The 72,089-nt window shown below is 39.6% G+C and overlaps 1 protein-coding gene across 4 annotated transcripts; it reads right to left on the bottom strand.

Annotated features, from left to right (window-relative positions):
- Positions 1-2,383: 2,383 nt before the first annotated feature.
- Positions 2,384-50,179, bottom strand: LOC131242881 (probable protein arginine N-methyltransferase 6). Of its 4 annotated transcripts, none has more exons than XM_058241831.1 (13): positions 49,821-50,179; positions 34,683-34,748; positions 34,456-34,524; positions 33,794-33,829; positions 24,658-24,723; positions 12,605-12,673; positions 12,337-12,414; positions 10,850-10,928; positions 10,217-10,311; positions 8,393-8,477; positions 3,819-3,928; positions 3,148-3,266; positions 2,384-3,035 (listed from the first exon to the last, which is right to left on the bottom strand). In XM_058241831.1, exons 1-13 carry the CDS (start codon positions 50,055-50,057, stop codon positions 2,993-2,995), a joined length of 1,152 nt encoding a protein of 383 aa, XP_058097814.1. In that variant the 5' UTR covers positions 50,058-50,179; the 3' UTR covers positions 2,384-2,992. The 4 variants fall into 4 exon arrangements, with proteins under 4 accessions (XP_058097814.1, XP_058097812.1, XP_058097813.1 ...); XM_058241829.1 differs by having other exon boundaries at positions 3,819-4,018; positions 49,821-50,174; XM_058241830.1 differs by lacking the exon at positions 34,683-34,748 and having other exon boundaries at positions 3,819-4,018; positions 49,821-50,178.
- Between the last annotated feature and the right edge of the window lie 21,910 nt (positions 50,180-72,089).

Consider the following 72,089-nt stretch of genomic DNA (forward strand, 5'->3'; position numbering starts at 1 on the left):
AGCCAACTGTAACAAGTGAGATTCTTCATTTATTATTTCTGATTTGCTGTCTTAGTTTTTCCTCTATATACTTCGAATCAACGGCCCATATAGTAAAAAGCTATGTGCAGCCTAACGCAATGCGTCTGTAACAACCATTCTATATATATTTATTGCAGCCGCACATAAAATAGTAAGATGGGGACGTCTACGGTTAAAACCACCTGTCGGCTCTCTTTATCTCAACGTGTTGTGGTCCCCACTTAGCCACACCCTTTCCATCGAATCTCTTTCTCAATCTCTCCCTTCCTCTCTTCATTTGAATCACATGTGCCATACTCTGGCTAATATACTAACAAAATTGTATATGAGGATTTGATCACGTACAATGATAGCTGGTTAACCTAACCACACTATAATGCTTTTTCCCACCCACGTGTCACATGTAGGACATCGGAGCAATACAAAAGGTGACTCGGATTGCGTAGTGTAGAACGCAGGACGGATCGTTAATTTGTACGGTGTACTCCTGAAAAAGCTCTGTTACCCATCATGATGTATGTTTTTTATCCACGCCGTCCATCCATTTTGCCAGGTCATTTTAAGACATGAGTCTAAAAATGAGGTAGATCCAAAGCTTATGTGGTCATCAGCGTTAAAAACTTGTTAAGATGCACTGTAATATTTATTTGCCATCCTGAATAGGTCACACAGACCATTCCGTGAATGAAGGGAAACGACATCAGATTGATCCAAAACTTGTTAAAACGCATGCATCATGGTGGGGCTCACAGCATTTCCAGTATCGTGTTGGTTACCATCGCAGTCATCATGATCAGTGGATCGCAGATTATCTGAGGTAAACATACGTGTGTGGGCTCATGAATAGGTTAGGCCCATAAGATAATCAAGGTGGCTATTCATGGACCCGATGGTTGAGAAGTAGCATCAGGACGTAGATTTCCACGTTTTATCGGGTCCATCGAAATACATTGGTGCACGTTAATAAGACAAGATCAACAAAAGCTGATAGATTTTTATTTTTATTTTTATTTTTATTTTATTTTAAAGGGTGAGAGTGCGTATGTCACCCAAGGAAAGGAGTTTAATGCTTCAATTATTGAGGAATGATTAAACAGAAAAGTGGCACTTATTAACTGATAATAATACTTTAATAATCTCTCTCTCTCTCTCTCTCTCTCTCTCTCTCTCTCTCTCTGCATAAATGGACGGATGAAATCTATTATTAGGCATGTTTTCCACAAACAATCTTGACCACCCATGTTATGGGCTATTGATCAGCTTGTTAGAACCGTTTGATCTGCCTGACTTTTAAATGGTGATCTATGATGTGCATGCTGGATCTAATACATGGCGAACCATCCACTCAACAAAATGCAAATCATAGAACTTTTTAAGTTATTGAATGGGCTTTGAAAGTGAGTGGATCGTCTCTCGCTTTTCTGTTTTTCAAAATCAATTGGATTCAGGTGTCATTAGAACTGCATAAATTAACTGTTTAAGGTTGGATTCTAAGAATCCCGTTTCACTGATGGTGTTCAAATAATAAATTAAAATCAATAAATTAACTTATCATGCCTTCAAAAAGGCATCAATAAAATATCTTAATAAAACAAAACAACAGAAAAATAGAGAGATAATAAAGGGAAAGACAAACAGTTCCTGGGCTGTGGGTTGAAAAATACTGACTAGATCTGGTGGTACCCATGGTGGCCTGCAAATCTACCATTAAATCTGAAAACTCTGTCGCCATATGGAGGCTTCCAATCAACTCCCACAAACCAAAAAACCATTTTCTTTCTTTTGAAAGCATCTAAATTATTCATGGCTGTTTAGAAATTTAAAAATAAAATAAAATAAAATTTTGAAAGCATCCTGAATTATTCACGATTGTTTTTCTCCTCCTTTTGCAAGAAAATACCAACTTCTTGTAATAAAATTGGTTGGAGTAATTACATATCCAAACACATGTCCAGGAAATGGGTACAAATGATCGAACTCATTTCTCCATCAAGATGTCATTTAGGCTGTGTTTGGATGCACAACTGAATGAATTATAAAGATATGCTTCAACCATGCGGGAATCACGAGTGTATAACGGCATTTATGCATTCACAACATTTAAGTAGAGCATAGATTGCAGTTAAATTCACTGAAGACCAACTTCAAAGTAATCCAATTTTGCAAGATGGAATTCAGTCCCTCAGATGTGAATACTAAGAAAGCCAACTATGATTAGATCATTTCATCCTACTAATCGTTGGAATTCATATCAATAGTGCATCCAAACACACCCTTTTCGACCATTGCAGCTGACAGTGTATCATATGAGAAATACCAAGCACCAAATGCAAGTATATATTTGAATAATGAGCCAAAGACATCAGCAAAGGAAAAAAGTTAAATAGAATAGCCTGAAAAAAGTCTTACCTCTGAGATGACATTGTCCAAGAAACAAGCACCAAAGGCATGCTTTGATTCAAAACATTCATAACATCCTTTGTTTGGAGTGTCTCTTCTTAAATGAGCACCAAAGGCATGCTTTGATTCAAAACATTCATAACATCCTTGTTTTGAGAGTGTCTTCTCGGAATTTCTGCAAGATAACTTCATGAATCAATACATGACATGGAGCATGGCTGCATTTGAACAGCAATGGCTTGCCGCAGAAATCACATAGAGCACAACAACATCGAATGAGGGTAGGATGGTCTCAAGCATCCGCCGCATTCCCATGGGAACAGAAAATGGGATCCGATATGAAGTCCAGATATCTCCATTTTGAGGCAAACTGCCTAGTAAAAGCAGCTGGAAGGCGAACGAAATCCCAGTCGGATGAACCTTCCTGGCATTTATTGTGGCAGAAATCTGCCAGCAAAATCTGACTGAGAAGACCCATCTGTTGGATGAATGTCCAAGGAAATCTACAACATGGTTTTCGCCTCTTCAATTTGCAGCAGCAGAATCCTCCAATGAGGAGTGCAAAATCAAATCATCGCATCACAGACTCTTTTACGAAACATCGGCCACCAGAACTGCAAAAGCAAAAGCAAAAGCTCAAGATGAAGAAACCACCAAAGTTGCTACAGTGTAATGGGATGAGTGATGCTTAAGTTCATATAATGTCCAATAAATGTCAAAACTCACGCATATTCAAGGTGAATATTCAAGAATCGTGAGTTCTCCTTGCTCTGCGATAATGTTATAGAGCCTTCAATGACTTGGTCTTGCTTCACCTCTATCGGGTCGTAGAAGTAGATCAATGTCTGGAAATAAGGATATCATTAGCATATAACGAAAACCAGCTAAACAACACTCACATTGCAAGTTTTGTGTAGTCAGGACCAAAGAATAAAGATAAGATTACGGCTTGCATTCACCACCATTTTCTAAATGTTGGTGGCTGGTAACTCATCCACCGCATGTGGCATACATGTAATTCAATCCAGGTCGTCTCAATTGTGGGGTACATTGGTGATGGAGCACAGCCCAAAAACCACAGCAACTAAATGATCCTAGCCATTCAATTGATAGGCATCAAATGGCAAGCTTTAAAAAAAAACCAAAAAAGTGGCCAGATGTCCAAATTCAACAGGCACTTGAGAAGGTTAAGGGTGTCTAACCTCTTTGATTTTGGACCATGATTGATCAGAGGCCATGATAGAGACAATCTCAATTGCATTACACATGCCACGTCTATGCAGACTCAGAATGCAATCATGTTAATTGGTTCAGCCAAGATCCAAGTTCCAAACCAAAGTCGGAACACAAGCAGGTATGCCAACCATTAGACATATAAATAAGATAATGAGAAATACCTGTTGCCAATGTGTTGGAGCATCCTCAGGTGCAGTGGACAGTACAAGTGCATCATCGGATTTTGGTTTTTTCCTTTGATTAAAACCATGCGAATTTGATGCAATATTGCCTGGTGTGGATTGTGAATAGTTATTGGTTAGAAAATTGGCAGGTCCACTGAACTCAACATCAAACCAGAATGCAAACCCATGAAGAGGGGCTGCAAGAAAGAGAATAGTAGATGGGAGTCAGTATGGAAATTTATTTAATATGGCAAATACAATTAAGTTGGGCCTCAAGACCATCAAATCACTAATGGAGAAAACTCCAATTAATAAGGAGAGCCTGTCAAGATTGGGATATAAGTATTTTTTATAGGCATTGCACAAATATGCTGCTTTGACTCCAGGGAGTATCAGATTTGACCCAGACGAGAACTCAGTTATTTTCCACAAATGTGCATGGACTCGTGTAGATGAAAGCAGAGGTCAACCTGCAGCGACATGTTTGATGCAATCAGATCCCATAGAGAAAGGTTCCTCACTGCATGCTACAGTAGCATGCTATAGTTACTCTCAGCATTATTTATCTCTGAGTCCCAGTATACTTTTGGAATTCTATTTTGAGTTAGTTTATTTTATTTTTTCTAAAGAACAATTTGTTATTAGTAGTTGGATATATTAGGAGCGGGTTTTCACCAGTTAAGAGATAATTTGGGACCAACTCGGAAACCTATGTAATTCAGTCTAGAAATAGGGTAGTAGGTCATGAATATGAAGAAGATTCTATGGTTTCAAGAAATACGAAATTATTTTCTTTGAATTTCATGCAACGGAATTTTTCTACGAGAGGTGAGATGCCTTAGAAACCATCATTGTGACTCTGCCAGCATTGTGTGAAGCAACTCCACATATATCTTTCTGTTTGTAATCTGTATGCTTCCAATCTAGTATGCAGATTTCACTATGTGCAATTAGTTTCAGTCTCTTTGATTCTATTTGCATTACATGTGCACATATGGACTTCCCTTCGTATAGACTATCCTTGCCCTCTCCATATTTTGCCTTCTACAAGTTTGCCTGGCAAATCCATTCTCCATGAATATGGAAGTTCCAGAAACTTTGAAACCATGGGTTAGTGAGGCAAAATACGAGAGATTGTCCAAGAAGGATTTGAGGCACAGCTACCCTGTCTGACACTAGAGTGCAATCAATGCCAATGATTGACAATCAAGGTATTCTATAACGGTAACGGTGGCCATAACAGCCGCCACCATTACCATTATGATACGGGGTGTAACGGTCGTTACGGTGGCCATAACGGTTGTTATGGTCTCTTTTTTGTTTTTTATTGAAAAAAATTCATAAAACCTGTATCGGCCCCATAATGGACTGTTACGGAGAGGTATGACCTTTAACCTTTACGACCCCGTAACATGTAATGGTTGCCACCGTTACGTTTACGTAATGGCCTTTATAGCACATCATGCTGATAATGTAAATGCCTCCTTTACACACTTTGCATAACCTTACTACGTAGAAATTGATGATTCACCAAAGATCCAATTCCAAGTGCCCCTTCACTAGATTCAGTACATCAGTATAAAATAGGAGAGCACCATAGTTCAAAAACTCAAAAACTCGACTTGATGTTTAGTCGGGTTGTGTTGACTCGAAGACTCGAACAAGTCTTTACTTGACTCGACTCGATATTTAATAATTAAATTAATGTTATTTATAAATACATTAAATAATTATACATAGTAAAAATATAAAAATAGTGAAAGAAGATGCATGATTGTGAGGTATAGGGACATTGCTTCTCTAACAGACACAAAGGAGGGAGCTGGAGCCAGATTTTTCTTAATGATCTTGATATGGGCTGATCTGAGCTCCCACCTTGATTCCGTTGCCGGGTCGAAGTACAAAACTTCTCTGATGCAAGACCTGAGGGCTAGGAGAAATTTGTGATTCCATAGCTCTATCGGGATGTCGAAGAAGAGAAACCAGAAATCATTGGAACCAAAGGGGAAGAAGTTCTCCCATTTTCTGATGGGGGTCGCGAGGTTGTCCTGGTGAAGAGCTCCAGCCATTAGGATGAGATCCAGGCTAGCACTCGGTTGCATATTGAGGAGGAACTCCATCTCCAAGAGAGGTTTGAGGCCAGAAGATCAGACAAAAAGGTTGCACCTGGTGCTCAGCCATTGTTGAATGTCAAAGAGGAATCCATTGGGAGAAATTTGTATGACTAGGTTGTGCGCGAAAGTGGGCTTCCATTCGGCAATCATAGAATAATCAACGGAGATAATCGGACCTTCGTCGGAAAAGGAGGTGTGTTCCGGGCGGAGTGAGACAAGGAAGGGTAATGGCCTTGGGGGGCAAGAGGAGGTGGTGATGCCATTCACAGAACCGCGTTCTTGAAAGAACGGCCTACTGAAGTCGAAGCCTTCCTACGACAAAGAGGCTAGGAGATCGGAGAGGAGTCCCCCTGATCCAGTCAAGGCCCAAACCGAGCATTCTGAACCGCAATGTGATGATCGTTGAACCCCGCATTATGAAGGGAGGTGATCGCCGAAGAGGCATCTTCCGAAGAGCCCATGCGAATAAACGCAAACCCCCCTTTTCTTTGCGGCAGAACAATTTCTTTGATTTCCCCATTTTTTTGAAAGATGCGATTTAACATGTATTCGTCCCAATCAATAGGGATTTTGAAGACAAATAGTGTAGGGAAAGCAACAAATATCAAGGCTAGGGATTTCTTCTAGGGTCAAACAGCTTCCTTAGGTCTCCTTCTATTGACGATTGTCCACCCATCTTCCTTCCTCTCTTCTCCCGAGATGGTAGTCGTAGATGTGGTCAGAGCTTTACCGAGGATCCCTCCATGACCACCATAACAAATGGAGAGAGCTTCTCTCTATGGGTTTTCTGGAGTCTGGAGGAGGACGAGGCACAAGCTCGTCCTCCTGGTTATAGAATTCCATATGCCATTCTCCCGATTCTCTATTCATAATCACCAATCTGCAGCCCAAAGGGTTGTCAAGGAGACCTTATCAAATTCCCTCAGCCGGCCTTCTGCTTCTAGCCAACAATCTTGGTCTTCTCTGCCGAGGGACGGGAAAACCATGTCTTGCGTGACAGTCTTGTCCACAATCCGAGTCAACACCTACCGGAACACATCTTTGTGTCGCGTGTTTCTTCCAAGTTTGGATTTGCTAGGGCTCACTTCAACTAGAGAGCCACTTTCAGAAGTTTTCAATCCTCCATAGATGGACAGAATCAGAAGCATCCCTCCCTTTCTACCCCTTGCGGATTTCGAATGTCTAATCTCTAATTGGAATCATATAAGGTGGGTTCGTTTGAACATGCGTACTAAAAGTTGGATGGATGAAAACGTCCCTATTATCTCTTAAAGACCTGCTGAATTTTGGCTCCGCCTTTGCTTTCAGGTGATCCTCCTTCCTTAGGGTCAGTTTTGCTTTTGATCAATGCATGCAGTGATCACTTTTGTATTGGTTCTCCACAAATATCACGTCCCCCATTCCCCACTTAATAACTTGGAGCCATGGAAAGGAAGATTCTTCTGACCACTTTAAGATTCAAGCATAAGGGGGAGTCTTTTAACCACTGAAATCCACTGGGACCATCAAAGACATTCCCATCCACTCCCACAACATTGAATACCTCACTTTCCACAGGTCTCAATCTTGGACCCTTAATTTCTTCAAGTTACAGGGGATTCAAGGACATCTTTCTTTCTTCTTCTTCCTTTTTCCTGATGAATAAGGGGACTGAATTGATAGAAGGAAAAAAAAAAAAACAAAAAAAAAAACAAATAGAGAACCACAGGATACCTGCTAGAATGAAGTAAACTTGGTTGAGTTAGTTTGAACCAGCAAAATGACTGTACATTTCATGCCTTTATTTCAAATATGATTACCCCTCATGACTACCAAAACTGCCCTCATATTGGGCTACAAATCTTACTAACTATAAATTTCTCAAGGAAAAAGGGGATAAATTAATGTATAAACCATTAAAGAAGGATCTAAGAATCCTCTGTAATGCAAATTAATGGAGGAAAAATTAGCAAACTATGGTTGATGTTGAGTTTAGAAACAACATAAAATGAGATGCCTCTCCAAATCAATCAGATTAAAAGCAACAATTTCCAAGAAGTAACAATTTAAACAAAATACTAGGGCCCATCAGGGTATAGAATATACCCCAAAAACCACATTCACGGATGATGTTAATTGTCCAATTATTGGCCATCATATTGACGAATAAAAGAAAATGGTAAGTAGTCTAAATTCAACAGGGAAAATCAAACGGCTAAGATAATCTGGTTAGTGTGATTTTTGGCATATGCTTCATCCACTTTGGGGCCCGCAATTTGGATGATCTAGATTGCCATGCATGTGTGACGTGTACAGTGGATGAGTTGCCACATTTAGTGAGGTGTGGCATATGCACATCATATTCTGACTAGAATCGCAAATCAAAGTTTGCATGAGATATTTTTAAGCTGTATCAGCTCTAAATTGTGATCAAGCGGCTGCACAAGTAAGAACTACACTTGAAGACGTATGTTTTACCTTGCATCATAGATGCAAATTTATATTTCCTAGTAACAGATTCAAGCTCCTGAATCGTGACCGTATAGCAATCCACATGCTTCACCTGTTCACAATACCCAAACACTTAATCGATTCTCAAAAGCCTTTACAAACACGGGTAAATAGATAGTAGAAGTCTAAACAATTCTTTTAGCACATAAAATTTATAACTATGAATTGAACCTTCTATAGCAGCACGCATTTCATAATGCATGTCCTAATTTCCTTTCTTTTCTTCTGTTCTCGTCATGCATAAAGATCACAATCTTGAGCATTTAAATTTGAAAGACCTTAAAAGAGGTACAACTGATTTGGAAAAAAACGGCTGCAAGTTTTTGGAGCAAAAAGTAAACCTCAAGTGCACCCATTTCAGAAGCACTAACAGATCCATCAAGGTAACTTAATGGAATTCCTAAAAGGAGTGTTGAAAATGATCAGAAGTTCACCGATGCTGAAGGAGACGTAAGGTTGGAGATACTTGCTGACAACGAGTCATAAAAGATTAGTAAATGGATAAGCTTGTTACGGGTCTTATCTGGTGGCATAGTGTGACATCATAACGCAACTTTAAACTGGACAATATTAGCAGTAAGATGTTTCCTGGTGGGAGTCGAAGGCGACAAGATATGCAAAATCAGACAACATGACTTCTCCTAGGATGATTAGTCTTAGATATTCTTTGTTTATTGCTTACGAGGTGTACCTTCATCATTTAAAGTTTGTCACTTGTGGAAGGATAATTCTGTCCCTTTTATCTGTCTTTTTGAACATTTGGTATGTGATATTCTCTTGCATATCTGCCATGTAAATGATGGGAAATGATGGTTTCTCTGGGAACCCTCAAGTTAAAGGTCTAAAACTCAAACGAGTACTCTAACTAGTCAACTTGATGTAGGCCCACGGCCCACCATCGGGCCCAGCATGTGATGATTTTGGGCTCTTTTTTTTTGGTAAGATTTGGGGCCTAAACATCAGAGGCCGCATTTACCATTGGTGGAAGATAAGAGGGGTGATGTGGAAGATATGATGGAAGAATTGGGGGTAATTAGTAGATTTGTTTTTGCCATTTTAGGCCAGACCTTTTGGTGGGATTGCCATTATCTTATATAAATTATAGATTGATTTGAAATCAATCTAATAGTTGGGGGATCTTTTTAAAGATTCATGGGGGCTATTTTTAGGGTCAATAACAAGGTGTGGTTTACGAGTAGGAGGTAGGGCATTCAAGAGTAGTGAGTTTTTTTATAGTATTGTAAGAGAAAAAGTTTGAATATCAGTTATTTCTCCATCTCTACTCAAATATTTCTTGTGAGTGTATACATGTTCATTTCTTTGAGATTCAGGTGTTGAGATCTCAATAACTAGATAAATAGATTGCACACCACAACTCAAAATTGATAAAGGATTGGTCAAGTTAAGACAGAAAATAGGTTTCAAAAAAGCCCTAGAAAATTAGATTGAGGCACTTGAAAAACTCAGAAGAAAAAAAAAAAAAAAGAGAAGCAAACATCAAAATCAAGTACTAGGTTCTTAAAAAACCTATTCAAGAAACACAGGGGGGGACACTATCAATTACTCCTGGAACTGAAAAAATGAAGTACGACATATCCTTTATAAATTAGAAATTTTGACTGAGTTTCAAGTCAGCCTGGACTATGCTATCTCTGGGAGGCCAAGTTCTGAATGATGTTAACCACTAGCATAGAAGGTCATGGTGTTATAAGTGAATATGCAACATGAGAAAATTGAAACAGAGGATAGTCACATCTCAGAAGCCATCAGAATGAAATAGCAAGAACTCACCGCACATGGCCATGTCAAAACATTCTCACCCGATATTGTCTCCACAGAAGGCTCTTCAAACGCACACTGTTTCGCTAGTGGCAACATAGCAGACACTGCAGCCATCAACAATAGAAATGTTGTCATGCTAAGAAATAATTAAACAAACTCTGAAGTTCCAGAAGTGTTCTCCAAACTCCACTGGCATGCCATGCAGTGATGGACTTAAGTAGCAGTTTTGGGGTAAGAATCACCCAGGAACCAAAACTGGTATGACTTGCCCTAACTCACTCCAACTCAATCAGCGTCAGTCCCATTTTGTCCCATACCAGTGTGCGACACGTTTCGTTTCAGACCACAGCCACTATGACTCGGACGATAACGAGTCATATCTTATGATTTTTTGAACCATGTATGAAATGTTAAGCAGTTAAAAGAGAATAGTTTACTGTTTTCATAGACTTGGAACTACTACTACCTAGGCCTTTATGCATGATCCAATTTAAATAGACCCATTCATCCAATTTACAGATATTAATTGGAATATTCAGCAAACATTATGTTATGATGCAGAACCCACTGAGACGTCATAACACTCGATCATGTCACAGTATGAGAAGTTATATTCAAGAAGATCGGAAGATGAGTACTTACTATCAATCCCATAAACATTACGCCAAAAATCAATGCTTTCACTGTATCTCTCAGAATTTGTAACTGGTGCCATGAACAACTGCAATAGAAAAAGAAAATGAATGTTAGCACTGAGAGTTTATGTTAGCTTCAAAGAGCTGTATGAATCAGATAACACCAAACAAAGGAACTCAAACTGCTTTTTTTTTTTCTTGGAAAGTCGTGGTATTACTAAATATATATACATTTTGAAATGTTTGGTATGATAAAACATAGAGATTTACATGTTTACTTGAGAAAGAAAATATATAGCATCATAGTTAACATGTCAGACAATATGGTTATTCTATGGATGTTATAGGAACTTTTTCCATGGCAGTGATAGCTTTATTAGCATAAAAACAAAAAGCGATAGACAAAAGCAAATGTAAAGAACAGCCGATGGAACCACTCGGCCTTCAGCATTAGAGTCCAGTACTTGTTAGGCCCCCTCAATACATGAGGAAGAAACACATTCAAAATGCAAGAGATTAAAAATCTCAGCAACAATAAAAGGGAGCCTTTAAGGTTCAGGTCTGGAAGAACTAAGAAGACACCCAATTAATACTTGATGTAGCTCATAGAGGATTGAATCATTAATTCCAAATGATTCTGAACATAGTAGACACCATAGGACCCAATATGGGATTTCACTATAATTGTGTCGCAGTGTTAGTTTCTGAAAGAGGAAAAACTTGGGAGGAACATGAGAGTGGCAGATTCATATAGTCCGGGGTTTAGGAGAACCTAGAAATCCATGACCATCATCATCAAAGAAGTCCAGGTAAAAATACTCAAAGACAAGAACAATGCATTTTTTATTTTTTATTTTTAAAAGGAAAATTGTTTTCAGCCAATGAGCGTATCCATCAAAAGCTTGCTATTTAAAGGAATTTCTATACCACAAATGCCCAAAGATAATTAACCATGGGCATGTCTCGATGTGCCCCAAATCACTATAATATCAGATATTTCAGCAGAATGAACAGTATTTGTTCCACTGGGATGTAATGAATTTTGGGTGGAAAAGCATCCTGTCAGCATTACTTTTTTATAACAACCAAATGAAACCTAAATTTCGAGAAAAGTTGAGCTTGATAGAGTCATGGTAATACTTCTCAAAAGACAATATACAAAAATGATAGAGACGTGATAATTATGGTAGGTTATGGAAGAGGAGGTGGGCTTGAAGAGGGAGCAATGCCTAGGACTGTTTCTAGACACTTAAGGTCTGATCTGCAGTGCAAACAGGTGAACCTGTTTGTGGTCATTGATTGATTTTATGTGGCAGTGCAGCACCCAATTATAGATTAAAAGCTGCTTGTTCTTCCAGTTCACTGCTAACAGGCAACAAGTATTGACACATACAGACGAATGAGGACACGCTAAACTTGGTTGCCCATCTGATGCAAAAAAATAAATAACGATGGTGTGCATGCATTGAAGTGGTTCTTTGAAATGAATGCTACCGTGGCATGTGAAGGAAGGATAAGTCCTCCGGGCTTGAGCCAGCGATCCCTAGCAGTAACTACACTGCCCAGCATGCTCTGCAGCCAAAAGGAAAATGAACTGCAGGTTTAAGTTGCACGTGTTAACCTGGATAACTCAAGAAAACGAGACTTTGAGCAGGCCAAATAAAGAACACCAAACTGATGCCACAAAGAGATTCTGTATCTTCATCTGGGTTTGACAATAACATTTTATGTCAACCATAAACATGAAGAACAGATAAATCACCTCATACAGAAGCATGTAACCCATCCATTCCGAAATTATGACATCAACCTCCTCCTCGATGTCGACATCCTGCATTGATCAATTTCAGAACAAGGAATGGCACTGCATAAAACAATAAGCAATGTAGCATGCCACATAACAGGTGGAGAAGCAATGTCCAAAACACAAAAGGATGCCCTTTTTTGTAGGGAAATTTTTTTATTAAAAGGACAAACAGAACGCCAAGAAATAGGGAACAAACTCCCAATACAAATAGCCAATCGGGTAGTCCTCTCTGCAAATGTACACCATTCAGTGCCTGCTCTGTAAATGTGGAATCTACAGTACAATGAAAGACTCCTCAAAAGTCTATATAATGATCTCTCCTTGGGATCTCAAGGAAACGAACGACATTGCCATTGAGTGGCTTATTACTGAAAATCCCAAAGTCTAAGCACTATAAACCACAGATCTAAATAGCAGTTTCAGAGTGTCACTCGCCTGGTTACTGAAACCGAACGAGTTTCAGTGTCACTCGCCTGGTTACTGAAACTGAACGACTTGCCCTGACTCGTTACAAATCAGTTTGTTTTGTTGGGCTTTGGTCCCATTTTGGGCTCGTGACTCATTTCATTGTGGACTGGAACTGGTACAATGGACAATATTTTAAACCATGCCATCCACCAGCCAAATATTATGATTTGCAACTAGAATCTCCAACAACAAAATCTTGCATTTACCCTTCTTTTTCTTTCTTTCTTTCTTTCTTTTTTTTTTCTTTTCTTTTTTTTTTTTTTGAAAGGCCAAGATCTTGCCTTTTCTGATTCCAGAAAAACAGTGAATGATGACTGACAGCAAGAAAAGGAAAAAAAGGTATTACACAAAAGAAATTTAAAGCTAATTTGCCGACAATATAGTACATGAATACACATTGATAGATATAATATGTAGGGAAAGGATCCAATCGACTAGTTGTAGAACAGGCTTAAGGTAGAACTAGTTGCCTTGGATACATGGGAATGGACGAAATCTTAAACCATGCCATCCACCAGCCAAATATTATGTTTTGCAACTAGAATCTCCAACAACAAGATCTTGCATTTACCCTTCTTCTTCTTCTTTTTTCTTTCTTTCTTTTTCTGGAAAGGCCAAGATCTTGCCTTTACTGATTCCAGAAAAACACAGAATGGTGATTGACAACAAGGAAAATAAATAAATAATAATAATAATAATAATAATAATAATATATATATATAGTTACACAAATGAAATTTAAAGCTAAATTACCGAAAATATAGTACATGAATACACATTGGTAGATATAATATGCAGGAAAAGGATCTAATCAACTGGTTGTATAACAGGCATAACGCAGAACTAGTTGCTTTGGACACATGGGACAGTCCATGCATTGATTGGACTGTCCATTCATTCCATCAAACTGTTGTCCTGCAATGATGCAAGTATGCCACCAGTTGAATGATCCAGAGGACCTGACCATCTTATCAATAAGATGCACAAATGGATGGTCAAGATCAGGCAGAAAATAGGCCCAATGATCAACTTGAGACATCTTTATGATAGGCCCCACTTTGGTCGGGTGATGCTATCCATTAGATCTATGACTTGTACAATGAATGGTTATAACAAAAATCGTTGCATTTAAAAGGTCTAAATCATCCAAGGGGAGTGATTTTTGCATAGTGGCCTGGCCACAATGATATGGAATGATGGACAGTACAGATCAATGATTGGACTGTCCATCATTCCAAAAAGAACTAGTTTTATCGTAAACCATAGATACAATAACTTGTACTAAATCCTTTCCCTAATATGCATGCAAGAAACTAAGAATCTAGAATATGAAAATTAAGATGATTAGTTGACACATCCATACTATATGCAATGTGAGTAGTGTTCGGCCAAACTTACCCCTCCCACCCTTTCTGCAGTGCATGTAGCTGCACCCCTTCTCTCAGTCTCTCTCCCCTACTCTCCCCACCTGAGCTATCGATCTACCCCCATCCCTAGTCTAGGGACCTAACTTGAGACGAGGAGTCTGATAGTCGGTGTAGATTTCATCGTGCATCACTGTGGACCCCACACGAGTGCCGTGTGTGCACCAGCGAAGGTGAACCCATTGTGCACCGTGTAGCTAATCAAGTCAAATCGGGTTGACCCAACCAAACCCGAAATTAGAAGGCTTCTTCCTTCCTTTTCCATTCCCACCCTCAGGGCATTTAAATGCTCGCCATCCGTTAAGCCTATGGTGGTCCAAGGCAAGTGTCACCAATCAAAACGCTATTGACCTTACGCCTCCACACCCGAAATCAGACGCACAATTCTAGCTCAAACAACGCCGTTTGTATGGTTGTTTTACCAAAAACCCTTATGCACGGTATCTTATCCACAGGATTCAGGGCATCCTAACCCTCAGAGAGAACCTTGCCGTTTCAAGACGTGGCTTGATCTTGGCCATTCAATAGTTTCTAGAAACTCTCCCAGTGCATCACGAGCATCGGTTTTAGGGCGTCCAACAGCTCCTTTCAAAAGGATTGAAGATCTCGCAAGAAAATCTCGTTGTGCACGAGTTATTGTCCATGGCGGAAAATCTCGAAACCCAAGATGTTTTCATGAATACCTAGATGATTGGTGGGTCCCATAATGATCAGTGGACCAATCTGATCCATCCATAATCAATGGACCAAAGGATTAGACCATAGATCAAAAGTTGCCATGATCGGCCACTTCATCTTCTCCGTTCAAGCATGAAACCCATCATCTTAAAAGAAGCCCTATTCTCTAATCTGGTCGGTCCATTTGGTGGGCATAGGACCTACAAGTTCATCCTTGGTGGTTGATTAAAGCCATGCAAGATATTTTGGATAGATCAGGTCCAAATTCAAGGGAATATCATTGTGTTGTACTCGGGTTTAGCTTCAGCTAGGCGTAACTAATCTAGGGACTAGCTAGCTCGAATCCTCTAGAATAAGATTAGTAAGACCTATAAATGTCATCTCTTAGGGCAACCCCATTCCAGAAATAGAAAGTTATAGGGAGAGATGAGCGTCTTTTCCTTGCCACTAGGTGACTCGGACCGAGTTTCGCATTGGGCCGAGTTACTATCCAAAAGTTCCAACAGCTCCTCCTCCACTAACCCTCTCATTTTCAAGAAATCAAAGAGAGATAGTGAGTCCGAGATCGAGTTCGGGAACGTTGTTGCCGGGTTGCATCGTGTCGTCCGAGTCAGGTCTTTGCATTCTTCCAAGTCCAGGCCATGTTTGGCATCCAGAGAAGAAACATAAGAAGAAAGGGAAGAAGCATAGATGGGGAAGCTACGTGGGTTGCTACCGAGTTGGGTATGATGGGTTCGGGTGCAACGACTCACTGAGTTCTAGGATTTCTCGGATTTGTCTGAGTCCAAATGAGCTCCACCTGTCCAAGTTTCCTCTCTGTGAGTAGTTGAGAGAGAGAAAGCAAGGAAGAAAAGAAGGAGAAGAGCAAGAAGAGAGGAGGAATCGAGAGGCGAAGAAGTGAGTCTGACCCGCTGAGTTGACTTGGTTTGACTTAGGGTTGAGTTTGGGCCTGGTCTGCAAATCTTGTCGGTCAAGCTTTTCCAGAACCTAAGTTGGGGTTAATTCATTCCAGTCCCTCAACAACGGGTGTTTGTGGTTCGAGTTTTCGTCAAATCGTGCCCAGGTCGAGGCCGAGTCAACGTGCCTGAATCTCATCGAGTTTGGCCTAATCTAGGGCGTCTTAGTCCAACAGGTTGGGATTCGGGTCGTCTTTGGGCAGTTACTTCAGCAGACTCACTAATTTTTAGGGAAATCATGGATTATAGTCGAGTTCATTCAAAATCGAGTTGACTCAGTTACTCGTTGAGTCCTTCCTGAGTCGAGGCAATCTCTAGGCTGTTTGCAGTCCAGCTTGTGCCGAGGTTTCTTGCTGGAGCTGAGTCTTTTGGTCGTGCTAGTAGGTGGCACGTCACGTTCATGTTGGTTTCATCATCGGGTCGAGTTCGGCCGAGTCCCTGCTGAGTTAAGTTGAGTTGACTCACCCAAATCGGGTTCAAGTTAGGTAAGCCATTTTACTCAATCAAATTTGTTAATTCCACTACTAGTTTTTTTTTTTTTTTGGTTATTAGTTGTTAATATTTTATAATTATTAATCATTAGATATCATTACTCTTATTGATTATTATTCTATTGTAATAATATTTATTAGCAAATATTATCATTGGACATTATTATTATTATTAAATACTAATATCATTATTGTCGTTATTGTTATCATCATTATCATTATCATTAGTTTATGATCGAATATCATTACTAGTTATTACTATTATAATTTTAATATTGGTGGTTATTATAATATTTGTTATTTACTGATTATTTTTATTGATTATTACTAGGTTATTATTGTATTAATTATTAGTACTAATTACTAGTATTAATTATTATTGTTATTATTTTTAATATTATTAGTTATTATTATATTAATTTTTTTGTAATTATTAATATCATTAATATTATTATTAATTGTTACATCAATTTGAATTCAAATCCTAAAATCTAAGCCTAGACCTAGACTTTAGGATGAAACCCCAAATCTAAGAAATCCAAACCCTAATTTATGATCTTAACCATATATAGTGTGTAAAACTTCAATCTAACTGTACAATTTCACAATTCATGGTAGGATTCGATCCTAAGGTTGCACGCACTTCCTAGCGACATTAGTAGGCGATTCGACTTATAAGGAGATGATTTTTCCCCTTGGGCTTTCCACTTTCATGTTAGTTTAAGTGAGATAGTTTCACATTTCAACTTTTATTGATAATTGTTAGCTTTATTTCATGCTTACCTATGTTAATTATTTGAATAGATCCTCAAATCATATGCTCAACTTTTATTTAGTATAAGCACTCTCATACTGGTGGATTGTTTATGAAGTTTGAATTGCCATATTGTGGGAAATTGAACTCATGCATGGAAATCTGAAATTGGAATATGAACTTGAATGGTTGTGATCACCTATATAGAATGGTTCCTCGAACTAGTGGCCATTGTGTAATGGATTGAATGGAATTATGTTGTAGACTTACCATCTTATGGATCATTTGTGCCCATGTGGCTTTTGGGTTAACCCATTTTTGTCGTGTCCTTGAATGAACTTTTTTCCCAATGTGGCGTTTGATGGATTACTTTTGTATAACATTGTGATGGTAAGTTCTACTTGTTGTATCATGATAGGCCACTAGTTGTAAAGGTTACCATTAACATCCCACTTGCTAAAGTTCGTCAACAGAAATATGATGGCATGGAATGCTATGCTCGAGTTGTTGGCCTATGCTGGGTGATGAGTCTTCCCCCCCTCTCCTTTTCTGAGCTTCCTTAAAACGGGAGTTTGTAATTGGACTAATAACGGTTGGACTAATCATGCATTTAATGACATACGGGCGATATCGGGTGGCTAATTTGGATGTTGTGGTAGCACATACCCTTTCTTGAGGTATTTTCGCTGGCTCCCACACCACTGTCGATCGACCCAATTTATGTGAGCTAGTTACTTGAGCCCGTACTTGTACTTTCGTTGTTGACTAGCCACTTTGAGATTGCATATGGGTTTTGCCCTACTCATGGGTTGTTGCCCAAAGCCAGTTGGATGAGCATCCACGAGCTTATGTGCATGTGCATATATCCATGCATTTAAATAAGATTGCATTATGAATTGTTTTGTATGTTTTCTTATTTAAAACTATACTTGGTTATTGTGATGGTGTGTAATCTTGAGGGGATTTCACACTAAGATGGCCACTCATGCTTTGAATTGGACAACCGTACATATGGTGCGGGTGATTTAAATGATACTCATGTTTATACTGATGAGGAGTTGGATACTGATATCAGGGACAAGTGCCTATATTTGTCCCAGGAGGAGTTGGACGATCTTGCAGTCCAAAACTAGTTGCATTCTAGTTTTCTTCTTAGATTTGCTTTATTATCTGTTTGATTTGGATTTGAGGCATTTGGTTTGTATAAGCCCTATGAGCACCACTTGTGTATCTAGGATGTATATCTGGACTTTCCCTTTTTTGCATGTCTTTCTCCCACTACGGCACTCATATTACACACACACACACACACACACACACACACACACGATCTTGCAGTCCAAAACTAGTTGCATTCTAGTTTTCTTCTTAGATTTGTTTTATTATCTGTTTGATTTGGATTTGAGGCATTTGGTTTGTATAAGACCTATGAGCACCACTTGTGTATCTGGGATGTATATCTGGACTTTCCCTTTTTTGCATGTCTTTCTCCCACTACGGCGCTCATATAATATATATATATATATATATATATATATATAGTGAAATGTGACCTATCCTTGAAGGTTAACACACGAATTTCGAAAAACGAGTACTAAACTCAGGTTAGGAAATCTGGGGCGTTACAAGAAGCAATATGGGTGAATGCATATTCATCTTCTTAATAGTTTTATTTTCATTTATCTAGAAATTCACCTAGTGATAATGATATTCAATTTTACTTATTCCCATCAGACGGAACTAGTTTACAATGAGAACCACGGAAAACTCACTCTGTGAAACAAGCCAGCTGACCAGCTGGAAAATTCTAGGCATATAAAAAATCAACACAGTTGCCACTAGCTGGATTTTGGGATTTCTTTCATATTTTCAAGAGACCATGGATGGCAATAGAACCATTTGTGTTAAAATCCCTAGCTGAAAAACCCAAACATTGAAAATATGACTCCACCAATGGTCTCTTCCCCAAAATCTGGATAAGAGTCTCATGATAGAGAAGGGAGGGATGAGACACCCTCGCCAATGCAATGCAAGGTCTCTACTTTGCAGGAGATGGAATCTTTGGAGTTGGATTTTGGTGGTATAAAAACATGGAAAATGAATAAACAATCAAATAAGAATTAGAGCTTGCAAGAAGACAGTAAAGCAGTGAGTCCTGCACCCAAAACTCTGTTTTCAATAAGCTCTTGTTTGAATTGACGAAGGGTCCTGACTTGCGACTGCTCTCCATGCAAGCACAAGGTTTAGAGCTTCATAGAGGAAGAAAAAGCAAATGAATACTCCCTAGCAGCAGTCACCAGAGCTGTTTTTTGAAACCCGGAAGGATTTCAGTGTTCTCCTTAGCCGGTTTGCTTATCGGGGGGGGGAGGAATCAAGAGTTGTTGAATCCTTTAACTTTACTTGTAAGCCCCGTATCCTAGACCGTACCGTTCCATAGGCTTCCGCGGTCTTCCCGGTCGAATTCCGGCAACCTTCGACCCTTAACCGGTATTTGTGCGCGACCTGGATTCTCATGCCGACAACCTGAGTCGACTCAACCCAGGGCTTGTACCTTAGCGACCGCGTCGTCGCCGCGGTTCCGATGCCGCGACGCACGCGCTGATGCGATACTCTGGTCAGGAGTTGTGGGCCAGTGTTCAGTGCGAGGAAACGCCGCGCGTGCGAATTCCGATGGAATCTCTACAAGGTGTCACATCAATCAATCAATCCCATCAATCCCATCATGTCAAGTACACATCAACTTTCACCCTTTCCCAAGCAACCTCCAAAGTCAAAAAACTCTTACACAACCCATGCTTTTCTTACACCATTAGCCAAAAAAGTCAAAAAGTTCTTACACCCCCATCCCTCTCTCCCATCCATCACTCCATCACCCATCATTCTCTCTCTCTCTCTCCCTTACAAGTCTCTCTCTCATTCAACTCTCCCACAGCAAGAATTCATACGTATGAGCCTCTCCCATTTCCTCCCAAGCTACATGTGTGGCCCACCTTTCCATCCTTAGATCTCTCATCTCAACCATCCATTTTTCATCTTCCTCCATCAAAGAGAAGCACAAGGAGCTAAGGAAGCCAAGGGAGCAAGAAGATCAAGCGATGGGTGTTTTGATAGGATAGTTTTGATGCTTTTAAGATGGGCCAAGTGAGACCAACCGATCAATGGTTGGATCTCACTTTGGACCCTAAGATGTGGCCAATAGCCCACTTGGATTATCATGATCGTTCCATGATGGGGCCATTCTCCATGGACCCCATCATGATGTTTATTTCCTTGCATGTTTTGGGTCATCTAGACCGTCTAATTTAGTGGAGAAGGGATCTCCACCGTTGGATTTAATTTTAATGGACCCACATGTAAGGGGACCCACTTGATGTATGATTTAGTGCAAGGGAGGGCCCATAGTGCCGGGGTCCCTCCATCACACGGTCTCACTCTCTATCTCTCTCCCTTTTATTTTATTTTATTTTATTTTATTTTTTTTGTTAATGAGGTTATGTGGCCGCTCGAATGGACCCCACCATGTAGTATGTATTTTATTTAAGTGGGGCCCACCTTATATGTGTAGTACCCACACCATTCATCAGTGGTGGCCCACCTGAGCAGGCCACCTTGTATGGCAGACCGTCCAGCATCTCTGGACGCTGGACGTTTAATTGGGAAAACACAAATGCTAACTTGGTTCAAGGCTTTGGGTGGCCCACTCATGTAGGCCCCACCTTGATGTATGTATTAAATCCATGCCGTTCATTCCTTTCCCAAGATGGTTTTAGGCGTTGAGCCAGAAGATGAGACCAATCAGACTTCCAGGCGGGCCATAGCATGGCAAACAGTGGGCATACCATTGAAACATCCTCTATCACTTCTATACACTGAGACAGGCCCAATATTGGGCTTGTTTTGACTGTCGTGAGGCATGGAGAGCCATTGGACGGAGTAGATTTGCAAGATGCGGACCCCACCTGCAAAATCCTAAGGAAAACAGAAAAAAAATAAAAATAAAAATAAAACAGCACACAGCCATGCGCCGCTGTGTGGGATAATGCTATCCGAGCTTTGTTTGGAGTGGGGTGACCCACTTGCGTGGCCCCACCTTGATGTTTATAAACCATCTAAACCGTTCATAGGGTGGGCCACCCCCTGACATGGGCCCACCCCAAAAATCAGCTTAATCCAAGACTCAGGTGGCCCACACCGTAGGAAACAGTGGGAATGAGCCCCTACCTTTGAAACCCTTTTCGGGCCCACAGAAGTTTTGGATCAGGGTGAAATTTGTTTTCACCCTTCATCTGGGCCCACGGGACCTCATCAACGGGTTGGATGAAATATAAACATTATGGTGGGCCCCACATGGAGCCCACAGTGATGTAAGTGTTTTATCTCCACTGTCCGCCTGGACGGTGGAGCCCACTGTGATGATTGTGTGGGCCCACTGTGATGATGGCGTGGAGCCCACTGTGATGCGTGCGTGTGTGTGTGTGTATATATATATATATATATGTATATATATATATATATATAGATATATATAATATTATATTTCATGTAATATTATATGTATTATGCATATGTATATTATATATATATAAATATTTTACTTACTTATGTTGAGGCCCATGATTGAGGCCCACTTTGATATATAGGTAAGGCCCACCTCAGTTGCTTGTGGCCCATGAATGAGGCCCACTTTGATGTATATGTAAGGTCCATGGGTCGAGGCCCATTTAATGTATTAGGAACCCATGGGTCGAGGCCCATTAAGTTGTAATGGGGCTAATGGGTTGAGGCCCATTTGATGCACGTATGGGGCCCAACTGGCGAGGCCCATTTGATACATATAAGGCCCATAAGATTAGGCCCATTTGATGCACTCTAAGGCCCACGGGTTATAGCCCATTGCAATGAACATAAGGCCCATTGGTGCGGCCCATTGATGTGACCCACTTAATGAATATAAGGCCCATGTGATTTGGCCCATTTGATGTATTTAAAGCCCAATGGGATGTACCTAAGGTTCATTGCAATGTGTAGTCCCAACATGATTTATGTAATGATGTTTACGTCAGGGCTATGCCTTGGGAGCAATGGTGGTTTGACGTCCACATTGCAGGTATAGTGTGGTTAAATGTCCGCATTATGACTTTCCCTAAGGCCCATTGTTAAGCTCGTACGTCTGATGTGTAGGCCGTCTAGGCCCATCTTTGTTATGATTATCATCCATCCTATATAACATGTTTAGTTCCATGATTCATGATCATATGCATCATATGTATGCTTGATATGAGAAATGACTGATCATAGCATGCGCCTTCGGCGTTTAGGGGCTTCCGTACAGCGGGTGTTGCCCTACATGAGCGCACGATACGCGCAGATTGCTGCATGCCTGGATAGTGTGATTCATGCATTCGCATTGTGTGATATTTTTCTGTACGCCCTAGCAACATCGGGGCCATAGCCTCCACGACGTATCGTGGTTGGCGGGATTGGATCTGGAAATCTTGTTCTACATGGGGTGCGATAGATATCCACGGGTGAAAGTCCCTAAACCCTTATGGTACCGGAGGTTGCTCCAACGTCTAGCCAGAGTGGATGCATGAGCGGCGAGTGCCGATTACAGACGGTTGCGCTTTCCACCGTGTCGTGGTCGGTTGGAAGGGGGTGCGGCCTTACACCGCCCGAGAGTAGGGGGCAATGCTAGGGTGTTCGACCGGCTCGAGGAATGGGTCCGCTATTGGCGAGCCGAGCCCGATATTGGCGGGCGGATAGTGAGGTCTTTTTCGCTCACCTTATTGCGCGTGATGGGGCGGCAATCGGCTTGGAGTGTACTAGACCCGGTGATATTCGGTTTGAGCCGTATTGACATGTGGACTTAGATGAGGATTTGTATGCTTGACTTGCATTTCGCATTGCATGGCCTTGGTATGGCCGACATCATTCTTTGCACCGCATGGCCTTGGTACGGCTAATGGGATTCTTGGCATTCATCAGCATGTTCCGCATTACTCTGATACCGCATAACTACATTACCACCTTGAGCATACACTTTCACCACCCTCTAAGCTTTCTATAAGCTTATGCACGACCGTTGCGTGCAGGTGACTTAGGATCGCAGCAGCGCTGAGACTTGGGCGCGTAGCTGATCTTTTGGAGCTTTTGGTCTATCATCATTGTATTTCCCTTATGCTCATTGTACTTGTAAAGTTTTTGATTATAGTGGAAATGTGATGGAGTTTTTAGTTGTTGTTTGTGGGTTATGCCTTTGGTTATGCTTATTACGAATCAAACTGAAGTTGAAAATCCTCCTTGTAGCATCCCAGGATCGGAACCTGGCGAATGGGCGCTGGGAGCCGAGAATGGGGTTCTACGGAGGCTGTCGGCGCCGGATTCGGCGATCGGGAATTTTGTGAGCCCGGTTTCCGAGTTTGGGGCGTGACATTACTCCTCCTTCACTCTCTTTTCTTACTGATTTTTCTCTCCTTTTTCACAGGTATTTTGCAGGGGTTCTTCCTAATGGAGATGTGCTTGATAGAGGAACAGTGGAGAAGATGAGGGGACCTCGTGAAGAGCAAGAGCCAAAGACCTCTTTCTTAGAGGAGGAGGTTCTATTTGTAGATTTTGAGAATGGGTTAGTTGTGATTTAGTGAACATTAAGGGCATTTTGAAATGTGGGACATATGGAATGATTATAGTAAGGGAGTAAAACTGCAAAACTGCCACACACGATGGCTTAAGAAAGTCAAACAGATCGAATCGCAAAAAAAATCACAAAAAATATGGTACCATGCTGGCAGAAATTGAATTTCCATGGGTCTGGCAGAAATCCAATTTCACCTCAAAAATAAAAATAAAAAAGTTAAGAAAATGACACAGGTATTGGATTTCCAATCCTTCCGATGTCCAAACTTAAAAGGGGGAGTGGGGTCCAGGATTGGCAAGGCCGAGTTCCACACCACTTGTCATTTTCAGGGTAAATTTTGGGAAACTTTTGAAGGCCTTTCTAGTAAAAAAATGGGTTTAGGTGAAGTTTTCCAAATTAGAGATCAATCCTTGTGAAAGTGGATTTTAGGAGCAAGAACCTTCATGCTTAATTCAATTTGATTAGGTCATCAGGATAATTTGCATTTAGGTGGGGCGGCTACACACTGAAACTGCATTGCTTTAAAATGAGACATAACCAATGATATTCCAAGAGCAAGCAATTAACTATTGCTAGAAGATTGTGTTGTTTCTAGAAGCTTACCTCCACTCGTCCATGTAAAACAATGACTTTGTCGGACAAATTATTTGCTTTCACAACTTCATTTGCCTGGTGAAATATTTCAGAAGAACCATTAGTCAATTCAATAGGAAACATTGAGTTCCATCCACAGCAGGTAGCAATTTCATACAACATCAGATATCCATAATTCAAGTATACAAATCCATGCCAGATATATTAGGAATGACAGTTTATGGACCTAGGATCCAAACCATGATTAACTGATTAAGTGGAATAAGGGTCTGGACCCACACCATTGGGGCTGACCAGCTAACTGGGATTGTGCTTTACTTTGGCTAGGGTATGCAGCATTGCAACTAGAGATGGCGCGTGCCCTTAGAGGATGATGAGTGAATTGGGTGCCACATTGGCCAGCTGTGATCCTTGCAAAACCATGGGCACAGATAGTGCTGGTGCAGAATGGAATAGATTGCATTGAAGGACTAGATGGGAGACGAGGCAAATTCCATTTCAATCATGCTAACAGTAGGATTGCCCAATGATTTCAATGAAATTACATTAATGCAACCTCATTATGTTGAGAAAATTTTAAGTACAATTATCTAGATTGTACACCTGCTAGTATACCTTGTGATCCCCATGTGAAATTACTTTAAAATAAGGTTAAAAAATGTTTCTCAATTAGAATAGTGTTATAGGTCATCTTATGTACTTAATGAATTGCACTAGACCCAATATTGCATATGCAATTCTTAAGTTTTTGAATCTGCTAGGTCGGGCTGTAGGTGTGGGTGGAGCATGTGTGCATGTCTTCCCACATGTTATTTTAATTAACAAACTTTTTATTTAATTTTCAGAACTTAAGCATCAGCTATCCACGTGTCCTGGATGTGCCAGACATTTCATGCATCGCATGTCCTTGTGCCACATGTCCGGGTTTGACCGATTCATCCTAGCAGTTGCAATTCAAATTTCAAATTGAAATTTTAAATTTCGGCTTTCCCTCCTCTCTAGTTAACAACACCCATTTTTATTTCTATATAACAGAAGCTTTGCGAGAGAAAAAAAAAAATCCGATTTTTCTTTTTATATACACTTTCTTTTTTATTTTTCAATTGGGCAAATCAATTGCAAGACATGTTCATTGGGTCCAACTCTAGCGTGCACCTGATCTAAGTTGTAGATCGAGTGGAGAATTGTTATATCCTAGAGACAAAAAAGCTACAACCCAGTGCATCAGAAGATCATTCCGGATCTCTTGTGGGGGATGATCCTCTTTTAAGACAATGTTACTGTAACATGACTCAGCTCTCTTCAATTCTTAGAATTTTTGTTCATTCATGTTTATTTCTTTTATAGTTATTGTGCTATCGATTAATAAAATTCTACTATTGTTTTTACAAGTTTCTATGCTATTTCTTTTGAACTTATTCCATTAATATAATTAGAATTAAATTCCAACAAGTTATCTAGATTACAGATCTTTCCACTAAGTGGCTGAGACTAAGATTTAATCAACATCAAGATTTGAAGTTGGACAAGGGTTAGCACTTTTAACTTTAGTTTTTTTTTTTTTTTTTAATTACATTGTCTTTACAAGAAACAAGAGACGATAGGCCTTTCTCAGAATGGCACAGGGGTGGTGCAAGCACAAAGGGGGAAATAGTTTGGATAAACACTAGCCCTTCTTGGGGACTTGTGGTCAATATGGAACAAGCATAACAGAGTGCCCTCGGAATCACTCATGATGCTATCAGGGTACTCAGGAATACCAAATCAGACACAGCCTCCTGGGTACCGGGGATTAGGCCATTTTGTTGATAGTCTCAATGAAAATATTGATTCCTTTTTACTTCCTTGTTGTAATCTTTAAAGCGTTAGGGAGAGAGAGACTACTATTGTTTTTCTTGTTTTCTAAAATTTGAAATTTTTTGTCGGAGATAAATATTGTGTGAGCCTTTCAGAGTCAACATTGATGAGGCAACAAATGAGAATTTGAATATAATAAAGAACTAGCTGAACGTATGCCAAATTGAAATCAAATTCCATCTTTAGATGCTTCATAACTTGTCAATCACTCCAGTTGCAGCAGAAAATTAAAGCAAGTAATTGAGAGAGGTATAAATATGCAAGAGTCTCGCCACACAAAACCCAAAAGAACCTATTCCCTAGTGTTTCTAGAAGAATCTCACTCCTAGAAGTCTACAATCACGAGAAACAATAAAAATAAAGAATTCATTCAATCAAAATTTCACAGTAACCCCCATAATTCAGATGTGTGGCTACATATAATATTATCCTTGCAAAAAAAAATACTCATTTAACATAAAAAGCCAAAGCTTACTTGCTATCAGTCTAACTTTCCTAATCTAGTGCAATCTAATCCTAGGAAAAACTAAATGAGGAAAGAAACTACTAAAGAGTCCAAAACTTTAAGACACATGTGTTACAACTGTGTCTACAGCTTTGTGCAATTGTACAAAACCTCTACAGCTTTCAAAAGTGTTGAGTTGGAGATGTGGGTCCCCAAATCCAACCACTTCATAATCCAGGCCATCCAATTGGATCTGTGGTACCCATAATCCAATTGGACCATTGACTTGGTCAAGATTTACATCAAGATCGTTCAAGTGGTCCATACCTTTAATCAGTACAATCTAGATCACCATGTTAAACATCATCCGAAACTGAGTCAACTCAGAATCAGTGGATAATGAAACAAGTCATTTGGTGAGTCATACCCCAAAACCCGACCGAGTCAAAATGAGTACAACCGAGTTGGAAAGAGTCGGGGCAAGTCCCATGATTTCGATCTCCAGGTGAATCACTGTCCCAAAACACTATAAAAAACCATGATCTGGACCCTTGGACCACTTGATAAGCTTGTTCTTCAACCAGCCAGCAACAGGGCTGTCAATAGGCTGGGTTAAAGGCCAAGCAAAATCAAAATTTTGAATAGGCCCGGCCTGAAAGATCAAATCCGGGCTGAAGACAACCCCGGGCTGGCCCATTGACAGCACTAGCAGTAGCAAGCAATGTTTGCAGTATCAATGATATCAGCCATATATCAGCTGATATTATTGGTATTGCACATGGACGACATGATATACATCAGTAGTATCCAAAATTTTGGATATTGGTGAAAATATTGTAATGTACCATGAGATATTAGTGATATATTACACCTAACTCTTTGTATTCATGGATGGAGATTTAGGAACAAGGTTTTTAGGGATTCAAATGATCTAGGGATTAGGAAATTTTGAAGGAAAATCAAAAAAGGGAAAACCCCAAACGGGGGCCCACACGTCTAGGTAAAGGAGAAGAAAGAGAGGGAGGATTGAGTGGGGTTTGATGGGTTTAGAAAGTTATAATGGAAGAGGAAAGAAGAAGACGAGAAGAAGAATACATTTTGAAGAAGAGAAAGAAGAACGATGTAATGGAAGAGGAAAGAGGAAGACAAGAGAAGAAGAAGAATACCTTTTGAAGAAGAGAAAGAGGAACTATGTATCTTGGGAAATCCACCACCAAACAAGCTTCTACCATTCCACAATCCAATCGGAATGGAGGGTTTCTCACAAACCCTAAAACACAAGAAGGAAAATTCTTTCGCACAAGAGAGCTTCTATCTTCTTTTTTTCTTCTCAATAACACCACTAAGGTTAGACCTCCGCCCCTATGTACTTTTATAATTAAAAATTCAGAATAATTACAACTATACCACTCACTTAAGTGAAATGACCCATCATCCAAAATAAGAAAACTAAAACACTTATTATCAATCTCAACAATCAAATAAATCCTAAAAAAATAAAAAATAAAAAACATAAATGAAAATAAGATTAGAGTCCAAGGGGCCCAAATCTTCTAGATCTGGCGGCCCGATGGCCTGATCGACAGGATTCAACGGTTGGATTGACACGAAATACAAATCATATGACTAAAATGGTCTCCTAACCAGCCCACATGCATCATCCCAAAGTGGGGTCTTCCTGATGCACGTCCAATGCATGTGAGGTCTTCAAAATGGCCCGATGAGCTCCATCTGGAATTCGTCTCCCATCTACAAAGAAAGTTGCACTGATGTGGGTGGTCATATCCATCTCTGGTTCACCCAAGCATGTCAACTAATGTCCCCATCAATTCTCTCCGGGTGAGAAGAATTCACCACTGGCGAAATAAAGCTGTGATAACGCTCGAGGAGGTCAAGATGAATGCGCTGGAACTCTACGTCTGTAATCCAAGTGTTGTCTGACAACGACTTGTTCTTCTACTTCATGAGGTATTTATGATATCCTCCATGGCGGGTAGAGACCACTTGGTGGTCCAGAACATCCTCGATATCTTCTTTCCAAGTAGTGAAGGAAGAGAAGGCAATGGGTGAGAAGTAAAGTCTGGTTAAGGCCATGTGCTGGGGACGGGGTTGGGGATACCATCATCTGGGGTAGGGGTGCACATTAAACCGATAGAACCGTGGAACCAGACCGGAACCGACCAAACGGTCCGGTTTGGTCCAGTTCTAGAGTGCACCGGTTCCGGTTCCAAAAATCAAAGAACCGGTTACATTAGTTCGGTTCTCGGTTTGGGGGTATGTAGAACTGAACCGAACCGTGAACCGATCCGTAGAACCAAACCGTGGATCCGATCTGTAGAACCGAACAGTGGAACCGAACTTGGAACCGAACCAAGAACCCTTTGATTGTTTCCATATTTGACTCATGATTTATGGTTTATAATGCACCATTTAATTATTTTCATAAATGTATTTTTGCACACCTTATACAATATCTAAACCATTCATCAAATGGACCACAACATGGATGGACATGGGCTAGATAATAAAATTAAACATGCAATTGGGCTGGATTATAAAAAGCCCAGAACCGTGGAACCGATCCGGAACTGAACCGGTTTTAACGGTTCGGTTCTAGGGTGCCAACGGTCCAGTTCCGGTTTCGAATATCCTAGAACCGTTAGGAACGGTTCGGTTCCGGTTTAACCCCAGAACCGGACCAAACCGACCCGTGTGCACCCCTAATCTGGGGTAGGAGAAAGGTTTGCAGGAGGGCTAGAAGATAGATGTGTGGGTCCATCACAAGACACAAAGTCCTCCACATTGAATGTTGCACTAATGCCCATGTCAGATGGAAGATCCACCACATACGCATTAGGGCCCACTCTTGTTAAAATTTTATATGGACCTGCACTACAAGCATGCAATTTCCTCACGGTTCCCTATGGGAATCGTGAGGTCCTAATGTGAACCATGATGTAGTCACTCACTTGAAACTCCTTAAACCTACGATGTGAATTTGTAGAGATTTTATAATGTTGATTACTAGCATTAATGCGCTTCTTGATCTCACTATGCAAATCATGAATACCTTGTGCAAATGCGTATGCAGACTCATATGGCCTATGTGAAACGGACATGGGAATGAGATCGATAGGCATTTTAGGCTTGTACCCAAATACTATCTCAAATGAACTCACGCTCTCCTGATTGAACCCTTTCCTAAGAAGCTCATTAACTTGCTTCTTGAGTTCCGCATGCTCTATGGGGTTTATTCTATAATAAGGAAGGTTTAGGAGAGTCGACCCAGGGACTAGATCAATGGCATACTGGATGTCCTTCATAGGTAGAAGCTCATCCAGGAGGTCATCGGGAAACACATCATTGAACTCATCCATCACCAAAACCACCTCACTACACCAACCTGGGGGGTAGCCTCTCTAGTCACGAGGGCATACACCTCTGAATCCTCCCTAGTCTCTCTTTCAATTTCTTTTGCATTAATGATATGAAGAGACTTAGGTTGGACTTTCTCGAAGTTTCAAGATCACCCTTCTGGGTGGTCTCCTTCTTTCCCGGTATGCTCTTGGGTGCAAAAGGACTCAAATCTAATTTTCTTGCCCTCAAACATGAATGTACAAATATTCGAGCAACCGAATATTGCAACGTTCAAATTAAATAACCAAGGCCTACCCAAGATGATGTGGCCAACATTCATGGGAACCACATTACACAACAACAAATCCTTATACGACCCAAACTGGATGGGGATATAACACCGCTGTGAGACCGGAATGGAGGACTCATCGACCCACGACTAGAGGTGTGCACAAACCGAGCTAGCTCGGTTAGCTCGCTCGACTCGACTAGAAAAAGCTCGATTCGACTCGGTTCGAAGCTGAGTTCGAGCCGAGTCAAGTTGATTTTTTGAGCTCGAAAATGAGTTCAAGCCAAGTTCAAGCCAGCCCCAGCTCAACTCGACTCAGATCAAACCCAGCTTGAATCCAACTCGAATCGAACCAGTTTGGTGACTCGGTTACTTTAATATTGATGTTGCTCACCAAGTGTTTGATGAAATGACTCAAAGAAGTGTGGCTGGTGGCAAGGAAGCTATGTATATGAAACCAACACCCTTTTTTTTCTTGATTTTTATGTTGCTTAGAAGGTGTTTGATAAAATACCTATAAAACCATTGTTGTTGTCTCAAATACAGTGAGATTTTGAAGGTGCAGTCCAGGTGTTTGTGAAAATGCTACAATGGCGAACTCGACTCGATCTTGGCTCGAACTGGCCCGAGCTGCTGACTGAACCGAGCCGAGCTGGCCAGTCATGCTCTAGGACCAAGCTGAGCCGAGTTCGAGCTGATGTCAGCAAGTGGCCGAGCCGAGTCGAGCTGAAGCCAGCTCGACTCGATGTATGCCCCTACCCACGACACTGTAGGGCTGAGGGTGAGACTCGGCTTTCAAGCCTAGTCAACTCATGGTGTTAGTAGAGACCACGTTGGCACAGCGGCCATTGTCCACGATTACTTTACAATTATTTTCTCCACACTTGATATAAGTGTAAAAGATCGTGTTCCTGCGCCAATCATCATTTTCTTTAGCTTGGGCAAAGGCACATATGACTACTACGAGAGTATTGATCTCCTCATCATCACTAGCACCAATATCAGGATCATGTTCCTCTATGTCGCAATTGTCCTCGTCATACTCACCCGCCTCATCTATCATAAGAGCTTTACCTCTTTCTTTATTTCGGCATTCCTTTGCGAGGTGACCATAACCATTGCAACTGAAACATTGCATGTGCTAACTTCCCTTCGAACTAGTGTTGACTAGACCCTTACCTTTAACATCTCTGTTATAGGTAGGAGCACCAGTTGGAGCTTTGGTCTAGCTCCCAAGGTTAAGTTTGGCTCCCTGATAAGCAACCCTACCACTGGAATCACGAGACCCAAACCGCCTCATAGTCGGTTACACTAGGTATCGGTCAAGCTCCTCTACCCCAAGGTAAGCCTCCTCTAGTGCACCAACATTATGAGAGATGAGCTTACGACTAATCTCAAGGCACAGACCCGTCATAAAACGAGACAAGGTCATAGTAGGGGACTCATCGACATCACATCGCATCATGTACTTCTCGAATGTCTCGATGTAATCCGATACAGACATCGACCCTTGCCTCAAGGACTACCACTGGTCCAAAAGACAATCACGGTAGCAGAGCGAGACAATCACGGTAGGAGAGCGGGACGTATTTTTCTTTAAGTTCTTTCATCTCAACCCATGATGTAATGGGTTCATCTCCACGCTACTCTGCCTTCCATTCTATATTGGTCTAGAACAACTTGGCTTAACCCATCAACTTCATCTTAGCGAACCTCGCTCGATGGCGATCTGACATATCATGCCACTCGAAGTAGTCCATGTCAGCTAGCTAGTTAAGGAAATGTTTCGGGTTCAAGCGACCATCAAAACTGGGAGCATCGACTTTGACGCTCTTCATAACCCTTTCCTCAAGGTCGTTACGATTCTGTGATTCTCTACAGGGCGCGTGAGCACGCGGTCCTATATAACATACTCCCTGACGAAAGTTCTTATTACGACCCCTAATGGGTTCTACTGGGACTGGAACCCACTCAATTGGATCCTCATCCGCTGGCTCTCCTGCCTAAGACTGGTGGTCTTCCCCAATGACGGGGGTACCGTGAGAGGTAGCCTCTAGCTGCATGATACGTTGTTGTTGGTAGACAACCATCTCAATGGCTGTCAAACGGCGATTAATCTTTTCAAGAGTCTTGGCAATCTGATGCAGGTTCATGGTGGGGAATAGACCAAAACCACGACCTGTTCGCATTTGCATACACCAAATGACTCTAATGAGAGACAACCTAACTAAATGTGTAATATATGATGAACGCGTTGCAAAAGAAAAAAAAAAAACAAATTTGACAGTGCACATTGTGATGTTATATGATGCACGTGTTCTATGTATGATGACCCTAGTACCTTAAACCCTATGGATAGCCGTAGAATGATTCTAATAAGGCTAAAACTGAAAATTCAGCAACTGGGTGTCTTAAAGTCACTAAATCTGAAAATTCTAACAATATAGGACTTTGACAACACCCAAGCAAAACATTCAGCAAGCCAAATCGGAAAATTCAGCAAGCTATATGCGACCTATATGGTCTACTATGGTATAGAAATTTTGTCGAACACCTACCCTATGCTAGATTTAGGCTCTGATACCAAATTTGATGCAGGACAATTAACCGCTTGTTCTAAAAGCTCAAACTAAGAGCATGGGGAATTAATCCTTTTATCTCATATCCCAGGCCCCACATCCATGAATTCGGTCCTCGGCCGAACCCTCCTCGTGGGCCCCAAGTACATGGTTTCCGCCCCATTGTGGGCCCCAAATCACATGGGTTCCACGAGCTGCCCACTCCGAGTGTACCCCCGCATCCCACAGGCCACCCCACTCAGTCCCAGTGTGAAAATGCCCCCGCATTATTTTCTCTTCATCTGTGCTTCTATCTATTAGTGTATCTCCCAGCATCTTTAGGTTATACTTAAATAAACAGCTTTCTAAAGATACTTGAAGGGGGGGTGGGGGGGCAGTAATAAAAAATTAAGCAAAATGCACAATGTAATCATATAATAAATGAACGAACTTCTAGAGAGATTCTTAGGCAACAGGCCAAGCTTGTGTACACAAAAGATAATAAAATGTGTAGAAGGCACAAATAATAAAGTGGTGACAAGACAACATAATAGATCAAATGACTACTAGGCATTTTAAAAAGGCTTAGTTGTCTATTAGATTGAAATGTTTCAATAGGACTGCAAATCGCAAAAGTACCTGCACTGCAATGTCGCTTGCATCTACTGCATAAACCTGGAAGCACAACATAGCATGTTAAGAATAGAATTAGAGATGGTTATGCCAAGGGATTGAAACCAAAAGTGAAAATGTGATGGAACAAGTGGCAAATAGGATATGTGCCCAAATCATATTGCAATAAGAATCCTTAATGGAAGTGCTACACCCCACATCGATTGCCTTTTATAGCGAACTGAATGTCCAGCCCATCTCACTGATTCTATAAATTACACAACAAAATTAATCACTGCAATAGATGAGAATTAGGGGGAGGAGTCTTCCATGAATGGAGTTAGATGATCTCTCATCATCTCTCCTTGGGAGGAGTCTTCCATGCATGGGATTAGATTATCTCCCGTCATTTCTCCTCTGCCTTTAGCTCTTGGCCCTTGTTCTATGTTGCTTTCTTTTTATAAAAGTCGAGTTAATAAATTACAAAACAAAACAAAACAAAAAAAAAAAAAAAAGCAACTAGATCCTACATCTAGGTAGATTTTGTCACATTTCAGTAATTCATGAAAGGGCAAGGGAGAGAGCTGCCACGTAGGCAGCCCCCGTCTGAACAACCTCTAGGTTTAGTATATTATAGGCAAGTCAGTTTAACATGCAATAAGTATTACATTAATGCCAACAAACCTTACCCGCTTAGCACCAGCAAGGGCGCAAAATATAGAAAGAATGCCTGTGCCACAACCAACATCCACTACAACCTGCAAACATGGTTGTTGGTTAGTTGAAGCAAAACCAGGTAAAACAAACGGTAAGCAGGAAGTTTTGCCAATAAAGCCTTCACAATAGAAGAATTATCCTATTTTGTGTAATTTATAGATACTCATTCAACATAAAAACAAGATAAAGATAATATTACTTTGCCTGCAATAAAATTTTGATACTTTGTGATAGCAGCCTTGTAAGTTTCAGTCCGCACACGATCCTGTACAGTATAAACAAGGATGTATTTATTTTCAAGCCAGTTGATGACATCAATCATAATAAGAGGGAATATTTTGACCACACAAGGTATCATATAAGAAGATACTAATATATTTATTAGGTGTATTTAATTCTACCAAGCTAAGGTCTGAATTATTTTGTCATTATGAAATAAACAAAAAAGAGAATATCCAACCAGAGCTTAGCAAGCTAAGGTATATTTATTAGGTGTATTTAAGAAGATACCAAGCTAAGGTGTCATCTAAGAAGATACTAATATATTTATTAGTTATATTTAATCATACCAAGCTAAGGTCTGGCTTCTTTGGTCATTATGAAGCAAACAAAAAAGAGGAAATCCAACCAGAGCTTAGCATGCCTTATCTGGTGTGCTGCACCCAAATTGGACATATGATGCCACAATTGTCCATGATCTGGACCATTCATCAGAAGGTTCCCACAAAGGGTCCTCTACCAATAAATTGCAGGCATTGGAGTCATTGGATAATCCCACCCATCATATTGGTAGATATCTTCCCTTTCAATGCTGACAGGCCAACATTCTTTTCCACCATCCATTTGTGGGTCAGGGATTGAATGTTATCATCTGACAAGTACTATTTTTTTACGTGGCAGATCTCAGGTGGGATCAACATGATGGGTGGCCAGGATCATGGACCATTGTACCGCATGTCCAATATCTAATGGAGCTCACAGTAAAGAGGACCAATGGATGGTACACCAAATTAATGTCAATAATGATAAAGAATCAGTACAATTGTAGTGCTAAAACATATAGTGTTTGTGTAACTACAAGTAATTTAGACAGCTGATCACCTACAACAGTTGTAGACTAGAACCAATATTTCTATGCCTTCGGAATTTTGGTTTCCAGTTTTGCCATGAAAATATCATATATTTTCAAGGGAAAATGCTCATAGAAAGAGGAAGTCAGTTGAGTTAAAATGCAATTGGTTGTACACACACAACACAGCTATTATGAGGTCCACGTTGTGAGTATATGACATACAACCTATCTAACAGGTGTGCCCCACAATGATGGCTAGGCATCTAAAAAATCAGCCGATCCAATCACAAAGTGCGTGGCACCATATAACATTGTAAAATTGCCCAAAAGCCTCAAATAAGTGATGGGGACCACATAATGATTGGATTGGCCCATTCTTGGGGCATCCCATCATCATGGTGGGGTGCACCAATTGGACAGATTGGATGTCGTTTAAACACCACATGGGCCTAACATTTGAATTTGGGGGATTTTGGGTGGTTGTGCTTGTGCATTGTTTACGATGGTGTGCCACCTAATGACTGGACTAGCCCAACTTTTTGTTCCAAGCGCACATCATGGTGAGACATTTGTTGCATGGATTGGAAATCATACATGCACAATGTAGGCCCCACAATAGGAGCATCGCACAACTTGCTGAGGTTTGAGAGGTAATGTGAAAGGAGATCAAGGGGTTGCATGCTAGGATCGCCACGATTGAGAAGGTCATGACCATTGATGGATATGTTCCAAGTGAGGTTACAAAGCTCAGGATCCCTGACGCTAAGTGCTTCGATGGGCAAGGGATGCAAATGAATTCCAGAATTTCTTGTGGCAAATGGAGCAGCACTTTGAGGCCTCAAAACAGGATGACTGACAATCAAAACAACATGAGAGAAAGTACAGAAATAATCATGAAATGGAGAGAGCACTCTCGTGTTCACGTCTTCTCCCTGTAAATCTATTTAAAGAGAATTTGTTTATGAAAGATAAGATACACAAGTTGTCTGCGCTAGCCATCCTACGACTAAGTCAAAACTGTATGGTAGTCTGCAGATATACACAGATGAAATAGAAGCAAGATATAGACCATAACTAAGGAACAAACACTTTATATGAGACATAGTAACTGATAGGATGACATGTGCACGTTTGAGTTCCTTTAGGAAGAACAATTGGGAGTTGGGACATCTGCTTGATCTGGTGCCAACTCGGTAGAGTGGTAGTGTTCGGGAAGTGTAGGATTTTTCTTCTTTCAAGAATTGACCTTGATTTCTTTGGTTAGAATAGAAGTGGGACTGGGAATGTATTCATCTTGGGGTGCATCAACAACAAGAAGAGGAAGTTGTCGCATATGTGTACTGTTGTGGTTGCTAAACTAAGGTTAGAAACGAAAGGTAACACTTGTACCCTTTTTGAGAAGAAGAGTACCCAAGAAAGACCCACTTTACAGATTTTGGTCCGAGCCTAGAATGACTAAGAATGTGGAAAAAAAAAAAAACAAGTATACCCAAACACTTTTGGTGCTGTAAGGCAAATAGAGACGTATATGGTTGCAGGATTTGCAATAGATATCGGCCATTAAGAACAGCATTAAGAGCCCTATTGATTATATATGTAGCAAGAAGAACAGCTCCATCCCAATATACCTTAGGTACTAACATGCCTAGTAGTAAAGATTGAGTCACTTCAAGTGTCGAGTTTTACATTCTGCCACACCATTGTGTTGTGGTGTGTAAGCACAGGAAGATTACAATTCAAAAACATGATCTACAAAATATTTCTATAAATCATGGCATAACTATACACGGGCATTGTCAAAACGAAATATTTTAGTTTTAGTGTTGCGTTGAGAAGAAACCATTTGATGAAACATCTTAATAATCAATGGGACTTCTTAAGAGATAAATGCAAGAATATTGTGAGTAGTCATCAATAAATGACAAAAAGTATTTGAATCCAAGCATATAAGTTAGAGGACCAGGATCCCATACATCAAAATGGAAAAGTTGAAATGAGTGCAATGTTTTCTAATACTAGTTTAACAATGCTTAAACAACTGACACATTTCACGTTGGAACACATCTTTCTTATTTTATCAAGAAATAAAAGACAGTGACTATCTTCACAACCACCACAATCATCATTTTTGTTGCTAGAGCCTGAATAACATAATCCAATGGAGAACAAATGAAACAACAATTCAATTGTTTAGTCAGGAAATTAACAGAAAAGAGGGAACATGAACTACAGATGAGACAGAAAGAGAATCAGAAAGATGAAAGGTTCCCTTTCTCAAAGCTTTAGAATGTGAACCATCAACTAATTGAATACTACTGGAAATAGTCGTGTAGGAAGTATATCCAGTAATCATACAAGTCATATGATCAGACTCCCTAGAATCAATAATCCAAGGCGTCTAAGAAACGTGATTTGCGGATGCAGTGCCTGACTACGCCGTCTAGTTAACAGCAGAAAGAGAGGTTTGGAGTGCAGCCACTTGTTGTAATTTAGTGGTGGTTTGGTCTCATGGGTCTCAATCTTTGGTAGTGTTTAATTAACAGAGGCTCTACTCTTTAGTTTCTTTTGGGTGAAGATGGGGATGAAGAACCCAACAATGGTCCTTCAAATAACGTCTTTTTCCACAATGTGTACATTGAAGCTTTTCTTTGTCCACATATCCTCATCCAGTGCTCTACCCTTTAGGAACTTTGGAGTCCATCATCAAAGCTGACCTGTCTAGAAAAATAGTTTGAGAAGTACCTTGTTGTCAAGCTTTTGCAAGCACATAATTATAGACAAACCGTAAATAAGGAAGGGATTCTCTTCTAAGAATCTTTATACGTTGAGGTTTGAATTCTTGTCAAAGACCCATAAGAAATTTAAAGATTCAGAGCTAATTCATTTGAGATTTTAGATCGTCCAAATTCAAAGTAGTCATTTGGAAGTTATCTAATTCTTCCCCTTTTTTGTTTAAGTGGGCAAAGTATTCTTCTACAGTTCCATCACCTTGTTTGAATTGTTGATTTTCATATGAAGCTAATAAAGATGAGTTAAGTCTTATTGGTGAGAATACATCTTAGCTTACTTTATCCCATAAATCCTTTGCAGTTTTTAAAAGGTAGAGTCCACGACCAATGTTTGGGTTGCAAGGAGTTGAGTAGCCGGGACATTACTAGCCAATTTTCATTTTCTCACTCCTTATAACAAGAGTCATTAATATTGGGTTGTTTCTTGGTTCCCGTAATATATCCTATTCCTTTTTCGTGCTCCAATATATATTGAAGCTACTTGAGACTATTCCAAGTAGTTTGTGCCATCCGGTCTTACCGTTGTAATAGTAAGAATAGGGTTGTCCATTTGTACAGATGGAGCTGAGGTGATTTTACTATCCCATTGGTGAAGATACTTTTATAGATTTTTTTTATTTAAAAAAAAAAAACACCTCGAAATTCAGACTGAGCAATAGTACCAGTCTAGACAATCAAATCTTGACAAGAACAAGCACTTGTGAAAAGTCCAGGTGACCCAGATAATAATTTTAGTAACTGTCAAGTTACCAATACTTGAAACAAATGTCGAGAATTAGTATCAAATGGTCCAAATGGTTTGTGCATCACTGTTGATGGCTTTGAAAGGTAAGAATGTCGATCCAAACACGAGCAATGTCATCAAAGGGAGGATATTCTGATGTTGGAATACTCAGACGACCACGTTGGCAAGTGAAATAATCATATTTCTCAAATCAGATGTGAGTAATGTTTTTTGTATCATTATTGCGTAATGTAGATGTTTATCATTGTGGTTCACCTTCATATTTTTCGTGGTCTATATCATTCGAGCATGAAGTTTTTGTTTTTGAGAGTCCTTCTCGTCAGTTAAAAAGGGCAGAGACCTCCTTGGCTAAGGCTCAATTAATTTGAGAGTCAATAACATAACTCCAACTAAGACAGTCATGGGAATGAGCCCCTCCCTCCGGCCTATCATTCATTGGCCGACCCAGCTGGCGGCTCCTGCAGCCCCCCCATCTTCCGCATATCTTGCTCATCCGACATGGCATGAATCACCAAACCTGCACTCAGGAAGAGTAACGCTTTGAATCGCACCCTCAGGACACAGATATATATATATATATGTTGTCGCACGGGATATTGGTTGTATCACGTAACTTATTGTTATTGTTGAGAAACGTGAGGAAACAGGGGGAAATTGGTCAAAATTTTCAATGAAACTTCAGGGATTGATCAAAAAAGACATCAATACACACTTCGAAATAATTTAAAAAAAAAAAAAAAAAAAAAATCACAAAAAAAGTGCATATAATAGGTTTCCTTGGTATGGGGTCCTAATCTTTGCACTATCTGGCTGAACGAATGCAACTATATTCAAAGTCAATTCACAAAATTTATAAACGTAAGAAGACATGCATGGAAACACAAGAATTACATTTAAAAGCAAAAGAAGAAGTAGAAAACTAGAAAATGCTAGTGGATTTCGAAAATAACAATAATAACATTCTTAATTATTTTTAATTAAAATTTATTTTTTTTCAAAAAATCCCTAAATTGCTTAGAATGTGTAGATCAGGTTATATACATGTTTTATTTCATGTTTGGAGACTAGGATTACAACTGATTTGGAAAAAAATGGAGAAATTTTGATTTTTCCCAAATTTTCCGCAACTCAAACATATCTCTTCCAAATCTCAAAATCAATGCTCCAAATATATAATTTTTCATACAAAACATAAAGAATCGTGGATTTCTTACCATTTGACATTATTTATAATATATAAAAACGAATTAACACTAAAAAATCACACCTTTTATAATCCAACCCCAAGAAGCTTTCATTCGCGATTTCGGAGAAATTACAAAGATTTTCTTCCAACAAACTAGAGTGGACTGGTTGAAATCACCTTACAATGTAGTAGTAATTATTATTTTTATTTTTTTGAAAAAAAATCAATTTTAGTAAATTTTTAAGGATTTTCCAGACAAAACAACGTCAGTCCCCTTTTATCCCTTTCAATATTGCACTCGATAACGATATATCGCATGATACATTAAGAATTTATAAAGGGAGAGGGTGGATATATCACGATATCCACGATATATCGCAATAACATATGATGTATTGCATGATACCATGAAAATGGATATTAAAGTTGTGTTTCGTATTGCTCAGCTGGGATAACAGATATATCGTAGGATATATCAGTGATATCGTAAGATACTAAAAACATTGGATGTGAGAAGATTCTTCTAGATCAAAACTGATATCCCAAGAGATGTCTGTGGCAAATACGGAGCCACCGAGTACGACTAGAAAGATTCCACCAGGAATTGTGCAGCTTGGAAGGGCTTTTGAGCAAAATTGGCAATTGTAGACATGATTTCCGGATGTTCTGGAAGTTTTTTCAAGTAAAAGACCGGAAAACCGATGCCATTTCGAGCAGAAGACTGAAAAAACCGATGTCGTCTGACTTTCCAGAAGACTGGAAAACCTTTTCCAACCATGATTGCTTCTTCTAGAGTAATGTTGATGGCGAAATCTCTTCCGATTGATGTATTATTGTTGCAACAGTGGAATGATGATGGAAAACAACCTCTCTTTCATCACTTTACAAGACAATTTCAACGAAGGAAGAATGAACTGGGAAGAAAAGAGAAGCTACATACTCTGATACCATGAAAATCAAAAGAACACGAGAGAAAGTCTAGAAATGATCAGGAAAAGGAGAGAGTATTCTCTCTTGTGTTTACGTCTTCCCCCTATAACTCTATTGAAGAGCAAATCTTTCACAAAAGAAAAGACACAAAGGTTGTATGTGTTAGTTATCCTATGACTAAGACAAAACTGTATGGTAGTTTGCAGATATGCACAAGTGTATATATAATATCGGGTACAGTATTCTTCAGGTGTACAGAAGTCTATAAACACTAACATTGACAAAGAGGCCAAGGTACACGCATAAATCATGTACCTGACTAATGATGTGGCACTATGATTGCACAAGAAAAGAGACATCAAGAAGGGTCTCTAGACCATCAACACATGGGAGAAGCTACAAAGGAAATTGAAGGTACAATTCCATCTTGATAATGTGGAATAGTTGGTGTATAAGGGTTTATCAAGCACATAGGTCGATTCGAGACTGTAAAACAGTTCACCACCTTGTTGCTTGACATCACGAATACGATGGAGGATGGGATCCTTACTCTTGCTCCGATGGTAGACTCTCGGGAGTTTTAACACCCGGTGAAGGGTTTGAGTGTCCATAGTGGTGAAATCCCACTACGGCGTGAGTGTGTGGGGGTGTGTGCTTGTGTGTAAAAAAAAAAAAAAAAAAAAGGAATACGATGGAGGAAGACAAGCTCCTCCAAGGATTACAACATCGTGGTGTAGAAGATATAATGGGAATGGTGGAGAGACAGTCCAACAAGGGGGAAAAGATCTCAAAAGGCACAACAAGTTAAAGGCAAACCCCAGCGCGAGGAAAGAAGCTCAAGTGGCATTGTGTTTGATGGTGACCATCAAGCGAGGGTGATGGAGTACTTTTTGCTCAAAAGAAGCAATGTAGAGAAGTTTCATTCAATATATCCATCATCTCAAGTCTCAAGTCTCAAGTCTCGAACAAGTATATATAGGAAACCCTAAGTCTAGAACTATTCTTGACCATCTGAATCTATTAACGGCCAAGATCAAAACATAAATCTCTAATAACCTAAAATAAAACTGAAAAATAAAGCAGAAATAACGATGTGCCGCATAGCACAAGAATGATCTCTGACGTGCAACAGACACGTCCACACGTGATGAACGGCCTGGATGAATGTTGTCCAACGTGTCCATGGCTCAAATCTATAGACTAGAGTGTTTATACACCTAAACCTGAGTCTCCTAACATATCCAACAATCCGGATCACCAAACAGATATGTCTAATATATCCAACAACATGGTCTAACGTTTGTAACGTTCAGATGTGGTCCAGGCAATGTTTTAAATATCAATGATATCGCCCGATATATCCCACGATATATCTTGTATCCCACATGTGCGATATGAAACACACAAGTAGTGAGATATATCCCACATGTTCGATCCAGTGAACATTTTTTAATTTTTGATTCCTTTTTTTTTTGTAAATCATGTTAAATCGATGTCAAATTGTTACTAAATATGAAAAATCATGGATTGGGAGCTTCGATTTCGAGATTTGGAGGAGAAGGACAGTTGCGAAAAATTGAAAAAAAAAATCAACATTTTCCCAATTTCTCGAAAATTGATCTCAATCTTTGTGTCCAAACATAAAATCAAACATTTATGTAACCTAATCTACTAATTCTTCTTTTGTTTTTGAATGTATTTGTTGTGTTTCCACATGTCGTCTTACATTTATAAATTATATGAATATACTTGCATCAATTCAATTAGACAACGCATGGATTAGGACCACATACAAAGAAAGCCTATTATGTGCACTTATTTTTTGTAATGTTTTGATTTGTAAGTATGTTTTGATGTCTTTTTTAACAATCATTGAAATTTCATTAACAATTCGACCAATTTCCAATGTTTCCCCATGTTTCCAACAACAACGATACATTCCGCGATACAACTGATATATCCCATGCGATAACCGATACATATCCGTATCCCAAGGGTGCGATATGTAATGCGATACCGATATTTCGAACACTGGGTCCAGGTTAAGTCGAGTGACTCCAAACATTCTAAAGATGTATCAATCAGTTCCAAATAAGTAGCCCGCATGCATCTTCCCAATGTGAGGTCAAAAATGCATAATCATACATGTGGGGTCTTTAATGCGATTAAGAACTTGAATTGGGTCCACTGGGCCCCATGTAATGTCCATCCAACCATAATGAAATTAGGGCATAAACTCTCCTCCTTTGATAAACTCGTGAAGGTGCTCAGATGCCCTCATCAAAAGGAGTACCTACAAAGGCAAGCCCTGAACTCAACCCAAGACAAATGAGGTTGAGGAGGTGAGGATGGGAGAAGCCTAGATGCTGAGTGCAATCGAGAAGCAAGTGGTGAAGGAGGCCAAACCACCGAGAAGAGTTAATGTACATGGACATATGAGACAACAAGAAGCCCACTCGAGCCATGATGGACAAGGGAGTGCCCCGTATCTTCATCTCAAGAGAAGAAGCAAAACGGTTGGATCTAGAATTGGTGAAGGACTCAAAGTTTAAGATAGTCAACTCAGAAGCCAAACCCATTAAAAGTGTGGCCAAGGACGTGGAGCTATAACTCGATGGGTGTAGTGACAAGACAAGACTCCATCCTTCACCGGCGACTTCCAAATCATTTTGGGCATAGATTTCCTAAGAGTGACTAAGGTGGTTCCAATGCCCTTCCTTAGGGTAGATTACACCATGGATGAGGGACTTGCCTAGATGGTCTCCCAATGCACCTAGGATGGCCATGGTTGAGAGGGTGTTGACCTTGTATAAAAGTCAAGGGTCTCAAGGAGGATAAGAACACACATGACACAACCAAGTAGAGGACAAAGGGATCATTGTGGGGGAACCGCTTCCAAGAGAGAGAGAGAGAGAGAGAGAGTAGCGACCTTCGAAGAGAGGGGAGTGGGGTGAACCAATTTCTCAAATATACAATGAGGAGGTCCTTGGAGAGTTTAACAAAGATATGGTAGAGCAAGCATGCTGCTGAGACTACTTGGGGAATCCTGGCATAGTGTCAGAGTACGGCTTGGTAAAGGGAACCAAGCGGGCATCATGCAAAATTAGGAGATAGAGTTGGCCTTACTTAAGCCAAGGAAGGTGGCTATAGTGAGTCAATTGGAGGGGAACATGCCCAAGACCCAACAACATCAAGGGTTAGGGCATGGTCATCTTATGGGATGGCTCGTGAAGGTTGGACTAAGAGACTTTGGAGATGGTATCTTCATTATGAAGGGTGGTGGGCTTTATATGCAGAGTGGGGCGACCCAGGGGGGGAGTATTCAAAGGAGAGGACAGTTTTGGAGCATCGCTGGATGATAAATCAACGACCACTCACTCCCCACACAGCTACGAGCGGAACTAGATGGTGTTTGTTCGAGGATCACATCTAGAGGTTCATCGATGAAGGCACAATAAGGGCATCAACCCAATAGGTGTGAAAGAATTATCAATGCAGTAGATGTGACCGTGTGAGAGAATTATCACAAGCATGGAGACTAATATATGGATTTAGCCATTTTTTGCTCTTCTCATACATACATATTGGCTTTACATATTAGAAGTGTAGGGATGTCTAAAGTAGGTTAGACTCTTGTACAGAAGTATATAAAATTCTAGAGAAAGCTTGGAAATAGTAAAGTTTGTGTAGAGATCTCAGAGTTTTTAGAGCTCTCTAGTGAGTCTTGGTAGCTAGGAGCGTAGATGAACCTAGAGTTTTTATGGAGTGTCTTTACTATTGGATGAATGCCACTTGGCATGACCATAGCCATTGTTGTAAAGCGGCTAGAAGGCTCCCATGCCTATATATAGTAAGGGTTTAGAGTATTGGTATCGTTACATGTATCAGTGACTTAGGATGCGGAAACATGTATTGATATTGTCCATAATACTACAGATACCAAGTAAAATATCGTTGGCTCATACAAAAATTGGGAAAACCGAATTTTCAATAAAACTTCAAGATATGTTAAAAGATACATGCTTACACACTTAGGACTCAAACTATAAGCAAAATATATATATATATATATATATATATATACATAATGGGTTTCCATTGTAGAAGGGCCCAAATTATGCACTGCCAAACAAAAATATTTAATTAATAAATAAGATTTTAATGCATTAATGTTAAGAACTAATGCAATAATTCAGCACATATGGTGTACTGATTTAAAACAACCCTAGGGAAGATCCCCAAAAAAGAATATTTTTTAATTTTCTGGAATTTTCACAAGTATTAACACTGTTATCATCAATACTATTGATTATATCAGACGATATCGACAATAAAGAGTATTATTCTCCAAAGGGATATTGCCGATATCTCATGATAGAATCAATAAATGTAATAACATTGGTGATATTATCGATGATATATTGAAATTTTTATTTTTCCCCACTATTTGCATCATTGACATGGCAATACCGATAGTATCGCCAGTATATTGATAATACTGGCAATGGCAGGAAAACTGTATAAAGGGGAGTCCTCACTTGGAATCCTTCCTCTTAAGTTGTAAGCATTTGTTGGTTAGCGCAACCCAAGCTTTCCCATTCCATTCGAGTTGTTCTCTTGCATCATAGTCAATTCTTAGTGGTGAAAGTGGGTGGTAGGCTAACACCAGTGGTGTTAGGGCGTTGCAAGAGCGCCACACAGATGAGGGAGCTAAGAAGTTAGTAAGTCCATGACATGCAATCCCGCCTTTTCACGAAAAGGTCTTCCAGGAGGTGTCATCCAAATGCAAAACAGCAACATTCATGGAAAACGCTGTCCTGGACATTGACATTCTTGCCCTCAGTGAGTTGTTCGAGCATTCAAACAACCCTTAATGAAGCAAGACGGGCCAAAAGGAGAGACTTTCTGTGGAGTGACAAGGAAAACCAGAAGAAACTCCACCTCATGGATTGGCAAGAAGTTTGCAAACATTTTGATAAAGGTGGTGCTAGTGTTTTAAACCTGAAGCTCATGAACAGAGCCTTGCGGGGAAAGTGGTCCTGGAGATTGGGATCCGAACCAGAAGCTCTATGGATTATCATCATCAAAGGCAAATACGGTTCCTCTTGGGGTGGTTGGTGGACAAGGGACTCCACAGCTTATCGTGCCTCGTTCATCTGGAAAGGCATCCTTCGGTATAAAAAGGTTGTCTTTGACAACATTGCTTTCCAGGTCGAAAATGGAGCTGCGATTAGATTTTGGGAGGACTTGTGGATCAGGGAGAGGCCGCTGAAGGATCGTTTTCCTCTAATCTACCGCCTGACCGATTCTACAAACAGGCCCATCAATTCCTTCTACTCCACCAACGATTCAGGAATTGTCTGGGAAATCAGATGCCGCAGAAATCTCCATGACTGGGAGGTTACCCAATATGCTGACCTCATCTCCTATATTTCCAGCGCCAACCTCTCCTCGTCTAAACCTGATATCATCATCTGGACCAAAGACAAATCCTCAAGGTTCTCAATCAGATCCCTTTATTCCTTTCTTGCTCAGGGTCATCTCCAACATTCGACGGCTACCCCTTTTATCTGGAAATACCCCACCCCCCCTAAATATATTTGTTTTGGCTGGCTAGCTACTAGAAATCGTATTCTCACTGTCGACAATCTCAAGAAGCGTGGGATGCAGCTTCCTACGTCTTTGCTGTATGGATAACGAGGAATCGGTCGATCACCTTCTAATCCACTATTCTTTCGTCTCCCAGATTCGTCACGACCTTTTCTCCCGATTCAACGTCGCTGGGTGCGTTCCCTCTTCAGCCCACTCCTTTCTCGCGTATTAGCACGGGTTCAGGCTGGGGAAATTGAGATCCAAGGTTTGGAAAATGGCTATTCTGGCTATGAGATGGTCCGTCTGGTTGGAAAGAAATGAGAGATGTTTTAACAACATGCAGGCTTCGGCATCGACAGTGGCTTCGAGGGCAAAATCTCTTGTAATCGAATGGGCGTTATCCGTGTCGATTCTCTCTGGTTTTGATTTTCTTTTTCTAGGTTTTTAGCTCTCTTTTCTTTTTTCTGCTATCTCAGCAGCTTTTGTTCTCCTCTTCCTTTTAATAAATTCCAGTTACTTTTTTTTTTTTTTTTTAAAGACAAGACTCCATCCTTCATTGGCGACTTCCAAATCATTTTGGGCATAGATTTCCTAAGAGTGACTAAGGTGGTTCCAATGCCCTTCCTTAGGGTAGATTACACCATGGATGAGGGACTTGCCGGGATGGTCTCCCAATGCACCTAGGACGGCCATGGTTGAGAGGGTGTCGACCTTGCAGAAAAGTCAAGGGTCTCGAGGAGGATAAGAACAAACATGACACAACCAAGTAGAGGACAAAGGGATCATTGTGGGGGAACCACTTCAGAGAGAGAGAGAGAGAGAGAGAGAGAGAGAGAGAGAGAGAGAGTAGCGACCTTCGAAGAGAGGGGAGTGTGGTGAACCAATTTCTCAAACATACAATGAGGAGGTCCTTGGAGAGTTTAACGAAGATACGGTAGAGCAAGCATGCTGCTGAGACTACTTGGGGAATCCTGGCATAGTGTCAGAGTACCGGCTTGGTAAAGGGAACCAAGCGGGCATCATGCAAAATTAGGAGATAGAGTTGGCCTTACTTAAGCCAAGGAAGGTGGCTATAGTGAGTCAATTGGAGGGGAACATGCCCAAGTCCCAACAACATCAAGGGTTAGGGCATGGTCATCTTATGGGATGGCTCGTGAAGGTTGGACTAAGAGACTTTGGAGATGGTATCTTCATTATGAAGGGTGGTGGGTGTTATATGCAGAGTGGGGCGACCCAGGGGGGAGTATTCAAAGGAGAGGACAGTTTTGGAGCATCGCTGGATGATAGATCAATGACCACTCACTCCCCACACAACTACGAGCGGAACTAGATGGTGGTTGTTCGAGGATCACATCTAGAGGTTCATCGATGAAGGCACAATAAGGGCGTCAACAAAATCGGTGTGAAAGAATTATCAATGCAGTAGATGTGACCGTGTGAGAGAATTATCACAAGCATGGAGACTAATATATGGATTTAGCCATTTTTTGCTCTTCTCATACATACATATTGGCTTTACAGAAGTATAGGGATGTCTAGAGTAGGTTAGACTCTTGTACAGAAGTATATAAAATTCTAGAGAAAGCTTGGAAATAGTAAAGTTTGTGTAGAGATCTCAGAGTTTTTAGAGCTCTCTAGTGAGTTTTGGTAGCTAGGAGCGTAGATGAACCTAGAGTTTTTATGGAGTGTCTTTACTATTGGATGAATGCCACTTGGCATGACCATAGCCATTGTGGTAAAGCAGCTAGAAGGCTCCCATGCCTATATATAGTAAGGGTTTAGAGTATTGGTATCGTTACATGTATTGGTATCGTTACATGTATCAGTGACCTAGGATGCGGAAACATGTATTGATATTGTCCATAATACTACAAATACCAAGTAAAATATCGTTGGCTGATACAAAAATTGGGAAAACCGAATTTTCAATAAAACTTCAAGATATGTTAAAAGATACATGCTTACACACTTAGGACTCAAACTATTAGCAAAAAAAAAAACTATACATAATGGGTTTCCATGGTAGAAGGGCCCAAATTATGCACTGCCAAACAAAAATATTTAATTAATAAATAAGATTTTAATGCATTAATGTTAAGAACTAATGCAATAATTCAGCACATATAGTGTACTGATTTAAAACAACCCTAGGGAAGATCCCCAAAAAAGAATATTTTTTAATTTTCTGGAATTTTCACAAGTATTAACACTGTTATCATCAATACTATTGATTATATCAGAAGATATCGACAATAAAGAGTATTATTCTCCAAAGGGATATTGCCGATACCTCATGATAGAATCAATAAATGTAATAACATTGGTGATATTATCGATGACATATTGAAATTTTTATTTTTCCCCACTATTTGCATCGTTGACATGGCAATACCGATAGTATCGCCAGTATATTGATAATAATGGCAATGGCAGGAAAACTGTATAAAGGGGAGTCCTCACTTGGGATCCTTCCTCTTAAGTTGTAAGCATTTGTTGGTTAGCGCAACCCAAGCTTTCCCATTCCATTCGAGTTGTTCTCTTGCATCATAGTCAATTCTTAGTATCTGGCACTTAGTGGTGAAAGTGGGTGGTAGGCTAACACCAGTGGTGTTAGGGCGTTGCAAGAGCGCCACACGGATGAGGGAGCTAAGAAGTTAGTAAGTCCGTGACATGCAATCCCGCCTTTTCACGAAAAGGTCTTCCAGGAGGTGTCATCCAAATGCAAAACAGCAACATTCATGGAAAACGCTGTCCTGGACATTGACATTCTTGCCCTCAGTGAGTTGTTCGAGCATTCAAACAACCCTTAATGAAGCAAGACGGGCCAATCTCCACCGTAGTTTATGCAATGCGACTAGACAACGTATGGGCCATGGCGCCTGCAAGCATCACAACTGTTCAAACAAGGACAGGCACAACGGTTGACATTGAAAGGGATTGGATGGCTACGATTATCTGATCATTTCATAAAGCGTCGAAAACACGGAAAATAATAACAATAAAATCGAAGAGATCAAAGATACCTTGATCATCTCTTCATGTATGCCGATGTGGGAATATGATTGGAAGTAGGCTCTATCAAATTCCGTACATGGAGGTGGAGCCCTTTCAGGAACCCTAAACCCATGGTGGGCCCCACCTCTCGATTCTCTCGAACTACCGCGGCTCCCCTTCCGGTATCTCGAACCACCGAGACCGAGTCGCCGCTCGGGCGGGCCGAGTTGCTGGTGCCCGTTACTGGAACCCGAACTCGGCAGCATTGAGAGAGAGAGAGAGAGAGTGAGACTGTGAGAGAGAGAGAGAGGGGGGCGGGGTAAAATGGTAAATAATGAAGGATGGGAAGAGAAACCTCGTCTTTTTATCGTCGAAACAACAAGATTTAAATAAGATTGGAAGTTGATCACTTTCTCATTTCGCAGAAATTATTTCATATACATCACGGCATGGCCTTCAGACTAGAGCGTAATTACTAAAAACTCCCCTACTTTAAAATGCACGGACGAAAATACCCTTTTGATCGCACGTGAGATGAGAGGTCTGCTGGCTCACACGCACTGCCCTGCTGGTGGTGGTAGTATAAATGGGCCGGGCGGTGGGTTGGCCTGGGCCCGACCCCGAATCAAGGCCCAATCTCTGAGTTGGGTCTGGGTAATGATGAATGGCCCAATTCAATTATAAGTGGGCCACCTTTGTCAGATAGAAGAATGGATACTTCAAAGATAAATGTCAGCAGTTCTAAATCCGTATACACATAGTTTAAAGACACTTGTTGCACACAAAATCGTATTTTAATGGTCCAAATTGTTTATATGATATGACATAATAAAAGAGGCAACCCCAGATAAATTTCTCAACTAAACTATTTCGAACCTCATTAGATTGTTACCATGCATGAATTGGAGGACGTATTTCATGCAATGTTGAATTAAAGAGTGGAACCAAAAGCTGAAGTATGCATAGATTTATTGGCTATAACCCTATTAAAAAAACAATTAATTAATTGACTTTTTGTTTCCTCCAATTATTTAGAAATTTTAATATAATTACAAATTTTAAAGAGTTTTTATACTTTAAAAAAAAATCCTTGAAATTTTTTTACAAAAAGGATCATGTATTTCTAAATATGAAAAGAAAATTTTCAGAATGTGAAGAGTAATCTGTAACACCTGAGCCAAATGTTGCGACGTCTTAGGGTGTTCACTAGCAAAATCGCCACAGGACCACAATAAGCGACCACATGACGCATACGTGTGAGGCCCTAAAAAGATAGGATAAATGACATGAGTCACTGTCGCTAAGTTACAATAGGTCTAAGTTACAAACGTAGTCAGACCTGAGCATGACCTATATCGGAAGTGGGCCGCGATGCCGGCTCTTCCAACAATGCACTGCGACAGACTAAAATGATCGCATGTCGCCTATGGAAAATCCAATAAGTCCGAAACTATAGGGAATTATAAGCCTCACTGGGCTTGGAGTCCATCGCAAACGGTGCCCCGAACTGCACGACTTGGACCGTGAAGGTAGTCCTTGAAAGGCGTGACTCTCCGGAATCTGAAATCCAAAACCCGAAACTTAAACAAGTTGGCCCCGCCACTTAAACAATAAGGTTGCGATTTTCCAACCATTGAATTTCAATCAAACTCAACCCATGAGCCTGGGATATTTTCATGCTCATATCCGTATAATTGGAACCATAATCGAACATCAGTGACTGTTGATCGCAAATAAAGCCCCCGCGGTCAATCAGGTCATCCGATTGCCGCCAAATTCGAACCAATCACTCATCCGTAATGGGGCACCTACCCCATGACACAAATGGGTCAAGGGGCCTCTGGAATAGCCCTATGGACCAGGATTCAACTCACTAGGCCATGCATGTTATGAAAAGAACTCTTACGGCCATACTGACATAAAATTCAGACTAGATAAATCCAAAAATCACACTCCTTCACTCCCATACGAATTTTTTTGTTGCAAGGGAGAGAAGGAGTGGAGAGAGTAAAAGAAGGAAGCTCATAAGGAGCTGAACTTGAGGAATTCCCCTCCTACCACATCTCGCATCGGACCCACAACTCCACTGTCGTAGAACTGGCCCGCCAGCAATAGAAAGGTAATCAATCCAGCCCCTTTCCAGATTTCGGCATCTTAGGCCCCTTGCATTCACTCTAACATACAATTTCTATTAGCGAAGGCTCCGAAATGCAACCTGCATGACCAAAACCTTAAGAACGGCTCCACGAACCATCGGACAATTCCTAGGTGCAGACCATTATCCTTAGGTGACCAATTATTGAACTTAGGCTGGAAATTAATGATTATGTGTGTGAATTTGCTGTGCATGATGATTTGTAAGAAATCCGTTGGTAGTTACTTCTCTATAAATATGCCTAAGCATGTTTAAAATAGCTAATGTTTGCTTCCATGCTAGATTAGGCCAAGTCATTGAATTATTGTCCTTTTCTTTACTTCTCTTCCTGTTATATGAAATTGAATTTGATTTATCCTCAAACATGCAACAATTTGGGGGTAATGTGGCTACATGTCATCAATATGTTTCGATTGGGTTGAATGCTTATGGTTAATGATATGCATGCCTGAATTTTCTGCAACTATGAGTAGTTTATGATCTCTTGTATAATGCTAAGTAATTAATCCTTTAAAAAAAAAATGGGTTGGCCAACGAAGTTTTAAGACCCGCACGAGCAGCCCTACCGGTTGGGCCCCCATTGACCAATCCGACCAATTTAGGTCGAACACGGATAACCGATAGTAGTTGGACTACGTGGTATGCTTGGACCCAATGCCAGATGTTTCGCAGTTCGCTTAAATCGGTTGAATTGGCCTACTAACTGACCAACCATATCCTTTAACAATGTATGATCACACCTGTTTGAACCTGAGGCACCCTATGCCCATGAAAGCGCTCACTGACAACAACTATGATGCGATCCACAAGTCTCAGGAGCCAGGCATAGCGGAATGAGACACTATGCTCGAGCTGTCGGCCTATGCTAGGGTGGCGAGCCTCCCCGTAATCACCGTGAGCAAACCTACTTCACAATACTGATTTTCATATGAGTTTTCTAGGAATGATGAACTCAAATGGATCAAGGGTCGTGGGCGCAAGGCTGCCACGGCCGCCTGTACCTCGCGACCAGAATAGGGCATTGACTTCGTTAGACTTTCCTCGTTTCTCCAAACCTGCTGGACAAATGGACGTAACTAAACACTTGGCTAACATAATCATGACCGCATCGCATTAGTTAGGTTGGCGACTCGGCAGTCGAGGTTGCATTGAGGGAGTGTTTGACATATGTGAGCGTGTAGATGGTGTTGCTTAAGGGAGAGTTGGATGACGAGGGCATGCATCACATCACAACACCATGCATAAGCATTAATAAAAGTAACTAGAAATTTTGTGCTTATATGATTTTCATGAATTGCACCTATGGAATTGATAACTTGCATGTGTAAATTATTGCTAATGGAACCACTGAGTTGATCACTCACTCCCACTTTGGGACGATGTTTTAAAATATCAACCAAAGTCTATTTTAAATGCAGGTGTCACGGAGCTTGATGCATTGGATGGGGCGAGTGTAGACGAGGAGGAGGAGCTCTCTTACTTTCAGCTTCTAGGAGGATCACTATAGGCCGCCCTAGGACTAGTGATGGAGCCTTGGGACAAGGGGACTTTTGTACATTTTTTGGACTATACATTTTGTTAGAACGCGGTCCCGTACATCCATGCATACTATCTCATTTTGATAGACATACATTATATTTGTTGTACTTAATTTCATTAATTTAGTTGTGGTTTATGTCACATGATCCATTTAATTTCTCAATTGCTCATGTCTCAATTAGATTATACCCGTAGTTTGACAATCCGCAAGGCATGAGTGACACTCGGGAATTTGAGAGTCGAGTACTACTCGACTCCGAAATTCAAGGCGTTACATAATCTCAGAGTATGAAAAGTCTAGATGTATAAATGACATTCCTCATAATGTAAAAATACCTTCTTATAATGTGAAAAGTCAAAATGGCAAAGGACACGCATGAAAGCCGAAGGGTGTACTCATGTGTGGCAAATACTCCCTATTATGTAGATATTTCACCCAATGTTCATACCCTTTGAAGTTTAGGTAGGTCGCATGTGTGTGTAAACAGTAGATGGTGTAAATAAGGAATAAGGCCCATCTGGATACCACAGGATAAGTAGCTTTTTTAGACTATAGGTTAATAAGCTACTTTTCTTAATTAAAATAGTTTGGCTAATCAATTTAAATAAGTAGCTCATTAAATAAAAAAATTATATTCGATGAATTATTTTTTACTTCTTTTTAACATATGAGAAGTAAATCAAACTAGTATGAGTGCCCTCTAATCATGATGAATGGATGTGCCATGATGGGAAATCCACACATGATGTTTTTGAGAAATTCACCTTGTCAACTATTTTATTTATCTCATTTTAGGAGGTGGGCCCAAATATAAAATAGATCCAACACTCAAGTGGGCCACACAGCTTACAATAGTGGTATTAAATGCCTACTGTTGAACTACACCCATTGTTGTGTGGCCCACTATGATGTTTATGAGAATCCAACCCATCCACCAAAATTTTCAGCTGACTTTAATCCGTCGGCATAAAATGATGAAGATCCAAAACTCTTGGGTAGCTTCAAACAGTGTTATAGAACCCTCACCGTCCCAACGGAGGAGCTTAAAAAATTAAAGCATCTCATGATTGTCTCATGATTATGTTTTTGGGAAATCCACCATTTTTGTAAGCTGATTTTAGACTGTGGGCTTAAATATGAGACAGATCCAACACTCAAGTGGCCTACACTACTTGAAACAGTGGTATCAAAACCTCCACCATTGAAATGGTCATGAGGCCTACATTAATTTTTTATTTATTTTTTCAAATATTCATCTATCTACTGGTTTCTTCGTATGATCTTATTGGTGTGGGAATGACATCATGACCGGTTTGGATGGCAAATAATCAACATAGCATGGGCCCCAGGAAGATTTCAATGGTGGTCATTCAATCTCCATTGTTTCCTTCAATGTGGCCCACTTAAGCTTTGGGGTCTACCTCATTTTTGGGCCCACCTCCTAACATGATCCGATAAAATGGATGGCCAGGGTACATTTCTAAGAAACATCGTGGTGGACTTAGGCCCACGAATCTGCCTCCAAGAAGAGGAGTAAAGCAAATTAGGTTACTTAGGAAATCAACTGTTTAGTCAAGCTGTGATTGTGGACCCACCTTCATGTACGTGTTGTATATCCATGCCTTCCATTTGTTTTGCCAACTCATTTTAGTGCATGAACCAAAAAAGGAGGGACATCCAAATCTCAGGTGGACCACATCATAAGAAACATGTGAATGAACATCCACCATTAAAAACTTACTGGGGCCACAAAAGTTTTGGTTCAGTCTACGCGACCTTATCAATAGGTTGGATGGAAAATAAAGGTTGGATGGAAAATAAACATTATGGTGGACCCTTGGAGGTTTTTAATGGTGAGCATTCAATCACCATTGTTTCCTGTTGTGTGATCCACCTATTAGGGGGAGCCAGGAGATACAGTTAGATTTAGTTGATTTCAAGATCCAGCACATTTGCGGACCCCATGTTGATGCATGTATTTTATCCATGATGTTGATGTATGCCCTTTACACATGGCACTTGAGTTGCATATTAATATAGGTGATTGGCATCAATTCTGAAATCTAGTCCGATGATTACAATTTCAACTTCCGCCAAATGCTTGTTTCATATAAAATAATGTTTTCATCAAATGAAGAATTAAATTCTGAACTCGATAGTTCAAAATACCATGATGTTACCACACATATAATTGTTGAGTAACAATGGTGTTAATTCCATCTAGTGGAATGCAATGCATCTTTCCAAATAAGCCTTTAGAATTTTGATTATTTAAAAGTTTTCTTGGCCATTGCTTTTGTGGACAATTGATTGGGATTTTCCAATCTTGATGATGATTTTAGAGACGCATATATATATATATATATATATATATATATATATATATATATATATATATATATATATATATATATATATATATATATATATATAATGGTACTATAAAGTCGAGTCGTGTCTTAGTCTGAACTATTGGATGATAAATTTTCAAAATAAATAATGGAGATGCCATCCCCCAAAAAAGGCAAAATCGGATAAATCGGCGTTATACAATCTTGGGGTACGTTGCCGTCACCAATTATGTGGTCCTCCATGATATATGTGTTATATCCATACCGTCTATCTATTTTGAGATATCATTTTAGGGCTTGACCATAACACTGAGACAGATCCAAACCTTAAGTGGATCACGACACATAAAGCAGTAGGGACAATGATGCCCATTGTAGAAACCTTTCTACAACCCATCATGATGTTTATTTTACATCCAACTTGTCCGTAACGTCACACAAAGTTGGATGAAGGAACTAAACCAATATCATCTTGATCCAAAACTTTTGTGGCCCCAATAAGTTTTCAATGGTAGGCGTTCAATCCCTACTACTTTCTATGTTATGGTTCACTTGAGCTTTGGATTTGCTTAATTTTTGTGCTAATGCCCTAAAATGATTTTTCCAAATGGATGGACAGCATGGATATAATACTTATATCATGGTGGGGCTCACGGAACTTAGCGACGGCAACACACCATCAAGGTTGGTGGCGTGTGGCACACCAGCCTTTCCGCTTCCCACGCAGGGAAGGGAGCAAATTAGGTGCGGCCTCTGCCTAACCTACGATAGAGCGTCCCTCATCGTGGGGCCCAACTTGATCTACATATTATGTACCCACACGGTCCATTGGTTTTGGAAGACAATTTTACTCATGATTCCAAAAATAAAGAAGATCCAATTCTAAGGTGAACCATATTATTGGAAACAGTAGTGATTGAATACTCTACCATTAAAAACTTCCCATGGTCCACTGTAATGTTTACATCATGCTTATTTTCCATCTAACCTGTTGATATGTTACATAAACCTGGATGAAGTAAAATAAAAAAATATATCAGCTTCATTCAAAATATAAGTGGCTCATTAATTGTCAATCACAACCTTTTACTATGGTTTGGTCCACCAGAGAATTGGATCTACTTCGGGTTCTGAATCATATCTTAAAATGATTCATAAAGACAGATGGGTGGAGTGGATATAAAATTCATACGCCAATGTGAGCCTACAATAAGAGTCGCACCGTCTTGGGTCAGGCCTCAGCCGCACCTAATAATGAGATATATCAATAATTCAACTGGGCTATACAACAAGAAAATGTGAGCAGTTAAATGCCCTGTTGAAACCTTCCTAAGGTCTACTATTATTCTTATATGCCATTCATATTGTTCACAGGGTCATTCTTACTAAGACGAACTGAAAATACAAAAATATTAGCCTAATCCAAAACTTCTGTAACCCCACCAATGTTGACCAACAAACATCCATTCCTCACTATTTCTTGTCGCGAACCCACATTATTTTCGAATCTGTCCCACTTTTTGTCTTATATCCTAACGTGACATGAAAAAATAGATGGATCGTGCGGATTTCTAACAACATGATGGTGGGCCCTAACTAGCTTCCTATCACATTAAGCTTCCCCAAGAGGTCGTCGCATCTTCCCGTTACATCACATGTTTTGAATGTTTATCATCCAACGGCTCAAATTAAGACACGACTCGACCTTATGTTAAGGTTCTATGCGCTAGACCTTGTAGTACCATTTCTCATATATATACATATATATGGGAAAAGGTACTATGCGCTCGACCTCACAATAAGCTCCTGTGAGGTCGAGCTGTGTGGGCTCCACCATAATGCGTGTCGACCATCAACACTGTGCATTTGATGGGTGCCCTCTAAATTATGGGATATCCCAAAAATTAGCCGTATACGGAACTCAGGTGGGCCATACCATCTAAAATCATGTGAAGACACCATTAAAACATATAAAAGCACTTGGTGGGGCCCACCTGAGTTTTGAATGCTGCTGAAACTTGGTCTGAACCCTCATTCAAGTGGGACACACGTAATGGATGGGCTGGATTTGCAAACCACATCTCGGTGGGCCCAAAAAATGATTATGAATGTTTTAATGGTGCACGGCCCCTCCCTACTTCTGTATGTGGTGTGGCCCACACAAGTCACGGATTGACTTGATTTTTGAGACCTAAGCTTGCGATGGAGTGGTGCATCTGACTAATAGGGTAGATGTTCGAAACGCATCATGGTGTGGCCCACACAGCTAGACCTCATGGGACGGACTCGCGAGGTCGAGGGCATAGTACCTTTTCCCTATATATATATATATATATATATATATATATATATATATATATATATATATATATATATATATATATATATATATATTGTGTGATCAACAGCCCTTTCAAGTGCCAAAGTCCTAACATACACACACACACAGCAATTTGGAAAGTTGAACTTCGATCCAGCCGCTACAGTATTGACATATCCAACAACAGTACCCATGTCTTCGGGCAAGGACAGAGCTAGCAAACCTCAGCATAGGCATGCAGTAGGCGTTTTACTAATAGAGAACCACGATGGGTAAAACTTTAATGAGATCCATCCTATCCATCGGTTATGCTGCCCCATTTTAACCATTGAACCTAAAAATCATCACCATCCGAAGCTCAAAGTTGGGAAGGAACAGTCACTGTTAGTTTTTTGCAAAGCCTGCTGTGGTGTTTGCGTGCCATCCAATCCATTCATCTGATATTTCAATTACCCAAAAATCACCAAAGTGGATTGGATGGTGACTGCAACACCACCCAGTTAGGTGGTGGAAAAGCTCAATAGTCTCCCACCATGATGTATGTATCTACAACGTTCATCTATTTTACCAGCAAATCCAAAACTTGAATAGACCATAACATAGGAAAGGGCGTGAACTGAATCCTGACGGTTGAAAGCTTTTGGCGGCCCACTGCAATGTTTATTTTCCATCCAACCTGCTCACGGAGTCACGTAAACTGGGATGAAGGGAAAACATAAATATCAGCTCGATCCAAAATTTTGTCCCTAAGAAGCATTCACTAGTAAGCATTTAATCATCATTGTTTTCTGTGTTGTAGTTCACTTCAGCTTTAGATCTATGTCATTTCTTAGACTCATGCCTTACAATGAGCAAGCAGATAAATAAACCATGTAAAACACATATATCATGGTGGGGCTCATGGAGCTTTTTCACCACCTAGTAGAGTGCTATTGGGTCACCACCCAATCCAAATCTCAATAGTATTCCAAACTTAACTGGGCCATGCCTCGAAAATTTAGAGGTTAAGATGGCCTCACCTAAGAGATCAATCAGCCTTTAAGAAAAGGCTAAATAAGGTATGATTTTTCTGATGGACAGCATATATTTTAGGTACTTTACAAGAAACGATTTATCCCGCGTTAGTGAAAGAGAAGCTGATTGTGTCCAAACCTGTTGGACAATAAGCCATCTGACCAAAGCTCCTATGTAGGCCACCAATATGTATCTACTTATCCATGCTATCCATCCATTTTCTCATATCATTTTAAGGTACGAGCCTAAAAAATGAAGCAGATCCAATGCTCAAGTGGACGGCACCATAGATGACTCTTGCATTTAATGCTTTGTGTATTCCTGCAACCCAAGCTCACTATTTGGTGTTGTCCACTGAAGCATTGGATGTGCTTCATTTTTGGGCTCATATCTTAAATTGATTAAAATGACATGAGAAAATGAATGGATAGCATGGATAACAGATACATCACAGTCACCCCCAAAGGAGCCCTGGTCGGACGAAATCGGATTGCCTACTGAGTTACTCAACAAGCTCTTATCGTACTGAGTAAACTCAGTTGGGCCCACCTTAAATGTATGTGGTCTATCCACACCGCTCATCTATTTTTTCATCTAATTTAAGGGGTTGAGCCCAAGATTGAATCATATCCAAAGATCAAGTGGATAATACCACAACAAACAGTGGGGATAATGATTTCCACCACTGAAACCTTGCTAGTCCCCACAGTAATGTCTATTTGCCATCCAACCTGTTCATAAGATCATATAAACATAGATGAAGGGAAAACACAAATATAAGCTTTGATTTAAACTCGTGGCCCCCAATAAATTTTTAACGGTAGAAGTTCAATTCAACTGTTTTCTATGGTGTGGTCCATTTGAACCTTGTATATGCTTCATTTTTGGGCTTAAGTCCTAAAATTATCTGATAAAATGAATGAACGGAGAGGATAAAATACATAAATTATGGTGGACCTCATAGAGTTTACTTAGTACGCTAAGCGTAGTGAGTCACTACACAATCTGCTTGCTGGTCGGACGGCTTATTGCCCGACCAGGTTCGGACACAAATCTAATTTTCCCATCGCCCGATGTCTTCTCGTTAGAATTGTAAGAGTATCTTGTACACAACGGCGGATAGAAGAAAACGATAACGAAATGATCAGATCTATCAAGTTCAAGGCTCGTCTTGAATAGTCAATTTCTCAAGACAGATTTGCTGCCCTTTTTCTGGAAGTCCCAACAAGTGCAAACGAAGGAAATTTGCAAATTATCTTCAGGATACAATGAACTCTCAATCCGATTTTCAACACGAAAATTTGCACATTTAAGTGTTGAACAGATCTCTAGTTTTGACACGATATGCCTTAAAACGTTCAGAAAATATTCAGCAAGAGATAAGATCAAGAGTAATTGCACAGAAGATGATATAATTCAAGGATTAAGAGTTATTTCTTTTGGATTATAGTATCCAGGATTTATATCAATTGAAAGGTTATGGATTTCTTCCTAAAGAGGTGCTAAAGTGCCTTTTCAAGAAATCCATACTCATTCACAGCAAATAATTACCTTTTCATGAAAGGACATGACTCTTTGTCCTATGGCAGTTATTTATGTACCCATTCAGACAGGAGCAGTTATCCAACAGGAAAAACCGTATCCACATAAGCGACACATGGCATAGGTAACACTTGTAGAATTATGTCACAATTACTCTCAATCAACAAAAAAGGTAATAAAACATCAGGGTAGCATGGTCCAAAAAATATGAACCGAGTGCCAAAAAGACTAAGGCTCTCTTAGCTCCGCGCGACAATGCGCACGTGCGAAGTGCTAAGTGCGCCTAAGCAGCCCTACAACCCACACCGCGCACGCGTGCGTGGATGGTGCAAAAGGAGATTTGAACCCTGGTTGCATAAACAAAAACCCCTTCTCTTACTGACAGGCTATACACACTATTTATGGAAAGTTTAAATAATTAATATATTTATTTACTTTCTAAAATTAACTTTTATTTTTGAATTTTTTTCTCTTAAAAACACAACAATCCCCCACAATTTCAAAAATAAAATCATTCTTGAACGAATGACATATCAGTATAAATAGGTGCATAAGTAAATGTATCTTTTGGATTTGAACCTTTACTTTACTATATATGTATCAAAGTTATGTCAGGTACTTAGTGACCCATTAGTCTTGAACTAAGGACCTTGTATGACTCATTGAACACATAACACACATTTATTCTTATATAACTGGAGATCTTAAAAGTTCACACATTTCTGACCTTGTGCGTATCCTTATTTCATGAGTATTCTAGAGACGATCCCAATCTCTTCAAAAGCGGCCTCACTTCTCTACTCATATAGGTAAATCTATTAAAGATGATTCTGCTTCATCTCAGCAAAGTCTGCTTATAGATCTATTAAGAGTTAGTACTCAGCCTCTTATGAAATGCAGAAACCAAACACTAGACTTTTAGGAATGAGGTTCAAATTTTCTTTTTCTAGTGTATATTTCAGTCATATACTTGACTTATTTGTCCCTTTGAACCTAGCCTATATTTCAAAACATAGGTAGGGTTACCATCAAGAGTAAAAGTTACATCTTTATGGATCTTAGTCCCATTCCTTTAGTGGTTCTTCTTATTTGATCTCTTGATAAACCTTTTGTTAAGGGATCTGCTAAGTTTATGATGGATTTAACATATTCCACTGTGATTACTCCATCTCTAAGCAATCCTTTAACAAAGTTATGCCTTAGACTTACATTTCTAGACTTACCATTATAAGTCTTACTCATTACACGACAAAGAGTAGCCTGACTATCACAAAAGATAGAAATGGCAGGAGTAGGTTTTGGCCAATACGGGATTTCCAACAGTAGGTATCTTAGTCATTCACCGTCTTTACAAGTAGCACCAAGTGCAATAAACTCACTTTCCATTATAGAGTGAGATATGCACGTTTGTTTCTTAGATGCCTATGATATTGCTCCTCCTCCAAGAGTGAATATCCAGCCACTTGTAGATTTAGATTCTATGCTACAGCATTCCAGCTTGCATCGCTGTAGCCTTCAAGTATAGTGGGATATGATTTATAATGCAGTCCATAATCTATGGTTCCTCTTAGATACTTTAAAACTCTCGAAATCACATTCCAGTGTACTTGTCCTGGATTACTGGTATACTTGCTTAGCATTCCTACTATGAATGCTATATCGGGTCTAGTGCAATTCATTGCATACATTAAACTCCTAATAGCACTCGCATATTCTTGTTGTGCTTTACATCTACCAGAATTTTTAACTAATTTAATACTTGGATAAAATGAGGTTAAAACCGGTTTACTTTCATAATGATTAAACTTCTTTAACACTTTCTCTAGGTAATGAGATTGTGTTAAGACTATTCCATCATTAAGATTATAAATTTTAATACCTAATATTACATCGGCTTTGCCCATATCCTTCATGTCGAAGTCGGTACTTAGAAACTTTTTAGTTTCTTTCATACAGTCCTCATTTAGTCTAAATATTAGCATATTATCTACGTATAAGCAAATAATGATTTGACCTTTAATATATATGCACTTATTTGCTTGGTTTACTCTAAAACCATTAGATTGTACTACTTGATCAAACTTCTCATGCCATTATTTAGGAGCTTGCTTGAGCTTATAGAGAGATTTAACTAGTTTACACACTTTCTTCTCTTGCCCGAGTTGAACAAACCCCTCAGGTTGTTTCATATAGACTTCCTCATCTAGATCACCATTGCTGTAAGAGCAATTAAAGTCCTAATGGTAGATATTTGAGCAACACGAGCATATGTATCGAAAAAATCGATACATTCCTTTTGTCTAAATCTTTTAGCTACCAATCGAGCTTTAAACTTATTTATGGTTCCATCAGGATTGAACTTTCTTTTAAAAATTCACTTACATCTTATAGGATTTGAACCTGGTGGAAGATCAGCCAAACACCAAGTGTTATTTGAGATTATGGAATCCATTTCATCGTTTATGGCTTCCCTCCAAAACTATGCATCAGGAGATGAGAGAGTTTCACTAAGCGTTGATGGATCACTTTCAATACTTAGTGGTAGAGTAATCTCATTTCGTATTTCATTTCTATCGCCTTCTATAAGGAACATATAAAAATCTGGGCCAAAAGATGTTTCTTTTCTTACCCTTTTCGATCTCCTTGGTTCATTTCCTTACGGATGAGAATTAGATTTATAATGAAAGTTGTTAGGCTCTTCGTTTATTATCTCCTTGGTTTATTTCCTTATGGATGAGAATTAGATTTATAATGAAAGTTGTTAGGCTCTTCGTTCATTGGTTCTATTATATTTTCATCAACACGCCTTTTTGTATGATTATTCATATAGTCTTTGTATACTGTATTTTCAAAAAATATAGCATCCCTAGGCGCTATAATTATGTTTTTGTCAGCAAAAGAAGTTTGTTCTAGAACCAGGAATCTATATACGGGACTATGAATCGCATAACCCACAAAAGCACACCTGATTTCTCTAGGACCTAACTTTACTCTCTTAGAATCAATAATCTTGACTTCTGCTATACTTCCCCATACTTTGAAGTAATGAAGATATAGTTTCTTCTTTTTCCATAATTCATATAGGGAGATATCTAATTTTTTGTGTGGGATAGCATTTAGAATACAATTTGCTGTTAACAATGCTTCCCTCCACAAATTCAGTGGTAATCCAGAATTTAATATCATACAGTTGATCATCTCAACTAATGTCCTATTTTTGCGTTCCGCTAGGCCATTTTACTGAGGTGTGTAAGGTGCCGTAAATTCATGAATTATACCATTTGATTCACAGAATTCGTTGAATTCATTAGAAGAGTACTCACCCCCTCTATCACTTCTGAGGGCTTTAATCTTTATATTCAATTGAGTTTTCACTTCGGCTTAATAAAACTTAAACTTTTCAAAGGCTTCATCTTTAGATTTTATCAAGTATACATAGAAAAATCTAGTGAAGTCATCGATAAATGTGATAAAATACATTTTTTCTCCACGAGTTAAGGTATTATTTAAATCACAGATATCAGAATGAATTAACTCCAAGGGTTGTGATTTTCTCATGCCAGTCCCAAATGATTTTTTAGTTATTTTAGAATGGGCACACACATCACATTTCCCTTCTTGTTGTATTTCATATTTTGGTATAAGTCCCAGGATCATCATTCTTTTTATTGAATGATAATTAACATGACCTAATCTAACATGCCATAAAGATACTGAATCCACTATATAAATGGAAACATCATTATTATTATTAATATTTAATTTAATCATACCATTACATGAATATCCTTTGCCAACAAACATACCATTCTTGGTGATAACCAACTTATCAGACTCAATCACTATTTTGAATCCTCTCTTATTGAGAAGATCGCCTGACACTAGATTTTTAGACATGTCAGGTACATGTAATACATTTGTTAGTGTCAGTCTTTTGCCTGATGTAAACTGAAGCTCGACTATTCCTTTTCCAACAACGTTCGCACGAACGTTATTACTCATCTTGACTTCTTTTTCAGTTGTTATACTTTCATAGGTCTTGAAGATGTTTCGGTTCTTCGATATATGAATGGTTGCGCCGGTATCTAGCCACCATCCACCATCGGATATTACTGTGTTAGCTTCAGTAATCATTGCTACAAGTTAGTCTTCTACCATGTTAGCCTGAGCTTTCAGTTGTTTCTTCATGTGTTGACATTCCTTTATGTAGTGTCCAGGCTTATTGCAGAAGTGACACTTGCCCTTTTTCTTAAACTCTGTATCTTTCTTTGGGGGAATAAATTTGGAGTTTTGAGATTTTGGCTTGTCATCTTCTACAATATTTGCTTTGAAATGATTTTCCGAAGCACTTTCTCTCTTGTCTCGGTTTCTGGACTCTTCTTCTATATGAAGATGTCGTTGAAGTCCTTCAAGAGTGTACTTCCTTTCATCATGTTTCAGTTTCTTTTTATAATCAAACCATGATGAGGGTAATTTTGCAATTACTACACCGACCAGGAATTCTTCAGGAAGATCTATCCTACCAATCTTCAATTCATCAACCAAGTTCTGTAGTTCGGTTACTTGGGAGAGAATTGGCTGATCATTTTTAAACTTGAAGTGAACATAATTGTCGATCAGAAATTTCTGAGTATTGATCTCTTCAGTTTTATATTTTTGATCCAATTTTGTCCATAGATCTTTAGCAGAGGATATTTTACGGTACGAATTATAGATAGAATTAGAGAGGGCGTTTAGGATATGACCTTTGCATAGAAAATCATCCTCCTTCCTTTTCTTCCGTTCTTCCTTCACTTGATCTGAGTCGTCTTCTTTTAGCTCGGGTAGAGAAGACAGATCATCATCTAGAATGTAGGATAACTTGAGAGTAGTCAGAAAGAAAAACATCTTCTGTTGCCATCTTGAGAAGAATTGACCGTCGAAACAATTTAGTTGTACAAAGTCTTGGTTCATAACTTGAATGGAATGAATTGCCTCCATTGTGAAAAGATATAAATCTGTCTTGAATGTTAGAATTGTAAGAGTATCTTGTACACAATGGAGGATAGAAGAAAACGATAACGAAATGATCAGATCTATCAAGTTCAAGGCTCGACTTGAATAGTCAAGTTCTCAAGACAGATTTGCTGCCCTTTTTTTGGAAGTTCCAGCAAATGCAAACGAAGGAAATTTGCAAATTATCTTCAGGATACAATGAACTCTCAATCCGATTTTCAACACGAAAATTTGCACATTTAAGTGTTGAACAGATCTCTAGTTTTGACACCAATATGCCTTAAAACGTTCAGAAAATATTCAGCAAGAGATAAGATCGAGAGTAATTGCACAGAAGATGATATAATCTCAAGGATTAAGAGTTATTTCTTCTGGATTATAGTATCCAGGATTTATATCAATTGAAAGGTTATGGATTTCTTCCTGAAGAGGTGCTAAAGTACCTCTTCAAGAAATCCATACACATTCATAGCAAATAATTACCTTTTCATGAAATGACATGACTCTTTGTCCTATGACAGTTATTTCTGTACCCATTCAGATAGGAGCAGTTATCCAACAGGAAAAACCGTATCCACATAAGCGACACATGGCATAGGTGATACTTGTAGAATTATGTCACAATTACTCTCAATCAACAAAAAAGGTAATAAAACATCAGGGTACCATGGCTCAAAAAATATAAACCAAGTGCTAAAAAGACTAAGGCTCTCTTAGCTCCTCGCGACGATGCGCACGTGCGAAGTGCTAAGTGCACCTAATAAAGCGCCCAAGCAGCCCTACAGCCTACGCCGCGCTCGTCCGGAGATAAAGTGCGAAAATTTTCAACGGTTGAAATCAATACTTCCACTTTTTCCAATGGTATGGCCCACTTGAGCTTTGTATATGCATCAATTTTGGGTTGAACCCATAAAATGATCTGGAAAAACGAATGGACGGCGTGGATAAACCACATGCAATCGTGGTGGGCCCAACTGAGTTTACTTAGTACGATAAGAGCGTACTGAGTAACTCAGTACGCAATCCGATTTCCTATGGGCAGGGTGGATTTCTCACAAACATCACGGTGGGCCCCACCGACCTTCTGACTGCAGGAACTTCCTGCGACACAATCCGCTCCCGAGTGGCCCTCACCGCGGACAAGTCACAGTTAACGAACCACAACGAGCGGACAATCCTAGCCATCCAATCGTAACGTTTATTGGTTTAGTTGAAAGGGGAAAGGGTGCAGCGATGGCAGCAATATCTGAGTAGGCTACACCGGTTAGACAATCCTAGCCGTTGCTGATTTTTGTCCTTCTAATGTCCACTTCTACACTGCCAAATGAAGGGTCCTAACAGCCCAAACAGTTTACTTTTGGTTTCAGCCCACTGAATGAACGGTTCCAATCTTGTTCTATGTAGGCGCAGCGTAATGAAAACATGCTACATCTGATGCTATCTTAAACACAAAGGCCGAGCAACTATTTTGAATGCAGCCATTGGGGGTGAAAGTGGGCTAGGCTAGTCGAGGCCCACCAACTTGCCCGACCTGATAACCAATCATGCTCAAAGGCCCATCATCTTTTTGAGTTACAAGAAGCCCTCTCCACTCCTAAATTTCGACGTTTTTGTGATTTTAATCAAAGAAAACATGTCCGATGATCAGTGGCCTACATCTTCACGATTTACATACTGGTTAGTAATTCTAACAAATGGGGCCGTTACATGATAACCCGATAGATAATGGGCCACACCATGCACCCCTAAATCTCCACGATCTCAAGATCTTACACACCAATCGATGGCCCCTCATTCCAGTTAAATGCAGGCCTTTGTTGCACTTCTCTTACTAAACATTTATTTGCATTTGCAGGTCACAAATCAGTAGGTTAGCATTGCCTCCTGAGGATTGATGCCAGACAATTAATCACTTGTTTTAAAAGCTCGAATTAAAAAAAGCTTGAACTGACGGAGCAGGATGAATCAATTCCTTTATCTCATAGCCCAAGCCCCATATCTCATTGATTAGGACCTCGGCGAACCCCCCTTGTGGGTGCCACATCACATGGGTACTGCTTTACACGGGCTGCCCACCTCGAGTGTGCCCCTGCATCTCACAAGCCACCCCACTGAGCCCAGTATGAAAATGCCCCTGCATTAAGGATGCTTTCAAGGCATGGTGCATCCATGATGGGCCTCACTTATTACAACTCGAAATTGAATATCCTCATGTCGAGGATCATATATAATTCCTTGATCTAGTATGGATTAGGAGATGCACTAATCCACCTTTCTTATGTCAGCTCTTGCTAACAAAAACTAGCTTGATGCACCTTTGTACTGCCACAACACTCAACACTGGTAAACCTGGTCCACGAAAGTCGACGACCGGCTAGAGAGCCACCTCAGCATGATAATATCCACAAACCCATTAAGATGCACAAGTCCATCTTATCACTAGGAAGAATCTGAAACATGATTATTAAGGATGAGCATGGAGAACAAGAAAAATGCAATTATGTAATTAGTAGCTTTAACTAGTACCCAACATGGTTTTAGATATCAGGGACCAAAACTAGTGCAACTCAGTTGGAATCAATGGATGTTTTGGGCTGGTGGTCTCATCTTCCAACGGCCTAAGCAGACTCAGATGATATTTAGAACCATGGTTCCTTGCCTAGAGGAAATCAACAGGGCATATTGACAATGCAAATGGTGGTATTATGGTGGCATGCAATGATGATGGCAGCAATGGGAACTACGGTCATGGTGGTGTTGATATTCAAATGGACAAACACTACCTGAATGTCTTGTTTTACCTTGTCGACTGACGGAAAAAAGGTCACCATTGGGAATGACAGAAATAAATAACATTTTAAAACCCAGACTGGTTCCCAACCCGCTTTTGTGGTTAGTTCAATTCAACTAGTTAGACCTGATCCGATGCAGGAATCTATTTTATTTAAATTTATTAAATTCAACTCAGTAAAATTTGTTAAAATAAATGGTATTTATAACAAGCAATTGTAAAAAAAAATAAAAAAAAGTGCTTATTAAATTAAATAGATTCCTGTTGCAGAAACTCTTAGCAAAGTGTTTCGGGGGTGTTTTCAGAGCATAGAGGTCTAGGGTTTGAGCTTTATCCCACTTTGGTCGGGTCTGTGTTTCAAAAACTAAAATACTGGAAAATAGAACTTTTTATCGAAATATATATTACATTTTTTTTTTCCATTTGTGTGAATCCAAAAAAATGGACAATAGAAGTTATCATTGTGTTGTATCATTCATCATTTGTATGCAGTGTTGTCATGTGTGATCACATATTCGATTATGCAATCACACAATTGCATACATGCCAAGGATCGCATGCGACCATGGGATAAGCCATGTGGAGCATATGCGATTGCATATGGCTTTATGCTATTAGTATGCAACCACATAATCACATACTCATGGCATATTGCCATATGAGATTGCATTTGACCATTTGACATTTATTTATTTATTTTGAAAAAAAATCCATTTTTGCACATGTATGTGTATTGATTGTTTATTCTCTTTTTCAAGTTTTTTTTTTTTTTTTTTTAACAAGAGTTCCAAGGCAAGAGTATTCAAGATTCAAAACATGAGATGAGTTGATATCAAATATCAACTACATTTAAGTTTCATTTATTCTCTCTCTCTCTTTCTCTCTCTCTCTCTTCTCAAGATTCAAGACTCTTTAAAACTCAAGAGACAAGTTCAAAGATTAAAGATTCAAGGTTTCTATTTTTTATTATTTATTTTTATTATTATTATTTTAAAATTATCTCATCTAGTCTCTCATCTCTCTCCCCCTTACAAGTGTAACTGTAGTACTCTCTTATAACTTTGTGTAACACCATTATAGTGAGACACTCCTCTCTCTCTCTCTCTCTCTCTCTCATTTTAAGTTTCTAATACATTTAGTAGTACTATTAGTGTAGTACTTAGAACTTAAAAGTTGGAGCTTACAAGTTAGAATAGAAGTAAAGTAGTAGTATTTAGTATTTACTTAGAATACAAACTTATTTAGTTCGCTTACTATTTACTTAGTTGACTCAACATCAAGTCTCCCTCATCATGTCGTCTTCCAATCTTCTTCTTTGAGACCCAAGTTTAATGACCCAGTTGGAAGTACGGGAGCAATCGTAGTGCTATCGAACAATCTCTTATAGTGCGTAATTTATGCCGGTTTGTAAGTTCCGATGGCATTAGCTGACACAAGCAACACTTTGCACAGATCCCAAGATCAAATGCAAGAGCATGTCCCGGTATTACTCTTGAGATCCGAAAGGAAATCATCGAGTACATTAACAAAAATGCTTTAAAAAGGCATGACACTATGGTTATCTAAGAAGAATTTATGAAACAAGAAACATATGAATTAATGTTCTTGATTTGGATGCCACTATACCACCTATGTCCATGGAGTGATCTATACCACTGACACCTAAAAGAGCCCGTAAGCCAATAAATAGGTGGTATAGACTATATCCAGGGATGTGGTTGACCAAATGGGGAAGATAAATGGCCCACATAAACTACTTTGGAAAACTACTATAAGCAAAAAGATATGAAAACCACAATTCAATATATTGCTAAGTGGTTGTCCCAAGCTAGCGTTGCTCTCAACATTGTAAAATTGAAGAGCTTGAAGGTCATGGTGAAAAAGATTGGTCAATTTGGAGTTGAATTAAAACCCCCTTTGTATCATAAAGTGAAGGGAAGTTGCCTAAAAAATGAGGTTGAATTTACTATAAACTTTATCGTTGAATACAAAATGGTCTGGAAAATAAATGGTTGTAAGCTAATGGTGGTCAACGGATGGATCAATAGTTTTGGTTGGACACTAACTTTATTTTAAACTGTCCAATTGGGTTTATGTTTTTTACATCTATGGATGCTTGGTCCATTCCTACACAGCCGACTATTTGTTTAAATTGTTAGATAGTGTAGTTGCGAAAATATGAGAAGATTATGTTACATAAGTTATCATGGACACCGCAATCTGTTATATAACTGTCGATCGCTTGCTACATCATTTATTTTAAACCCCATATGTGACATTTTGTTAGATAAAATGTTAGAAGATATATGTAAGTTATTTTCAAGTAATTGTTAGGGCCAGACGAATCGTGGTCTTTATACATAAACATGACATTCTTCTCTATCACATGAGAAGGCACATTGGGTATAATTTGCTTCATTGAGCCGTCACCCAAGTCACAATAGCCTTCTTAACGTTATAAAGGTTGCATTCAAAGAAATCTGATATTAGAATCTTTGTATTGTCAGTCGATTGGAATAATGGGCTGTGGTAAAAGAAGACCGAAGTGAAGTTAGTCGAATAAACAATCCTCCCACAATCATTTTGGACACAAGTGCTAAAGGCACTAAAAACATCGGAGTCCTTAGTAAGGATGTTGTGATTGGTGGACGGTGATGAGAGCCACCCATGAGCTACATCTATGATGCGAGGGAGAAGACTAGAAATAAAATCATGGACTAATTCAACTATAAGGAGCATGATTATAGACACAACTTAGATATTATAAAAAAGAGATGTGGTAGCCAAATGTCATCTCAATTGTATGTGGTTACTTACATCTATAATTTGGCTATATTCTTTGCTTATGCCAATCGAACCTTGGCATCAACAACGCCTATGATCAATTTTCTTAATGTTTTGGAGAGAATGATTCAAGATAAATAAGAGCAGGATAGGATTTCTCAAGAGCTGGACTTTTGCATGAAAAGTGCAGGGATTTTCTTAGGAGACATGGTGTTCGGGGATAGGAGTATGAAATTGTCACATAAGTATGAAGTATGGATGCTAGCAAGTTGGTCTAACTTAGAAATAATTTCTTATCATGTAAAAAATCTAACTTAAATTGTTATTTGCACTACTAACTGGTGGTCGATGCATGGAGTGGACTTGAACAAGAAGGATTTGGCACTACAGAAGTTAGCCATGAAAATTCTTAGCCTTACATGTTCTACTAATAGTTGTGAGCACAACTGGAAGTAAGTTTGAGTCAATAAATTTTGCAATTTACTCCTCAAATGTAAATTTAGACCTGTAGAGTTAAAAGTAAACAACCATCGCTAATTCACTTTCAAATGAAAATTTGAAATGTTATGCAGATTCATAAAAACCAAAAAACCGTCTTGAACAAAATAAGCTCAATGACTTGGTTTTCATCAACTACAACCAAAAGCTTGGTTTCTATGATCCTATCTGTCTAGATAATTTGTAGGCAGATAGTGAGTCGCTTGTAAAGACAGAGGATCCAGTATTTGCAGGCGATAACCTAACATGAGCTTAAGCCAAATATGTTGCATTTGGATCAGCACCTAGAGAAGGCTCTTCAAGTCAAA

Source organism: Magnolia sinica, chromosome 4 (genome assembly GCF_029962835.1).
Source record: "Magnolia sinica isolate HGM2019 chromosome 4, MsV1, whole genome shotgun sequence".
Classification (NCBI taxonomy): domain Eukaryota; kingdom Viridiplantae; phylum Streptophyta; class Magnoliopsida; order Magnoliales; family Magnoliaceae; genus Magnolia; species Magnolia sinica.

Bases quoted from the DNA above. Each gene is read 5' to 3' on its own strand.
- LOC131242881 (XM_058241829.1), bottom strand. From the start codon at position 50,057: ATGCTGCCGAGTTCGGGTTCCAGTAACGGGCACCAGCAACTCGGCCCG. The intron at 34,525-34,682 runs GTAATATTATCT...CCATGTTTGCAG, and splicing joins AAAATTTTATTGCAGGCAAA to GTTGTAGTGGATGTTGGTTG. The intron at 3,267-3,818 runs GTATTTCTCATT...CCTTATTTCCAG, and splicing joins CTCCAACACATTGGCAACAG to ACATTGATCTACTTCTACGA.